This window comes from Salmo salar, chromosome 25, assembly GCF_965601325.2.
Source record: "Salmo salar chromosome 25, fSalSal1, whole genome shotgun sequence".
Classification (NCBI taxonomy): Eukaryota; Metazoa; Chordata; class Actinopteri; order Salmoniformes; family Salmonidae; genus Salmo; species Salmo salar.
The window spans coordinates 49,310,803-49,382,891 of NC_138315.1; the positions used below are offsets into that span (position 1 = coordinate 49,310,803).

Below are 72,089 nucleotides of genomic sequence, written 5' to 3' on the forward strand. Positions count from 1 at the left end.
CAAAATGACATCCATGCAAAAAATGTAAAAAAACTGCAACAATGAAAAAAACTGCTGTAGTTCTGTAAAAAACAATACATTTTACCTCCTCGCGGTACGTAACACTACAAGTTCCCATCTTCTTGGTGGACATCCTGTTGCTCTTGTTGGTCTGGCAAGAGATTTTCCTCTACGTGATGTTTTCCCTTGCGATATACCGTTGGAAAAATCTCCTTGTGTGGCGCATCCATCCCCTGCAATGATCGCCTGTGATGTCCTCACAAGCAGAATTCATGGCATCTATCAGAGACATCTGATCTTGTGCCCAATAGATATATACTTTCGAACTCCTACCTGGACATACTGGTACCACAGCTCCTACCTGGACATCCTGGTACCGCAGCTCCTACCTTGACATCTTGGTACCACAGCTCCTACCTGGACATCCTGGTACCGCAGCTCCTACCTTGACATCTTGGTACCACAGCTCCTACCTGGACATCCTGGTACCGCAGCTCCTACCTGGACTCCTGGTACCACAGCTCCTACCTGGATATCCTGGTACCGCAGCTCCTACCTTGACATCTTGGTACCACAGCTCCTACCTGGACATCCTGGTACCGCAGCTCCTACCTGGACATCCTGGTACCGCAGCTCCTACCTTGACATCTTGGTACCACAGCTCCTACCTGGACATCCTGGTACCGCAGCTCCTACCTGGACATCCTGGTACCACAGCTCCTACCTGGACATACTGGTACCGCAGCTCCTTCACTCTGTCACTATTCCTCTCAAATGGCACCCTGTACAGTTATTTCATAGTCATTAGATTTTTTTTCAAAACTCTGTCTATAGCGGAAGTGCTGACAGAATTGATATTTGCTGGCTATGAACCTGTTACAATTGTCTTGTTCTTGCTGATGGTTGAATACTTCTGCTCTGCCACCAGCATGAATGAGGTCGTTGTGCAGTCCTATATATGACATGTAGAATTCACAAATAGATGATATTACAGATAGCATATTGTATTCAAATTGTGCTGTATTACTGTATATTCCTCATACATATTGTACGGTACATTGTGATTTTCAGACTTGCATTTACCTTTACAGTAGTTTCTGTATTGTTGTGAATGAAGTACTGTAACAAAAGTAAAGAACGAGTACATATTTATCTGTTTTCCCTACGGAATGTTTGCACAATTGATGACACTGTGGACCTGTTTACATTAGGCTGTACTCTCCGACCAGCTTCTTCCATTGTAAGACCATGGTTTATGACACGGTCCACAATTGTGGCTCTGATTTCATCAGGGACTCTTATTCTTTACCTTATACCTCTTCCTCTATGATATCTTCCCCTAACACCACCACCACCCATTCTTACACATCTTCTTAGTTCTCTTCCATGAGCATGTAGTTGCTGTTCAGGGTTGTTATGTTCCTCCATGTTCAAAAATGGCAGTGATTGTGCTGTGGGCAAGCTCCATATATATGCTTCCAAATTTGATTGGTTGATTGGTAAGATTGTGATTCCTACTTCATTACTATGTCATTACTATGTCTGACAGATTTTGATAATAGAATGGATCATGTTGAATGTGACGGCTCACACGATGACAGAATGTTGTGGAGTTGTGAAGACAATTTCACTGAGAATCAACTCATCAGTTTTGATCAGCCATGTGCATGTAGTTATTGTGCAAATTGTAGACAATTGTACTTACTCTTTTGCACACATGTGCCAAAACACGTGCAATTTTCTTTAATAAATCTGGTGTGAACAAGAAACTAAGCTTGGTACACCTGTATTTGGGGACTTTCTCCCAATCTTCTCTGCAGATCTCCTCTGTCAGGTTGGATGGGGAGCGTTGCTGCACAGCTATTTTCAGGTCTCTACAGAGATGTTCAATCGGGAACAATCTTAAAATGATCTACTTTGCTTTACAGACAAGCATCATGAAACCTCGAACACAATACATTCATTTGACTTTGTTAAAACAATTGTTTAGGCCAAATGTACACAATTTCACTTCAATGTCCAAATGAAGACGTGGGGCAGTGTAGGGAGAAAATAGCTGTGCAGCAACGCTCCCCATCCAACCTCACAGAGGAGATCTGCAGAGAAGATTGGGAGAAAGTCCCAAATTGGGACTGCTATTATCTTCTCTGTTTAATATCTATTTTGATGAGGTCTTTATCTCCTTAATTTAATAAAAGTACTAAACAAATCACCTTAAACATCATTCATAACTAAATCATTCCAGTTTTAAAGAGGAACCTGACATCATCACCACACATTGTGCCTTCAAAACACATCACTAAGCTAAGGACCCTGGGAGTAAACTAAACACCTCCTTCTGCAACTTGGATCCTGGAATTATTGAAGAGGAACCTGACATCATCACCACATAATTGTGCCTTCAAAACACATCACTAAGCTAAGGACCCTGGGACTAAACACCTCCCTCTGCAACTTGGATCCTGGACATATTGAAGAGGAACCTGACATCATCACCACACATTGTGCCTTCAAAACACATCACTAAGCTAAGGACCCTGGGACTAAACACATCCCTCTGTAACTTGGATCCTGGACTTATTGATGGGCCGTCCCCAGGTGGTAAGGGTAGGTAACAACACATCCGCCACGCTGGTCCTCAACACGTTTAATAACACAGACAAGTTATTATAATGCCATCATAAAATTATTCTCTACATTGATGCACTCTGACCAATCAGAAAATGGATACAACCTTCAATTAATTTGTCACTTTAAATAATATTATCAACCATCTTCCCATATATCCTCAGGACATTTTGAGATGAAAACATAATAACACACCACATTGCAGATATGTGATGATACATTCACATCACGTTATTTGAATCCCAATTTTGACTAAATGTAGAGATGCCCATCATATAAAATGTTCTGTATGCTGTTCAAATGTAGATATAATTATTGCAGGCTTTGTTGGCTACATCTCAGAATTTCTGCATTGACAAATTGTCAACCACCGTCTACTAATCTTGTCATTGGCCAGTTAAAGGCGATCCTCTTGGTCCAGCAACCTTTTACGTTTATGGCCGACTTCTGGTTCTTCCTGTAGGATTTCACTGGGGTCGTCTGTACAGCATCTCACTGATCTTAGCCGATCTTATACATTTGTTGAATACAAATATACAAAATATAACAGATTTTACTCATTATTTAAAATAAATTGCATTTGGCCGTTACTGCCCTTTCCAAAAATCTGGTTATACTTCTATTAACCTGTCTCTTTTTTTGGAAACATCTCTGAATTCTGTAACTGACAAGACATCACCCTCTCAGACGCTGCTGATTTTGTCATTGGCCAGTATAAGGCGATCTACTTGGGCCTTCAACTTTGCACGTTTCTGTTCGATCTCGGAATCCTCCTGGAGGATGTTATCAGTGTCATCTCTGCTTAGCAGATCCAGCATTTCACTGCACACAATCTTGGCTGACTCCTTCAGCATGAAGTAACTGATCAGCATGGGCACCTGGTCAGCCAGTCTTTGCACCACAATCTGTGATAGAGGTGAGGTGGGATGGAGAGTGAGTGCCCAAAGTGATGAGAAGGCCACAAGGTAACCAAAATGCAATATACCACAAAGCAACCCTGCCACAACAATGTATGTTTAAAACCTTTGTCAAAAAGCATTAATGAGAGATCCTACCCCTTTGAGCATTCCATTTATCCATTCATGACAAGTATGTGGATTCTAATTCTAAACGTTCAGTTGCTCCGCATTGTTAAAAAAAATGTAAATGCCATGAACTGCTATTGGTCAATATTGCCAGCATGGCTGCCATATAGATATTTTTGATTATACTGTGTAATGAAAATGCATCATAATGTTATTATTGATTACTATGGCATTGTTGAACGCTCATTCCTGATTGGCTTGAAGGGCATTGTAGAGTGTGTATTACTTCCCTATAAAGCACGATACATCAGCACGGTACTGCATTGTTGAGGGAGCTAGCACATAAGCATATATATTATACCATGGCATTGTTGAATACTCGTTACTGATTGGCTTGAAGGGCATTCTAGAGTGTGCACTATTTCCCTATAACGCAAGATACATCAGCACGGTACTGCATTGTTGAGAGAGCTAGCACATTAGCATTTTGATTCACCTTTTATACCAGCTGTGAACTGTGTGATGAATACATGTGATTTGATGCAGCAACCTCAGTGTCCAATCTCTAATATGTCTCTGGGGTGGAGAACCAGGCTAGATGTAGTCCATACATACACGTTGAGATCTACACAAATTTGTGGAAGGCCCTGATGAGAAAGTGTGTGAGTTTGTTGATAAGCACACTACATAACATGCCAGTTTTATGTTAGCTGCAGGTTTAGTTAAAAACTCTTAGGGATAGGGGGCAGTATTTTAACGTTCGGATGAAAAACGTGCCCAAATTTAACTGCCTCCTACTCAGACTCAGAAGGTAGGATATGCATATTATTAGTGGATTTGGATAGAAAACACTCTGAAGTTTCTAAAACAGTTAGAAACAGTTAGAAACTGTTGTGCCTTTGGAATAGTGATCTGGATGCGCGAACAAAACGGATGTATTTGGACATAAATTATGGACTTTATCGAACAAATGAACATTTCTTGTGGAAGTGGAAGTCCTGCCAGTGCATTCCGCCGAAGATCAGCAAAGGTAAGAAAAGATTTATAACACTATTTTAGAGTTTTGTTGACGCCGTGACTTCGTGGCTAACTGTATAGCATTGATGGTTGAGCGCAGTACTCAGAATATTGAAAAATGTGCTTTCTCCGTAAAGTTATTTTAAAATCTGACACAGAGGTTGCATTAAGAAGTAGTATATCTATAAATCTTTAAATAATTGTCATATATTTTGTCAACGTTTATGATGAGTATTTCTGTGATATGTGTGCTCATTCTCTTCTGATCCCTCCTGTCTCAGCCTCCAGTATTTATGCTGCAGTAGTTTATGTGTCGGGGGGCTAGGGTCAGTCTGTTACATCTGGAGTATTTCTCTTGTCTTATCCGGCGTCCTGTGTGTATTTAAATATGCTCTCTCTATTTCTCTCTTTCTCTCTTTCTGTCTTTCTCTCGGAGGACCTGAGCCCTAGGACCATGCCTCAGGACTACCTGGTATGATGACTCCTTTCTGTCCCCAGTCCACCTGGCCGTGCTGCTGCTCCAGTTTCAACTGTTCTGCCTGCGGCTATGGAACCCTGACCTGTTCACCGGACGTGCTTGTTGCACCCTCGACAACTACTATGATTATTATTATTTGACCATGCTGGTCATTTATGAACATTTTAACATTTGAACATTTTGACCATGTTCTGTTATAATATCCACCCTGCACAGCCAGAAGAGGACTGGCCACCCCTCATAGCCTGGTTCCTCTCTAGGTTTCTTCCTAGGTTTTTGGCCTTTCTAGGGAGTTTTTCCTAGGGAGTTTTTCCTAGCCACCGTGCTTCTTTCACATGCTTTGCTTGCTGTTTGGGGTTTTAGGCTGGGTTTCTGTACAGCACTTTGAGAATATCAGCTGATGTACGAAGGGCTATATAAAAATAAATTTGATTTGATTTTGAAATTTGATTGTGCTGATTCACCGGAAGTTTTGGAGGCTAAACATTTTCTGAACGTCACGCACCAATGTAAAATGCTGTTTTTGTATATAAATATGAACTTAATCGAACAAAACATACATGTATTGTGTAACATGATGTCCTAGGATTGTCATCTGATGAAGATGGTTAGTGCTTAATTTTAGCTGTATTTCGGGTTTTTGTGACACATCTCCCTCCTTGGAAAATGGCTGTGTGGTTATTTTTGTCTATGTACTGTCCTAACATAATCTAATGTTTTGCTTTCGCTGTAAAGCCTTTTTGAAATCGGACAATGTGGTTACATTAAGGAGAAGTGTATCTTTAAAATGGTGTAAAATAGTCGTATGTTTGAGAAATTGAAATTATTATCCTATCTCGAAGGGGTCACCAAGAGGTTAATTAGATTTTATTTCTGGAACACTCTATACATACTGCACAGTAGATGTGTTGTGTTGTACCTCATAGTATGCCTTGAGCAGCCCAGGGTACTTGCTCCTGGTGTCGTGCTCTTTGCCTCCTGCTGTTTTCCCCTCCTCTAGAATATGTTTGTTGAAGATTTCATCCTGTGTGTAGACCTGCATCTCCATCTCAAACTGCTCCACGATCCTCTCCTTCACTATGGTTGACTGCTGTTCCTGGATTGTTTCAATGTTTTTCTGAGTTTAAACAAAGAGATACCATGAGGACATAAAGAACCTTAGATGCAGGGAGGCAGTGAAATACTGTTACTGTTTCAGATAAAAGTTCAGTTCGACATGCTCTAAGTATCTTTGTGGTGTTTTATTTTGAACATTTCAGGGTACAATCCTACAATGGACAACCTGTAAATAGGAATTCTTCATAAAAACATCTAGTGATTTTTAAGTGCTACTTTGCCTCATGTTTTCCTGCCTTCTTGCTAGTGCCACTAACTAAGATTTCCATTTCAGCCTAAAATCACAGAATAGAGAATTGTATGATTATCATGTCAGAGCGCTTAAGTTTACAATTGTCATTACCATTGAGACCTGATGAAGATAAGGATAATTCTTAAAGCTCTCTCTGGACAAATGATTAAATTGCTTCTGCACCATGTCTGAAAAACAAAAACAAATGTATTTGGCAAAGAGATGTTAAAAGAGACAAATGTATTTGGTAAATAGATGTAAATAAATGTTTTTATTTAAAGGGCTAGTTCAGCCAAATTACAAATCAATAGTACAAATACTATAATTTGTTTTTGCTTCATGTCCAAACAATCATTGAGCCTCACAATCAATTTGAGATGCATTAGGATCATTGGGACATGAAGAGTGAAAAATGAAAACAGGTCAATTAAACCAAAGCATGGATTGATGTCACACCTTGTCCACAGGCTGCTTACAGGGTAAGGAAAGCAATATGTAATTTTGTAATTTGAGTGAACTATCACTTCAACGTGTCCTATTTAGTCAATTAAAGTTTAAATGTCACATGTACAAGTACAATGAAATGACGTTCTTGCAAACTCTAAACCCAACCATGAAGTATTAAAAATAACATAATAGTAGAACTAAAACACTAGAGAAATAAGAAGAACTGTAAGGCTTGTCGTTAGGAATGGACCAAGGCGCAGCGGGAATGTGGATACTCATATTTTAATTCAAAAAAGGAGTAAAGCATCCACCGGACAAAAACAATACACGACAGCAACAGTCTTGCAGGCACACAAAACGCAATGCAAGAACAACTACCCACAACCCCAAAGAAAAACACACACTACTATATAGGACTCCCAATCAAAGGCAACTCAACACACCTGCCTTCAATTTGGAGTCCAATCACCAACACAACACTTAACACACAAAACCCTGCCACATCCTGACCAAAACTAATCCAATTTCTCCCTCTGCTGGTCAGGACGTGACAAGAACACAAGAACGTAGGTAAGCTATACACATGAACAGTTCCAGGGACAGTAGCTATATACATGGACATTTCCAGGGTCAGTAGCCATATACATGGATAGTTCCAGGGTCAGTTCCAGTACCATATGTACAATGTGCAGGGATACTGAAGTGGTATGGTTAGATAATGTATGTATAGGGGGAAGTGACTCGGCATCAGGCTATGTAACAAACAGAGTAGCATCTGTGCATTTAATGATTGAGTGTGTGTGTGTGTTGGAGTGACAGTGTGTGTGCATCTGTAGAGTTCTGACAGTGTGCATAAAGACAGTGTAAAGATACATACAAATAAAGGGGTCAACTCAGATAGTTTTGATATCTAGTTAGCAGTCTCATGGCTTGGGGATAGAAGCTGTTCAGGACCCTGTTCAGGAACCGTTTGCCGTGCGGAAGCAGAGAGAACATTCTATGGCTTGAGTGGCTGTGGTATTTAACAAATTTCCAGGCCTTCCTTTCACACCGCCTGATATAGATGTCCTGGATGGCATGGAGCTCTGCCCCAGTGATGTACTGGGCTGTCCACACCACCCTCTGTAAAGCCATATAATCGAGGATACTTTTGCCATACCAAGCAGTGATGCAGCTAGTCAAGATGCTCTCAATGGTGCAGCTGTATAACTTCTTTGATGATTTGAGGGCCCATGCCAAAGCTTTTCAACCTCCTCAGGGGTAAGAGGCGCCGTCTCAACTATGCGCATGTGTGGACCATTTTAACTCAGAACAGAAACAATAAGATGCATGTAACGATGGTGACAGGTGTGCGTAATAATGAATAAACTGGCGACAGCGAGCGCCAGTGAGGGGGAGCTGGAGTAGACGTGACAGTCCTGCCTTCCTGATGCTTCTGCTGAGAACCTGTAGAGTCGGCTGAGGACCGGGAACCTGTAGACCCGGCTAAGGCGTGGGAACCAGTCGAGCCGGCTGAGGCATCCCCGGATGCTTCGGCAGTTGCACTTGGACTAAATGTCACCAGTAAAAAAGCCCCAGAAAACCCTGTTCCTTCCCTTTGGTGAGGTGTATTTCTATAACATGTACACTAATAATCAGGAAGCAAGTACAGGGAGTGAATATAATAAATAAACAAACAAGAAACAAGACTAGAGAACATGGGAAGCGTACAGGAACAGAAACAATAACGCCAGAGGAAAGAACCAAAGGGAGTGACAGATATAGGGGAGGTAATCAGGAAGGTGATGGAGTCCAGGTGAGTCTCATAAGGCGCAGGTGTGCGTAACGATGGTGGCAGGTGTGCATGATAATGAATAAACAGGTGCCAACAAGCGCCAGAGGGGGAGAGATGGAGTAGACGAGGGGTTTTGGTCACTTACCTCTGATTTTCTGTAGTGTCATCATAGCTGGATTCTTAAGTTCAGCCACTAGTTTCTGAACAACATGTTGAAATACCCTGTAGTTAGTGAATCCTGGCAGCTCACTTCCCCTGTGCTTCTGATCATATTCATCCACCACTTGTTGCACTACTTTGTGGTCTAAATTCAGGAAAACAATGTTAATAATTAATGGAAGATTATAATCACTGTTGTCTGACATAAGTATTAGTAGTATAATAACTATATCAGTAAATATTAGGGATATTTGGAAACATAAATATTTATTGGTTATACATGGTATTATGATGAGCAATACCCGGGCTATTCAAATTGTACCTACAATGTGATTTGGCATTTTTCAGACATTCCATCCACTCGGTAAATTCCTTTCGCATGAGCTCAAATAGATGTTCCACAACGATAATATCCCCTTTGGACAGTTGGGTAATCTGATCATTGAAATCTGTTATGACCTGAAGAAGGCAAACATACAACACAATAAAATATACCTGTTTAAATGTTGCATATTTAGTCCTTTTAGATGACTGTTTAATGAAATGGCTCCACAAGACCCATCCGTCTTCTACAGATATTAAAACAAGAACTATCATACAGTGGCTTGTCCAAGTGTTTTTGCAAGATCAGCTGTCAAGGCAAAGTATTGTTTAACCTGGTGACAAACATAATCAGCTGGAAATTAAGGAAGGAGAGTGGAGGAAGTGGGAGTGTGGAGAACAAATGCTGTTTAATTTATCTTTCTGGACAGTGCGTCTACTCTTACACTTGTGTTGCAAATCTGACCAATCCAAATGGCAGAGGATGTGCAACAGAGCTGATGCCTTTACACCAGGAACCATCGCCCAAGTTCTCTATAGGACATTCCCCTGACAATATACCAAACCATGACAATAACACACCTGGACTACTGTGCAGCAGTATGGCTTCCAACCCTACATCATACATTTTTATAGAAATGTTGTACAAAATAAGAAGTTTACGAAGCTAAAAGATGGGAAGGTGAAAGATGTTCTCACCTGAATGAGGTACTTCCTCTTCTCTGCAGGTTGCAGGGGAGGCCCGCTCTCTATTTGACTCAATAAATGCTTTACCTCCCCCATCTGCTCCTTTATGTTCTCTGACATCTTGGGCAGATATTTCTAACCAGGAGCAAACATACAACATGTTAATAGGTACCAGACCACATGTTTTCCAGTGTGCACTGGGTGTAGGAGGAACAGCTAACTGTAGGGTATGTGGTTGGACTAACCTTGATCTCATTGACCAGGGCATTGCTGAGCTTGGTGGCTAGGCACTTGGTGGTTGCCTTCTCCTCACGCAAGAGGGATCTATACATTGAAATGGAGGGAAAAATAACTAACACAGTATTTCACAAAAAAAATTGGCCAACAGATTTTACACCTAAAAATGGTATATCCCTTGGCCTACAATGGTCACGCCCCCACAGATATCTAATTAACATAATAAAAAATTATTTAAAAAATCTGTTTATGCTAGAGATATGTGCTAAGCTAACGTATGGAATTGTTTTATGATTATACCAAGGATCATTTAGCCATTTGATTTTGAATGTTAAAAAGTACAATTTGCAGAAATGTAAGAGAAGGGAGGAGAGGGACTCTCATTCATCAACACTACATGGAACTACTCTCAAAGGATATCTGGAAAAATATACTTTTTTCATAAAATCCTGAAACCAACAGTTTGGGGCCCTGAACATTTTCAGATCTGAAGCCATCAACAACAAAGATGCAAGTTCACTTAACACATGGCAAGAACACGTTTTACCTGAAGTGCTCATGATTTCGGAAGAATTCCAACTCCTCCTCAATCGCACAAGTTATTGACATGTTTTCATCAATTTGCTTCTGACCACGACATTTCACAATGACATAGCCCATATTGAGAAAGATTACTTTGTTGTGGACAATTTCCAACACATTCTTCTCTGCTCCCCGGTCTATCAGGTCTGGCTTTGTCAGAATGGCTTGAAGACAAATGAAAAGCATTATGATAACTGCTAATATAAAAACCCAATTAAAAATACATTCATCTATATAATGTCTTTACCCAGAGTTCTTGTGCCTTCAGGATCCACTTCTTGTGCCATTTTCAGGGCCTCTGTTGTTGCTATGTCAACATTACATGGTACCACCACTAAAATAATGGTTCTCTTATTCTTTATGAATTTCGAAATTAGATTCTTGATCTAGTAAAAAAGGAAGAGGAATGTGACAAAGCAGTCAGGATGCAAGCCTTTGACCGAGTTATTTGATTAATCTACGAGAGGGTATCAGACCGCTTGTTACCATGATATCGCCCTGTGTGGGGCACTCTGTTCTTTATGGTTCTGAAGCTCAACCTTCCTCAAAGTCAACACATTCAAAGTACTTTTCACCAGAATCAACCATCATAGCTACGTGTACCTTTCTAGCAATTATGGTATAAAGTCTGTACACCTGGCTGAAACAATTAATCCTTAGTGAATCAATCGATGAAAACCAAAAGTCATGAGAGAACCAAACAATGTACTGGACAAAGTCCAAAAGCTATACACACTGACGTTAGACTTACTTGGGCTCCAATGTCATCTGGTTGTCCTTTCACAGCCACCCTGGTGATCCCTGGTAAGTCAATCAGACTGAGGTCACACACCATGGAGGATGTGATCTTTAGTGTGATCAGGTCTTCACATATCCCCACTCCCTTTCCAGCTAACGCGCTCTGAGCTGTTAAATCAATGGGAAAATATTGATGAAATAACAGATGTGTCCATAATTTGTTTGTTTGTCTGTCTTATTCCCCACAGAACTCTTCTTATTATAATATATATTCTGTAGTTGTCTATGGTAAATACCATAACAAACTTTTCCACATTAAACGATAATAGATACGTCAATGTCAATGGCAGTATGTGCCGTTTAAGATAAGGGAGGACAATTATTTGTTTTATGAGTATGGCCTTATTTCTATTACAGCCTATTGGATGACTATCATTCATATTCCATTCACCCAGCTCAATGTAACATCGATAAGTTTAGGCTACTACATCATACTAAAATGTTCCCTATACCCATCATGAGGTTGCTACGACCTAGCCTATGAATGAAAGTTGACTGTGTTTACTGTGGAAGGACCACCAGAGTGTGGTCCTTTCAGAATAGCTCATTAGTACCGTCAGCTGTGCTTAATTGCCGTCTGATCACCTTGACTCACATGCCTGGCTGGGCTACTATCTCTTTCCCCTACAAGGGATCAGAGGGAACCGGCAGTGAGGGGGCGAAAAGAAAGAAAAGAGTGTTTGCTACTCCAAAGGTGATTAGGGAATTATATGTTTAAAGGTAATGATTAAAGAATTCCACCCTGAAATGTAACTAATTAGTAATTAGTAGTTTATGTAGCATGTATAACGAATAATTAAAGTACTAAATGTAAGTCCAACAAGGTTCAGAAGAGACCTGTGAGGGATAGAAATGTGTGTGTGAGTGTGTCTAAGAAAATACCGAGAACAATTCAACTGTGTTTTACCCGACCTGGCTAGAACTCTGAGAAACTTATTATAGGACAGGGAGTAATTTTCAAGGTTCCTCTAATCTCGGGGGAATGGAACGGACAGCGCTGGGTCGTGATAAACAGTGGTGAGAACTCTGGGGAGGGATACAACTCACCTATTGTTCGTGTGTATGTATGTGCGTAAGTAGGGAGTGAACTATAAAATGGATGTCTTTGTATTATGAACTTCAGAACGTTCTCTGAATAAATTATACGAACCTTTTGCATAAGCTGAGTCTTTGCCTAATTATTATTAAACCCAGAGTCTTACAAACCTTGTGGATTAGTCAAAGCTTATTGATTGTTAGTTATTATCATTGGGATTGAAAATTCTCGTGACAAAAGGAGAAGACGTTCCTTTCGGAAGACAAAAAGAGGAAGAAGACAAACTACCTCTGGGGGATGGCCACCACGAGGGGAGCTATCCACGAACGAATCATCAAGATGGTGAAACTTACGTGATTTATGTTATAGTTTAAAACTTCTTGGGGCTGGGGGCAGTATTTGCACGGCCGGATAAAAAAACGTACCCGATTTAAACTGGTTACTACTCTTTTCTAGAAACGAAAATATGCATATAATTAGTATATGTGGATAGAAAACACTCTAAAGTTTCTAAAACTGTTTGAATGGTGTCTGTGAGTATAACAGAACTCATATGACAAGCAAAAACCTGAGAGAAATCCTACCAGGAAGTGGAAATCTGGATGTGTGGGCTCTATTCAAGTCATTGTCTATTGAACACACTGTGACGTGGTGATCATTGTGCACTTCCTAAGGCTTCCACTAGATGTCGACATTCTTTCTAAAGTTGTTTGAGGCGTCTACGATGAACAGAGACCTTATGAGAGGGCTGGGAAGTTGGTCACCCAGGGAAGGCCATCGCGTCATAGGTGCGCGCCCACGCGAGAGGTTGCTCCGTACCAAAACGTTTTTCAAGACACAGGAACCATCCGGTTGAAATATTACTGAATCTTCACGTTCTCAAGGCCCTAAAGATTGATGCTTTACAACGTTTGACATGTTTGAACGAACGTAAATATATTTTTTTGGACAGTTCGTCCTGAGATTTTCGGCGCGCTACCGACATTTTTAGTAGCTGAACGTAACGCGCGAACAACATGGAGTTATTTGGACATAAATTATGGATTATATCGAACAAAACAACATTTGTTGTGGACCTGGGATTCCTGGAAGTGCCTTCTGATGAAGACTACTAAAGGTAAGTGAATATTTATAATGCTATATAATATATTAGATGCTCCAAGATGGCGGCTAACTGTATTGTGTAGTGTATTTTTCTGAGCTCACTACTCCGATTATTGCAAAGTGTGCCTTCCCAGTAAAGTTATTTTGAAATCTGTCAATGCGGTTACATTCAAGAGATGTTCATCTATAATTCTTTGAATGACAGTTTAATATTTTATAAACGTTTTTGACGAGTAATTTTGTAAATTGTAGTGCTGATTCACCGAGGGAAAATATTTTATGAACGTCACGCCCAAATGTAAAATGCTGTTTTTATATATAAATATGAACTTTATCGAACAAAAAACGCATGTATTGTGTAACATGATGTCCTAGGAGTGTCATTTGATGAAGATTGTCAAAGGTTAGTGCTACATTTAGCTGTGGTTTGTTTTTTTGTGATGCATGTAGTTGCTTGGAAAATGGATGTGTGATTATTTCTGGCTGGGTACTCTAGTAACATAATCTAATGTTTTGCTTTCGCTGTAAAGCCTTTTTGAAATCGGACAACGTGGTTACATCAAGGAGAGTCTTATCTTTCAAATGGTGTAAAATAGTCATATGTTTGAGAAATTGAAGTTATAGCATTTTTAAGGGTTTTGTATCTCGCGCCACGCACTGCCACTGGCTGTTGAGTAGAGTGGGACGCTGATGTCCCAGGTGTTCCAGACAGGTTAAAGATACTCATCTGGTGTTCCTTTCTTGTGTAAAGAAGAAGATTTATGTTTTCCTTGGGAGATCATCATTGATTGTGTTGGAGTGTTTGGGTGAAATGAAATACCTCAATAGAGAACTTTGTTCAATTAAGAAAACATACTCCTGACTCGTTTATTCCACCTTCCTGCTTTTAAACAACATCAAATTACTTGGTCCGCTCACACAACGCAGGTGCATTTTTTAGTAATCAAGGTGAAAGACATTGACACATTCAATACCTCCTTGCACACTCTTGCCTGCATCTAGTTGATCTAGGGTGTAATCATTAGTCAGTTCAAAACGGGAGTTTCTATTGGACAAATTCAGGTACGTTTATCCTTGTTTTGTTCCGTTTGCTTCCGTTTAAGAAACATTTTTTAACAGAATTTGTGGAATGAATACACCCCTGATCACAGGCAATCACAGTTCACTTTCATAGCAGTCAAAAAGAAACAGCATGATCCCTTTGATCACTGTATAGCTAATTCCTTCTCCCATCTACGCTCTCCCCTCCTCTCACCTTTTCCCTTGTGGACTTCAGTGCACAACACATCAGCTGTCTGTGATCAGACGAAAAAACCTTTCCAAGTCAAACCTTCATATCTGCGCTATACACAGCCGACATCGTTGTTACCATATTATATCATCATAGTCAACATAGCTACTAGAGCTAACACGTTCGTAAACCTGTTACAATCATGCAGTACAGTGTTCAGTCAGCAGCAAGCAGTTTAGCAGTTACACCGGCGGGCCCCAGTGGCTAACAATTTATAAAACCTATAAACTTACCTTGACTTGGAAGAGTTCCTTCATTTGATAGCCATAGCCAGCTAGCTAACATAGTGTCCCTCTCTGTTTGAGCCAGGTGTTTGAGTAGGCTAAACTAGCTAGCTAACTTCGCTATCAATCTGAAATTTAAAGAGGAGGATGGTCCTCCCCTTCCTCCTCTGAGGAGCCTCCACTGGTTAATGCACAGTATAGAATAATATGTCTGTGTGTTTTTGTGTGTTCGTTCCCATCTGACCTTGTTCAACGTATCTCACGACTTCTGAAGGTTCGTCAAATTCATTGACTTTATCTCTGTATGAGATGACAGCCTCCCATTTCACTGTCCTGTCTTTACACAGTTGAAGTAGCAGTGGGCACCTGGTGACAATACCTGGAAACAAGGAAGTACCAATGACAGATCATTATACTATATTACAGAACAATCAACACAACAATCAATATGACAGTACAGTCAACAATGGACCGGGACATGAATGTTATGATAAATATTTAACTTCTGCAGGCTAAGGACAACAAGGTTGCTCTAATGTTCTGAAAGCACGTCAGACATTTACAGTGTCTGAATAAAAGGTTAGAAAACTCATGTACAGTTAACATTTTCTGAAAGGTTTTTCTGTGGTTATCAAGTTAATTTGAAGATTCTAAACATTTCAGTAATGTCCGTGTCTCTGTGGTCCTATTGTTATGACTGTTTCCTGACCTCGTCTATGGACAAGAATAATGTGAAACCCTGCTTCAGGGTTGTTTACCTAGCCACTGGCATCAATCGCCAACTTCAGCATTTTCAAACCAAAAACGAGTCAATGCCCAAATTATGTCTCAGTTCCACAATCACTTTCAGACCTTGTGTGATTTGGAATGACATTTAAAATGCTCATTTTGATTTTAATTGTTTTTTGTATGTTCAGGTAACAATACAGATTCTCACCAGTCCCTCTGGGCAGCGCCACCCCAGAAAGGGTCTCAAGCACAGAGCTTTTTCCTGAACTCTGGTCTCCCACCACAGCAATGGTTGGCAGTGGCAGCTCCTTATCTATCCCTATGGATCTCATGTCATCTATTAAGTCTATGAAGGGCCGGACCTTCTCCGCCAGCTGGTCTTGGAACATCCTGATGGAATGTCAGGGGTAAAAAACAATGCCATTATGAATGGTTAATTTGTTGATAGACATGCATGGCAAAATTCATTATTTGACACAGTTTTTATAGTTAGTGTCTTACTATCGTTTGAACTACATGGGATGAGAAAATGTATGTCCCAAAAATGTTAATACTACACCATGTGTAACAAAATGTCCCACTATTTACTGTATAAATAATCACCACTGTATAAATAATCACCACTGTATAAATAATCACCATCACCATGAAATTGAGAATATTAGGATCATAGTATTGTGGTACAGTGTAGTACAGAGTAGCACTGCAACGGTGCAAATAACAAGCGGAAAATGGAGGCCTTCATTATTTCAAAACCGAAAACTGAAGTAATGTTGTCCCACCTCGGTCCATCTTCATAAGACATGTCTCTCTTCCGCTGAAATAAAAGAGAATGAAAGCTAAACCATTTAGATGAAAATACAGAATAACAGCAATGCATCTGTATTTTGAACTGAAGTTATTATAATCTAAATCATCATATCACTATAACATAAGAGGAGATACAGTCTCATATAACCATATCAGAAGCTTACAATTTGCCAACTGTAATACACTGGGTATACCAAACATTAAGAACACCTTCCTAATGTTGAGTTGCTAGATGAGAATCTTGTAAAAATGAAAGTGTAGGGTAGAAACTGAATAAGTAAATTCATTTCATGATGTTAAAGATTAGACTAGACTATTCGATTAGAATATATTTATCCCCTAGGTCAATGTCTATTGGATTATAACTTGGTACACTATATATACAAAAGTCTGTGGACACCCCATCAAATTAGTGGACTTGGCTATTTCATTCACACCTATTGCTGACAGGTGTATAAAATCAAGCACACAGCCATGTAATCTCCATAGACATTGGCAGAAGAATGGCCTTACTGAAGAGCTCAGTGACTTTCAATGTGGCACAGTCATAAGATGCCACCTTTCCAACAAGTCAGTTCGTCAAATTTCAGCCCTGCTAAAGCTTCCCCGGTCAACAGTAAATGCTGTTTGGAGGAAATGATTTAATTACCTACTATACAGTTTAATTAAACCGAACTATACATTTTTTACCCTGAGAATTGTCCATTGTTATATGTTAGTATTTTTTGCTGATTCAGGATTGTTTTATGAGACTTAGTCATAAGTCTGGGCGTACAGATAAGAGCCGTTTAGGTGCAACCTCAGTATGTGACATCCTGTTTTCACAATCTACAGGAACGTAGATGGGTGGAAACATGCAGGAAGGAACAGACAATGGTGGCAACGTCAGCTATCTTAATCTGCACAGACAAGCTAAATCAGCTTTTACACACCATGTTCCGTCCCTGTTTCCACCCATCTGCTAAACTGCCACGTAGACAAAATAGGTTGTACTTTTTCTATAATAGGAGAGAGACAACTCTGTTCATTGGGCTTTCCTAACATTGCACTGCTGGTTGGTTGCTATGGATTGCTTCATTTTTGTAAATCTTGAAATAAAGTTGATTTGAGGAATACAGTCTCTCTCCTTTTGGTTAGAATTACCACAATAATTGGTGACGAGGATGGGATGCTAACTCCGCTTGCTGATTGCTCCTGGGAGACAGAGGTTAAACTGTGTGCAAGGGCTCCGTTAGACATGGCTCAGTTTAGCCCACACTCTGACTAAAACAGAGTAGAGAGGGACACGCCTCGGACCTACCGGGAGTGTCAGTGAGTGGATACGTCATTCCGGAGAGATAAGATAAACTACCATGACAGCTGCTTTGGTGAAGTGGAAGCAACAACAGCTCAGCCCGCAAAGTGGTAGCATTGGACCACCATTGGACTATGGAGCAGTGGAAATGCGTTCTCTGTAGTGATGAATTATGCCTTGCCATCAGCAGTCCGATGGACGAATCTGGGTTTAGCGGATGCCAGGAGAACGCTACCTGCCCCAATGCATAGGGCCAACTGTAAAGGTTGGTGGAGGAGGAATAATGGTCTGGGGCTGTTTTTCATGGTTCGGGCTAGGCCCCTTCGTTCCAGTGAAGGGAAATCTTAACGCTACAGCATACAATTACATTCTAGATGATTCTGTTTTTCCAAATTTGTAGCAAAAGTTTGGGGAGGGCTCTTTCCAGTTTCAGCATGAGAATAACCCCGTGCACAAAGCACCGTACAGAAATGGTTTGTCGAGATCAGTGTGGAAGAACTTGAATGGCCTTCACAGAACCCCGGATGCATCTTTTAGCTGTTAGGTTCTAAATAAACAGAGTTAAAACTGACGGACAACTAGGAAAAGCTAAAACCAACTTTATTCACCCAATGGGTCCAACAGCTGAAAAGACCAAGACATTTTCCCACCAGCATCAGTATTTATACCCCCCTTTAGACAGAGTCTCCTCCTTCTCTCGAAACATTACATCTTTGTTGCTAGGCAGGAAGCTAAGTGATGTGGATAATAAACTGTTCCTTCTCACTTCACGTGACCTGACCTGGGTCCCCATTCATCACTAATCCACAGCTATCCACCCTTATCAGTGACTCAACCATGTGATTGCCATTTCCCTTACCTACTAACTCTTCAGGCCCCATGGCTCTTATCCACCCTCCATTGACACCAGCATATATGTTCCTCATACATGTAACCTATATCGTCTATATATAGCAAGTATTTCAAACTCAAGCTAGAAACCAACATAGACTCCCCAAGAGGCTAAAATATATTGATTAGGTTGAACTAAAGTCACTATAGTATTTTAAATGTATTTTACCATTTTTTTTTGCTCACAGACAATTTTCAAAAATGAAATCCGTTAAACATTTAATTTAATTTGTATGACATAAGGTGGTCACCATTGAAAGACTCCCGTGTGGGGCCTTGAATTAGCAACATTTCTTATAATACAATGGAATGGTACAGTGGTATAGTAATACAATGGAATGGTACAGTGGTATAGGAACACAATGGAATGGTACAGTGGTATAGTAATACAATGGAATGGTACAGTGGTATAGTAATACAATGGAATGGTGCAGTGGTATAGTAATACAATGGAATGGTACAGTGGTTTAGTAATACAATGGAATGGTACAGTGGTATAGTAATACAATGGAACGGTACAGTGGTATAGTAATACAATGGAATGGTACAGTGGTATAGTAATACAATGGAATGGTACAGTGATATAGTAATACAATGGAATGGTACAGTGGTATAGTAATACAATGGAATGGTACAGTGGTATAGTAATACAATGGAATGGTACAGTGGTTTAGTAATACAATGGAATGGTACAGTGGTATAGTAATACAATGGAATGGTACAGTGGTATATTAATACAATGGAATGGTACAGTGGTATAGTAATACAATGGAATGGTACAGTGGTTTAGTAATACAATGGAATGGTACAGTGGTATAGTAATACAATGGAATGGTACAGTGGTATAGTAATACAATGGAATGGTACAGTGGTATAGTAATACAATGGAATGGTACAGTGGTATAGTAATACAATGGAATGGTACAGTGGTATAGTAATACAATGGAATGGTACAGTGGTATAGTAATACAATGGAATGGTACAGTGGTATAGTAATACAATGGAATGGTACAGTGGTATAGTAATACAATGGAATGGTACAGTGATATAGTAATACAATGGAATGGTACAGTGGTATAGTAATACAATGGAATGGTACAGTGGTATAGTAATACAATGGAATGGTACAGTGGTTTAGTAATACAATGGAATGGTACAGTGGTATAGTAATACAATGGAATGGTACAGTGGTATAGTAATACAATGGAATGGTACAGTGGTATAGTAATACAATGGAATGGTACAGTGGTATAGTAACACAATGGAATGGTACAGTGGTATAGTAATACAATGGAATGGTACAGTGGTATATTAATACAATGGAATGGTACAGTGGTATAGTAATACAATGGAATGGTACAGTGGTATAGTAATACAATGGAATGGTACAGTGGTATAGTAATACAATGGAATGGTACAGTGGTATAGTAATACAATGGAATGGTACAGTGATATAGTAATACAATGGAATGGTACAGTGGTATAGTAACACAATGGAATGGTACAGTGGTATAGTAATACAATGGAATGGTACAGTGGTATAGTAATACAATGGAATGGTACAGTGGTATAGTAATACAATGGAATGGTACAGTGATATAGTAATACAATGGAACGGTACAGTGGTATAGTAACACAATGGAATGGTACAGTGGTATATTAATACAATGGACAGAGCTACAGATGTAGTCCTCCTGGAGATTGACATACATGTAGAATTACCTTTAAGGAATGGATGCTTTCGGGCAGGCAGGTTGCTTGTTGAGTCATTTCAGTTGTTTCAGGCTCTTCTTGTACAGTGGTCTACAGCTCAAATCTTACAGCTTTTATAGAACGCATTTAAAGTAAAAGTGAAAGTCTGATCATTTGATCACGATTGCAGTAAAATCATTAGCCTATGAACCAAATTGATAAGACTTTTTGATAATGACTTGATTATCCTCTGACTATTTGGTTATAGGAGGGCCTACGAAAAATACTTCTCCACGGTCTGCGATGGTGTCCTGGGTGGTAGCTGGCTGTCCCCATCCCCATTCCACCTGGTCGTGTTGGTGATCCAGTTTCTGCTGTTCTGAATGCGTCTATGGAACGCCGACCTGTTCACTGGACGTGCTACATTGCCCTGGACCTGCTGTTTTGACCCTCTCTCTGATTCTGTGAATTGTTTGTATCTGTTTGTATCTGACTGCATTATGTGAGTTGACTGTGTGCTGAGTGCTGACCTTAAGAAAGTATTTATTTGCCTAAGTAGACAATAAAGATAATCTAATCTCGTATCTGTTCCTGTACTTTAAAAACAGAGTGATTCATAGCACACGGCCTAAGTCTACATAGTTTACAGCAGGGAACACACACCTTGTATGCTCATCCACACTGGTTTTCTTCAAGTCGCTTTATTTCCCGGAATGGGCCGTCAAACTCTTAGACCAAATATCGGCAAGCACTAAGGATGGGTCCTATTCAACAATACCACAGGAAGCATCCCATGCTTGGACCCAGGGTCTGCTCTTACTTCTTTCAAGGAATGTGATCATCCCAAGGACACCCATGTGTAGACGAAAATACCCAAGATTAATGTCATCTCAATTTCACACAAATATTTTTATAGCAATTAGTATTGGAAAATAAATGTAAACAATGAATACATCTTTACTGTGTCATGTTTGTTATTATTTTACATGTTAAAATGGGATGCACACAGAAAATATACAATCCATTTGCGAACATAGCAAACAAATATTTAAGATATCAATTACATGAATTACATTTGTTGAAAGTATAAAAACATATTTAATAAATCAATTCCTATAACTATGCTGTGTGCTTTTGAACCGCAATTTCTCCAAGCATGCCCAGGATGCCTTCCACTATTTAGGTGCCCACTCTATCGCAGTCAAAAACAATTAACTGGTCAAGTATTTACACAGAAATGTCATTGAGAGAGAGCGAGAGAGAAAGAGAAACAAAGGGATGTTGACTTGTTGATTGAGAGACTGCACAGAGGGCATGCTGAAACCACAGAGACCTGTGGTGTTCCTCTCAGCCATAGTGGGGGCTTTTGAAGTTGAAGCGTTTCCTCTCTGTGAAACCTGTCATCTGGAGAGAGGAAGGGAGATGGTTTTATGTCTCAAGTCGAGAGATGATAAAGTAATGGTTTCAACATGGGAAAGAACCGGACCAGTGTTGCATGTTTGTTATGGACACAAAGACAAACACTTACTTGGGTCTCTTGTGTAGCATCTCTTCTCTATGACCTAAAATAATAGGCACAAGTATTCAGTGATTGAGGACATGTGTCACGTCCTGACCAGTATAAGGGTTCGTTTGTCATTGTAGTATGGTCAGGGCGTGGCAGGGGGTGTTTGTTTTGTGTGTTTTGGGGTTTTGGTTTAGGGGATTTTTGTTCTATGTTTCTATTTCTATGTCATTTTAGCTTTATTTTTCTAAGTTTGGCCGCGTAGAGTTTCCAATCAGAGGCAGGTGTTTTTTGTTGTCTCTGATTGGAAGCCATACTTAGGCAGCCCTTTTTTTCCTTTGGGTTTGTGGGTGGTTGTTTCCGTTATAGTTTTTTGTTTTGTTGAAAGTGTTCTATTAAAAGTAAAAGATGAGCACTATACCCGCTGCGCCTTGGTCTACTCCTTTCGACGGCCGTTACAGAACCACCCACCAAAAGAAGACAAAGCAGCGTGGATTGGAGCACCGGGGAGAAGGATGGACATGGAAGTCGAAACATCGATTCTGGGAGGACAAGTTAAGGGAACTACAGGAGACTGAGAGGCAGCCCCCCCAAAAAATGGGGGGGGGGGGCACACGGACGTTGGGATAAGTCAGGTTGGAGACCTGAGCCAACTCCCTGTGCTTATTATGGGGAGCGACGGATCAAGCAGGCACCCTGTTATGCTGAGTTACGCGCTGTGTCACCAGTGCGCAGCTATAGCCCGGTGCGGTCGATACGGGCTCCTCAGCGTTGCCGTGCTAGAGTTGGCACTCAGCCAGGGAGAAGTGCGCCGGCGCAGCACATCTGGCCACCAGTGCGTCTCCTAGGTCCAGCCTACCCTGCGCCTGCTCTACGCACGGCAGCCATCATTCCCCAGCACAGCCCAGTTCGCCCTGTGCCAGCGCTCCGCCCGTGCCGGGCTATAGTGACCATCCAGCCAGGACGGTGTGTACCAGCCCTGAGCTCCAGATCTCCGGTACGCCTCCATAGCCCAGTACGTCCTGTTCCTGCTCCTCTCACCAGCCCTGAGGTGCGTGTTACTAGTCTGGCGCCTCCAAAGCCAGCCCCACGCATCAGGCCTCCAGTGCGCATTCCCCATCCAGAGCCTCCAGCAACAGTTCCCCGTCTAACGCCTCCAGTGACAGTTCCCCGTCTAACGCCTCCAGTGACAGTTCCCCGTGTAGAGCCTCCGGCGACAGTTCCCCGTCTAGAACCTCTGGCGACAGTTCTCCGTCCAGAGCCTCCAGCGACAGTTCCCCATCCAGAGCCACCGGCGACAGTTCCCCGTCCAGAGCCTCCGGCGACAGTTCCCCGTCCAGAGCTTCCGGCGATGTTTTACAGTCTGGAGCCTGCAGAGACGGCCTACAGTCCGGAGCCTGCAGCGATGCTCCTCAGCCCGGAGCCTCCAGCGACGCTCCTCAGCCCGGAGCCTCCAACGACGCTCCTCAGCCAGGAGCCTCCAGCGACGCCCCTAAGCCCGGGGCCTCCAGCGACGCCTCTCAGCCAGGGGCCTCCAGCGACGCCTCTCAACCCGGGGCCTCCAGCGACGCCTCTCAGCCCGGGGTCTCCAGCAACGCCGCGCAGCCCAGAGTCTGCTGAACAGGAGCTATGGCCAGAGCCAGAGCCACCTCCGTGGTGAGGGGATTGGGAAGGGGGGGTGTAGCACAGGAACCGTCGTTGACGGTGGCCACCCTCCCTTCCCTCCCTTTAGGTTTGGGGCTGTTTTTTTTTTGTTTTTTTTAGGTGCAGTCGGGGTCTGCACCTTTGGGGGGGTACGGTCACGTCCTGACCAGTATAAGGGTTCGTTTGTCATTGTAGTATGGTCAGGGCGTGGCAGGGGGTGTTTGTTTTGGGGTTTTGGTTTAGGGGATTTTTGTTCTATGTTTCTATTTCTATGTCATTCTAGCTTTCTTTTTCTATGTTTGGCAGAGTAGGGTTTCCAATCAGAGGCAGATGTTTTTAGTTGTCTCTGATTGGAAGCCATACTTAGGCAGCCCTTTTTTCCTTTGGGTTTGTGGGTGGTTGTTTCCGTTATAGTCTTTTGTACCTTACAGAACTGTTGGTCGTTGTTTTGTTGAAAGTGTTCTATTAAAGATGAGCACTATACCCGCTGCGCCTTGGTCTACTCCTTACGACGTTGATTACAAAATGTTTATGTACACTCTTAGAATGTGGATACTCATGTATAGAAATAACAGTATACTGTATGTGACCGACCACCTTGATTCGGTCTTACGTAGCAACATTTGAAATTGTATTTTTTATATTGAATATAAGCAGAGGGGAAAGTAATTCTGCTTTGAAAGTTGATATACAAGTAACCTTCATTTTGAGAAAATGGCCTTTGAATGTTTTGGTGCACCTACTGGAGAGCTCTCCTTTGTCTACACCCATTCAGCATTGTTCACACCCTCTAAATCTTTCGCCCCACCCATCTCTTGAAGTATTCACATGTGAGGTCATGTGCTAAACAGTGAGTAGTGTTGTAAAGATTAAGACTAAAAGTGGTAAAAGTAGTGGCCTACAATAAGCAAAAATTCCAGGTAAACACAAAGTGTTCAGATAACAATATATTATAAATATTAGATGACTCTTACCCAGACACACTTGTCTAAATTGATGAACATGTGAGAGAAATGCTATATTCCCCAGCCACATCTTGCCAAGTGTATGGGTCTCTACAGAATGTGTAAATGGTACAGCCAAATGGTTACATGCATAGTAGCAATATCAGAAAAAGTGTCAATATAAATATAATAATATACAGTATGTACAGTATCAATAATGATATCAGTGTCAGATGAGGTAGTTAACCTGTTATGGCTAGGGGGCAGTATTTTCACGGCTGGATAAAAAAACGTACCCGATTTAATCTGGTTACTACTCCTGCCCAGTAACTAGAATATGCATATAATTATTGGCTTTGGATAGAAAACACTCCAAAGTTTCTAAAACTGTTTGAATGGTGTCTGTGAGTATAACCTCTTGGGGCTAGGTGGGACGCTAGCGTGCCACCCGTGGTGCACTCCATCAACAGCAGGTGCATTTCAAGAGCGGCAAATTTGAATCCAAATAAATGTCAAAATTCAAATTTTTCAAAAATACAACTATGTTACACCATTTGAAAGATAAACATCTCCTTAATCTAACCACGTTTTACGATTTCAAAAAGGTTTTACGGCGAAAGCATAAATTTAGAGTATGTTAGGACAGTACATTTACAAGAGTTGTGTGTAATGTTTTGTCAAGTCAAAGACAGGGTCACCAAAACCATAAAACCAGCTAAAATGATGCACTAACCTTTTACAATCTCCATCAGATGACACTCCTAGGACATTATGTTAGACAATGCATGCATTTTTAGTTCTATCAAGTTCATATTTATATACAAAAACAGCGTTTTACTATGGCATTGATGTTGAGGAAATCGTTTCCCTCCAATAACCGGCAGTCAAGTCAGCGTCAGAAATTAAATAATTAAAATTAGAAAACATTGGTAAAATATTATATTGTCATTTAAAGAATTATAGATTTACATCTCTTGAACGCAATCAACTTGCCAGATTTAAAAATAACCTTACTGGGAAATCACACTTTGCAATAATCTGAGCACTGCGCCCAGAAAAATACGCGTTGCGATACAGACTAGACGTCATGTTGGGGAGATCTAAAATCGAAAATACTATGTAAATAATCCATTACCTTTGATTCTCTTCATCAGATGTCACTTCCAGGTATCACAGGTCCATAACGAATGTAGTTTTGTTCAAAAAAGCTCATCATTTATGTCCAAAAATCTCCGTCTCGTTAGCACATGATGTAAGCCAGCCGGACTTCTCGTCATGAACGAGGGGAAAAAATATATTTCCGTTCGTTCAAACATGTCAAACGTTGTATAGCATAAATCATTAGGGCCTTTTTTAACCAGAACATGAATAATATTCAAGGTGGACGAATGCATACTCTTTTATAACGTATTGGAACGAGGGTACCCAACATGAAGTAGCGCGCCAGGTGTCTAATGGGACATCACCGTTCCATGGCTCTTGTTCGGTCAGATCTCCCTCCAGAAGACTCAAAACACTTTGTAAAGGCTGGTGACATCTAGTGGAAGCAATAGGAAGTGCCAAAATATTCCTAAACCCCTGTGTTTTTCAATGGGATAGGTTTAAAGTCAATACAACACATCAGGTATCCACTTCCTGTCAGAAAATGTCTCAGGGTTTTGCCTGCCAAATGAGTTCTGTTATACTCACAGACACCATTCAAACAGTTTTGGAAACTTTAGAGTGTTTTCTATCCATATATAATAAGTATATGCATATTCTAGTTACTGGGTAGGATTAGTAACCAGATTAAATCGGGTACATTTTTTTTATCCAGACGTGCAAATGCTGCCCCCTAGACCCAACAGGATAACAGAACTCAAATGGCAGGTCAAAACCTGAGAGATTCCTTTACAGGAAGTGGCCTGTCTGACCATTTCTTGAACTTCTTTTCCATCTCTATCTTTTACTAAGGATCTCTGCTCTAACGTGACACTTCCCACGTCTTCCATAGGCTCTCAGAGCCCGGGAAAAAACAGAATGTCGTCATTCCAGCCCCAGGCTGAAACACATTATCGCCTTTCTCAAGTGGCCGATCAAGGGACTCTGGGCTTATGCGCGTGACCCGACCGCCCCCGCCTTTGTGATTTTTTCCTCTGTTTGCCGAAAAGGAGATTCCCTGTCGGAATATTATCGCTTTTCTACGAGAAAAATGGCGTAAAAATTGATTTTAAACAGCGGTTGACATGCTTCGAAGTACGGTAATGGAATATTTAGAATTTTATTGCCACGAATTGCGCCATGCGCGCGACACTTCTTTACCATTTCGGATAGTGTCTGGAACGCACAAACAAAACGCCGCTATTCGGATATAACGATGGATTATTTTGGACCAAACCAACATTTGTTATTGAAGTAGCAGTCCTGGGTGTGCATTCTGACGAAGACAACAAAAGGTAATCAAACTTTTATAATAGTAAATATGATTATGGTGAGTGCTAAACTTGCCGGGTGTCTAAATAGCGAGCCCGTGATGCCTGGGCTATGTACTTAGAATATTGCAAAATGTGCTTTCACCAAAAAGCTATTTTAAAATCGGACATATCGAGTGCATAGAGGAGGTCTGTATCTATAATTCTTAAAATAATTGTTATGCTTTTTGTGAACGTTTATCGTGAGTAATTTAGTAAAATGTTAGCGAATTCCCCGGAAGTTTGCGGGGGGTATGCTAGTTCTGAACGTCACATGCTAATGTAAAAAGCTGGTTTTTGATATAAATATGAACTTGATTGAACAAAACATGCATGTATTGTATAACATAATGTCCTAGGGTTGTCATCTGATGAAGATCATCAAAGGTGAGTGCTGCATTTAGCTGTCTTCTGGGTTTTGGTGACATTATATGCTGGCTTGAAAAATGGGTTTCTGATTATTTCTGGCTTGGTACTCTGCTGACATAATCTAATGTTTTGCTTTCGTTGTAAAGCCTTTTTGAAATCGGACAGTGTGGTTAGATTAACGAGAGTCTTGTCTTTAAATAGCTGTAAAATAGTCATATGTTTCAGAAATTGAAGTAATAGGATTTTTAAGGTTTTGAAAATCGCGCCACAGGCTGCAAGTGGCTGTTACGTAGGTGGGACGAATTCGTCCCGCCTAGCCCAGAGAGGTTAAACAGCGGTTGACATGCTTCGAAGTACGGTAATGGAATATTTAGAATTTTTTTGTCACGGATTGCACCATGCGCGCGACCCTGATTTACCATTTCGGATAGTGTCTGGGACGCACGAACAAAACGCCGCTATTCGGATATAACGATGGATTATTTTGGACCAAACCAACATTTGTTATTGAAGTAGCAGTCCTGGGAGTGCATTCTGACGAAGACAACAAAAGGTAATCAAACTTTTATAATAGTAAATCTGATATTGGTGAGTGCTAAACTTGCCGGGTGTCTAAATAGCTAGCCCGTGATGGCTGGGCTATGTACTTAGAATATTGCAAAATGTGCTTTCACCAAAAAGCTATTTTAAAATCGGACATATCGAGTGCATAGAGGAGTTCTGTATCTATAATTCTTAAAATAATTGTTATGCTTTTTGTGAACGTTTATCGTGAGTAATTTAGTAAATTGTTAGCAAATTCCCCGGAAGTTTGCGGGGGGGTATGCTAGTTCTGAACGTCGCATGCTAATGTAAAAAGCTGTTTTTTGATATAAATATGAACTTGATTGACCAAAACATGCATGTATTGTATAACATAATGTCCTAGGTGTGTCATCTGATGAAGATCATCAAAGGTTAGTGCTGCATTTAGCTGTCTTCTGGGTTTTTGTGACATTATATGCTAGCTTGAAAAATGGGTGTCTGATTATTTCTGGCTTGGTACTCTGCTGACATAATCTAATGTTTTGCTTTCGCTGTAAAGCCTTTTTGAAATCGGACAGTGTGGTTAGATAAAGGAGAGTCTTGTCTTTAAAATGCTGTGAAATAGTCATATGTTTGAAAAATTGAAGTTTTTGTATTTTTGAGGAATTTGTAATTCGCGCCACGCCTATCATTGGATATTGGAGCAGGTGTTCCGCTAACGGAACGTCTAGATGTAAGAGGTTAAGTATCCGCGGACCATTCCCACAAGTGGACATTTTGTATCAAATCCCCATTTTGGGGATTTAGGAGTTCGCCATGTGAAATCCTTTGTTCTCTCTATGTGTCTCTTTCTGCATGGCCAGGGGGAGAGAGTCTCCTCCAGGAATTTACGACCTGAGATAACAGAACCTGGGTGTAGGAGAGAGAGAGAGAGAGAGAGAGAGAGAGAGAGGGGGGAGAGAGGGGGATGCCACGATCTATACCCAGGGCCACGTCATGACAATAGATAGGACCTGTCACGGCTGTCAAATGAAGAGGACCAAGGTGCAGCGTGGTGAGTGTACATTTTCTTCTTTTATTGAATAAATGACACCGACAAAACAATAAACAAAACAAACCGTGAAGCTGTTAGGCTAAGTGCCATGAACAAAGACAACTTCCCACAAAAGACAGGTGGAAAAAGGGCTACCTAAGTATGGTTCCCAATCAGAGACAACGATAGACAGCTGTCCCAGTTGTCCCAAAACATAGACAGGTGAACATAGAATGCCCACCCCAACTCACGCCCTGACCAAACCAAAATAGAGACATAAAAAGGATCTCTATGGTCAGGGCGTGATAGTACCCCCCCCCAAAGGTGCGGACTCCGGCCGCAAAACCTAAACCTATAGGGAAGGGTCCGGGTGGGCATCTATCCACGGTGGCGGTTCAGGGGCGGGACGCAGACCCCGCTCCACCACTGGCTCACCCCACTTTGGTGGCGCCTCTTTGGTGGGGTCCTTCGCCGCCTACCCCGGACTGGGGACCCTCGCAGTGGGCCCCGGACTGGAGGGCGACTCTGGCAGCTCCGGACTGGAGGGCGACTCTGGGAGCTCCGGACTGGAGGGCGACTCTGGGAGCTCCGGACTGGAGGGCGACTCTGGGAGCAGGCACAGGACTCACCAGGCTGGGGAGACTTCCAGGAGGCCTCCTCCTTTGCCGAGGCACCGGATACACTGGGCCGTGGAGGCGCACTGGCGGTCTCGAGCGCAGGACTGGCACCACCCGTTCTGGCTGGGTGCCCGCTTCCACTCGGCAAATGCGGGAATCTGGCACCGAGCACACCGGCCTGTGAATGCTCAGCCTCGACACAGTGTGCATCACCCCATAGCACGGGGCCTGACCAGTCATATGCTCGCCACGGTAAGCACGGGGAGTTAGCTCAGGTCTATAGCCTGACTCCGCCACTCTCCCCGTGTGCCCCCCCTCAACAATTTTTTGGGGCTGCCTCTCGGGCTACCTAGCCAGCCGTGTTCCCTCATAACGTTGGCGTTGGTCCTTCCTTCCTGCTGCCTCCGCTCTCCTGGCTGCCTCCACCTGTTCCCATGGGAGGCGATCCCTTCCGGCCAGGATCTCTTCCCACGTGTAGGATCCCTTGCCATCCAGGATGTCCTCCCATGTCCAGTCCTCTTTACCACGCTGCTTGGTCCGCTTGTGGTGGGAAGTTCTGTCACGGCTGTCAAATGAAGAGGACCAAGGTGCAGCGTGGTGAGCGTACATTTTCTTCTTTTATTGATTAAATGACGCCGACAAAACAATAAACAAAACAAACCGTGAAGCTGTTAGGCTAAGTGCCATGAACAAAGACAACTTCCCACAAAAGACAGGTGGAAAAAGGGCTACCTAAGTATGGTTCCCAATCAGAGACAACGATAGACAGCTGTCCCTGATTGAGAACCATACCAGGCCAAAAACAAAATAAATAAAAAACATAGACAGGTGAACATAGAATGCCCACCCCAACTCACGCCCTGACCAAACCAAAATAGAGACATAAAAAGGATCTATTATCTAACAATTTCACAACAAATACCTAATCCACACAGATCTAAGTAAAGGAATGGAATTAAGAATAATATGAATATACGGACGAGCAATGTCAGAGCGGCATAGACTGAGATACAGTAGATATTATAGAATATAGTACATACATATGACATTAGTAATGCAAGATATGTAAAATTATTAAAGTGATATTATTAAAGTGACTAGTATTCCATTTACTAAAGTGGCCAATGATTTCAAGTCTGTGTATGTAAGCCTCTCTAGTAATGGCTGTTTAGAGTAACAGTCTGATGGCTTTGGGATAGAAATTGTTTTTCAGTCTCTCTGTCCCAGCTTTGATGCACCTGTACTGACCTCGCCTTCTGGATGACAGCCGGGTGACTCAGGTGGTTGTTATCCTTGACAATCTTTCTGGCCTTCCTGTGACATCGGGTGCTGTAGGTGTCCTGGAGGGCAGTTAGTTTGCCCCCGGTGATGCGTTGTGCAGACCACCCCACCCACTGGAGAGCCCTGCGGTTGTAGGCGGTGCAGTTGCCGTACCAGGCACTGATGCTGCCAGACAGGATGCTCTCAATTGTGCATGTATAAAGGCTTGTGAGGGTTTGTGGTGACAAGCCAAATTTCTTCAGCCTCCTGAGGTTTAAGAGGTGCTGTTGCCCTTAAACTGCTCAACTAGAAATGATAATACCCACCAGAGGGTGAAATCGTCTTGAAAAACGTTTGTTGCAATCAGGACTAAAAGATGAACCCGACATCCACGTTAATTAAGGAGCGGTAAATCGGTGGCGGATGATGGTTGCTATTGAAATCAGCTGTGAGGGGGATTTTCTGGGTGTTGATGGTTTAATGAGAGACCAGCTGGTGATAATCTAGTGGCCATCAGTTATTGGAAGTGACCCATTATGTTTAATATATAGTGAGTCACAGTACCATGGAAATTAAGTGTTCTCTTTTAAACCTGGATATCAATTTTTTTAAATGTTAGGCCAATATCTGATAGTACAAAATTAAATAAGATTTAAAACTTTTGAAAATAATCATAAATATCCATAATATGAAATAATAACATGACTACACAGATACAGGATCATAAATAAAATAAATATGGTGAAAATAATGATTAGAATAATATGAAGAAACAACGAGAACAACCTAAGGAAATGAAAGTTTGATCCAGCATTAACATGGAGGAAAAACCTCATCCATTATCCTCTGCACTTTCACACAATCTCCTCTATTACATAGAGTCGGCTACACAACTGATTCAGTTGTACACAACTCGGCTACACAACTCAACTCATTCCCTCAATTGAACTCTGCTCCTCCACCTCACTTACTTAACTCAACCACCAGAGGGCAACACAACCACATTGCATTTCTATCCTGAACTGAGCTAGGCTGAAACACCTGCATTTTGGAGCTCCCTTACTGAAGGAAGCAAAAAAGAGACCATGTTTGTATCTGGCTTTATTAACTCAGTAAGTATGTTATTGCATTGTTTGCTAACTGATATGTCAAAAGCAAAACAGGCCAAAATAAAAAAATGGTTTTATTTTTTTCGCATTCTCGAAAAAAGCACAATCGTTGCACCAATGTACCTTACCATAAAAATCAATGCCTTTCTTAAAATCAATACACAAGTATATTTTTTTAAACCTGCATATTTAGTTAAAAGAAATTCATGTTAGCAGGCAATATTAACTAGGGAAATTGTGTCACTTCTCTTGCATTCAGTTCAAGCAGCGTCAGGGTATATGCAGCAGTTTGGGCCGCCAGGCTCGTTGCGAACTGTGTGAAGACCATTTCTTCCTAACAAAGACCATAATTAATTTGCCAGAATTTTACATATTTATGACATAACATTGAAGGTTGTGCAATGTAACAGCAATATTTAGACTTAGGGTTGCAACCCGTTCGATGAAATACGGAACGGTTCCAAATTACACTGAAAGAATAAATGTTTAGTTTTTTCGAAATTATAGTTTCCGGATTAGACCATATTAATGACCGAAGGCTCGTATTTCTGTGTGTTTATTATATTATAATTAAGTCTATGATTTGATATTTGATAGAGCAGTCTGACTGAGAGGTGGTAAGCAGCAGCAGGCTCGTAAGCATTCATTCAAACAGCACTTTCCTGCGTTTGCCAGCAGCTCTTCGCAATGCATGAAGGGCAGCGCTGTTTATGACTTCAAGCCTATCAACTCCCAAGATTAGGCTGCCAATACAATAGTGCCTATAAGAACATCCAATAGTCAAAGGTACCGTATATGAAATACAAATGGCATAGAGAGAAATTGCCCTATAATTCCTATAATAACTACAACCTAAAACTTCTTAACTGGGAATATAGAAGACTCATGTTAAAAGGAACCACCAGCTTTCATATGTTCTCATGTTCTGAGCAAGGAACTTAAATGTTAGCTTTTTTACATAGCACATATTGCACTTTTACTTTCTTCTCCAACAGTGTTTTTGCATTATTTAAACCAAATTGAACGTTTCATTATTTATTTGAGATTAATAGATTTTATTTATGTATTATATTAAGTTCAAATAAAAGTGTTCATTCAGTATTGTTGTAATTGTCATAATTACAAATATATATATATATATATATATATATATATATATATATATATATATATATATACATATATATATATATATATATATATATATATATATATACATATATATATATATATATAAAAATCTGCCGATTAATCGCTATCGGCTATTTTTGGTCCTCCAATAATCGGTATCGGCATTGAAATATCACAATCGGTCGACCTCTAGTCAAGACCTCTGTCATTTTTTTCTAATTCGCAGATAATAATAAAAATACAATATGTATTTTGTACACAATAAAGAAAATCAATTACAGTTCAACATCTAAATAGGCTATTTCTCCCAGCAATGATCAAAACTCAGAACGCATATATTATAGATCTGACTGAGTTCTATTACCGCCTGCCTCTTTGCGAAAGAGTGGAATCATGAACAGTGGTTTGTGCATTATGTTTGCCTGCATCCTTGATTGCCTCCAGGATTTGCTTTTTAACATCACATTCACCACTCTCTCAAATGGTCACAGCTCACAGTCGGCTCTGCTGACAGCGTATTTGTGAGATGCCGGACAAAAGGCCATTTAAAACCGTCCGCGTCTCCTGCCGTGTCTACAGACATCCCCAAAACAAACAAAAAACGACTCTTGAAGAATGAGCAGACAACTGATAAATAGACGCATATAGATATGCCAGTCAGTCAGGTGACTAGCTGGCGGCAGAGACTTCTATTGCAGTAACATTGAAGGGCTCTGGATAGTATAACTTAGCCAGCTAGAAGGATGAAGTAAGAAGCTAATGTTAAACAGAGCCTACCTCAGCAGGAGGAAAAAATATGACACTAAGTTCTCATAGTAACGTTCTTTTACAGAGCGTAGGCTACTGAGACAGACAGTCATGTGGCACTCAGTTGTGAGGCTGAGGCAGGCTGCAATGCATGCAGGAGGAAGCAGAGGAGACGGAAAGAGAAAGTAAGCAAGCAGAGAGATTGGTTAGTACCGTGGCTCCCAGACTTGGGGTAGGTGGCCATGAATGGTCCCCTGAGAAAAGCTGTACTAATCTTATCAAACTTTTTAAAAAGAAGATATGTTTCAATATGAACATCTCAACAGGACCTATCTTCCATATAGGCCGACATTAAATGCTATCAACATGCAAACAATACAGTTTTACAAAAGTCCTACGTTTTCATTTTGTCGCTGATCCTACTTGTCAGTGTGAATGATTCATCAGATTACCCCCTTTCAGGAATATAAAATTACCTTGTATAGCTAATATGCTGTGTGTTTGTAGATTGACTGAGGTGAATGAACCTACAGCAGCCAAGGCGATAATGGCTGGGGTAATATTTTGGATCCTGGACTTATTGAAGAGGAACCTGACATCATCACCACACATTGTGCCTTCAAAACACATCACTAAGCTAAGGACCACGGGACTAAACAACTCCTTCTGCAACTTGGATCCTGGACTTCCTGACGGGCCGTCCCCAGGTGGTAAGGGTAGGTAACAACAAATCCGCCATGCTGATCCTCAACACGTTTAACAAAACAAGCATGAAGTTATTATAATGCCATCATAAAATGTTTCTCTTCATTGATGCGCTCGGACCAATCAGAAAATGGACACATCCTTCATTTCATTTGTCACTTTAAATAATATTATCAACAATCTTCACATTTTTCCTTAGTATATTTTGAGATGAAAACATAATAACACAATGCAGATATGTGATGATACAACTGTCACATAATTTTCTTTAAACACAATGACAAAATGTATAGATGCCCATCATATAAAATGTTCTGTATGCTGATCAAATGTAGGTATAATTATTGCAGTCTTTGTTGGCTACATCTCAGAATTTCTGCATTGACAAATTGTCAACCACCGTCTACTAATCTTGTCATTGGCCAGTCCAAGGTGATCCGCTTGGTCCAGCAACCTTTTACGTTTATGGCCGACTTCTGGTTCTTCCTGTAGGATTTCACTGGGGTCGTCTGTACAGCATCTCACTGATCTTAGCCGATCTTATACATTTGTTGAATACAAATATACAAGATATAACTGATTTTACTCTGTATTTAAAATAAATTGCATTTGGCCGTTACTACCCTTTCCAAAAATCTGGTTATACTTCTATTAACCTGTCTCTTTTTTTGGCAACATCTCTGAATTTTGTAACTGACAAGACATCACCTTCTCAGAGGCTGCTGATTTTGTCATTGGCCAGTATAAGGCGATCCGCTTGGGCCTGCAACTTTGCACGATACTGTTCAATCTCTGAATCCTCCTGTAGGATGTCATCAGTGTCATCTCTGTGTAGCAGATCCAGCATTTCACTGCACACAATCTTGGCTGACTGCTTCAGGATGAAGTAACGGATCAGCATGGGCACCTGGTCAGCCAGTCTTTGCACCACAATCTGTGAGAGAGGTGAGGTGGGATGGAGAGTGAGGGCTAGAAGTGATGAGATGGCCACAAGGCAAACAAAAGGCAATTTACCATAAAGCAACGCTGCCACAATAACGCATGTTTGAAACATTTGTCAAAAAGCATGAACGAGAGATCTGATCATGCCCATTGATGATGTCATGGACTCCTTGTACAGGGTGGGTTTGTCGATAAGTACACTACATAACAGCTGTATGTAGTTTAGATTTTATTTCTGAAACGTCTCCTCCTGCACTCTTTAAGCAAAACATACTGTGTAGTACTTGTGTTGCATTGTACCTCGTAGTATGCCTTGAGCAGCCCAGGGTACTTGCTCCTGGTGTCTTCATCTGAGCAGTCTGAGGGGTCTGGGGGGTGTGAGGGGAGTGAGGGGTCTGGGGGGTGTGAGGGGAGTGAGGGGTCTGGGGGGTTTGAGGGGTCTGGGGGGTGTGAGGGGAGTGAGGGGTCTGGGGGGTGTGAGGCTTGTGAGGAGAGTGAGAGGCGTGAGCCGCGTGAGCGACGTGAGCCGCGTGAGCGACGTGAGCCGCGTGAGCAACATGAGGGGTCTGGGGGGTGTGAGGGGAGTGAGAAATCTGGGGGGTTCGAGGGGAGTGAGCGGTCTGTGGGGTGTGAGGGGAGTAAGGGGTGAGAGGAGGGTGAGGGGTCTGAGGGGAGTGAGGGGAATGAGTAGACTGCTGTTTCCCCCTCCTCTAGAATATGTTTGTTGAAGATTTCATCCTGTGTGTAGACCTGCATCTCCATCTGAAACTGCTCCACGATCCTCTCCTTCACTATGATTGACTGCTTTTCCTGGATTGTTTCAATGTTTTTCTGAGTTTAAACAAAGATTAAGATTCCATGAGGACATAAAGAACCTTGGCTGCAGGGAGGCAGTGAAATACTGTTACTGTTTCAGATAAAAGTTCAGTTCGATATGCTCTAAGTATCTTAAGGTGTTTTATTTTGAACATTTCAGGATACAATCCTACAATGGACAACCTGTAAATTGGAATTCTTCATAAAAATATATTGTGATTTTTAAGTGCTACTTTGCCTCCTGTTTTCCTGCCTTCTTGCTAGTGCCTCTAACTAAGATTTCCATTTCAGGCTAAAATACAGAATACTGAATTGTATGATTATCATGTCAGAGCGCTTAACAGTTTACAATTGTCATTACCTTTGAGACCTGATGAAGAAAAGGATGATTCTTAAATCTCTCTCTGGACAAAATATAAAATTGCTTCTGCACCATGTCTGAAAAACAAAATCAAATGTATTTGGTAAAGAGACAAAATGTTTTTATTTAAAGGTGTAGTTCAGCCAAATTACAAGGCAATAGTCCCAATATTATAATTTGTTTGTGTTTCATGTCCAAATAATCAATAAGTAACTTCATTGAGCTACACAATCATTAGGATCATTTGGACATGAAGAGTGAAAAATGGAAACAGGTCAATTAAACCAAAGCATGGATTGATGTCACACCTTGTCCATAGACTGCTTACAGGATAAGGAAACCAATATGTCATTTGGTAATTTGAGTGAACTATCCCTTCAACATGTCATATTTAGTCAATTAAAGTCAATGTCACATGCACAAGTACAATGAAATACCATTCTTGCAAGCTCTAAAGTAGAACAGAAACACTAGAGAAATAAGAAGAACGTGAGAAATTAAGTAAGCTATATACATGGACAGTTCCAGGGTAAGTAGCTATATATAGGGACAGTTCCAGGGTCAGTAGCTATATACATAGACAGTTCCAGGGTCAGTAGCTATATACATGGACAGTTCCAGAGTCAGTAGCTATATGCATGGATAGTTCCAGGGTCAGTAGCTATTGTATGTACAGGGACAGTTCCAGGGTCAGTAGCTGTATATAGGAACATTTCCAGGGTCAGTAGCTATATATAGGAACAGTTCCAGGGTCAGTAGCTATATACAGGGACAGTTCCAGGGTAAGTAGCTATATATAGGGACAGTTCCAGGGTCAGTAGCTGTATATAGGGACAGTTCCAGGGTTAGAAACTATATATAGGGACAGTTCCAGGGTTAGTAGCTATATACATGGACAATTCCAGTGTCAGTAGCTACTGTATGTACAGGGACAGTTCCAGGGTTAGTAGCTACTGTATGTACAGGGACAGTTCCAGGGTTAGTAGCTATATATAGGGATAGTTCCAGGGTACTCATTCTATATGCAGGGTCAGTTCCAGTATCATATTAACATTGTGCAGGAATACTGGAGTGATGGAGGTAGATATGTATCGGGGTAATCATACCATATACAGGGTCAGTTCCAGTATCATGTTTACAATGTGCAGGGATACTGGAGTGATAGAGGTAGATACAGTTGAAGTTGGAAGTTTACATACACCTTAGCCAACTACATTTAAACTCAGCTTGACACAATTCCTGACATTTAATCCTAGTAAAAATTCCCTGTCTAGGTCAGTTAGGATCACCACTTTATTTTAAGAATGTGAAATGTCAGAATAATATTTTAGAGAATTATTTATTTCAGCTTTTATTTCTTTCATCACATTCCCAGTGGATCAGAAGTTTACATACACTCAAATAGTATTTGGTAGCATTGCCTTTAAATTGTTTAACTTGGGTAAAATGTTTTGGGTAGCCTTCCTCAAGCTTCCCACAATAAGTTGGGTGAATTTTGGCCCATTCCTCCTGACAGAGCTGGTGTAACTGAGTCAGGTTTGTAGGCCTCCTTGCTCACACACGCTTTTTCAGTTCTGCCCACACATTTTCTATAGGATTGAGGTCAGGGCTTTGTGATGGTCACTCCAATACCTTGACTTTGTCGTCCTTAAGCCATTTTGCCACAACTTTGGAAGTATACTTGGGGTCATTGTCCATTTGGAAGACCCATTTGCGATCAAGCTTTACCTTCCTGACTGATGTCTTGAGATGTTGCTTCAATATATCCACATAATTTTCCTGCCTCATGATGACATTTATTTTGGAAGTGCACCAGTCCCTCCTGCAGCAAAGCACCCCCACAACATGATGCTGCCACCCCCGTTCCTCACGGTTGGGATGGTTTCTTCGACTTGCAAGACTCCCCCATTTTCCTCCAAACATAACGATGGTCATTATGGCCAAACAGTTCTATTTTTGTTTCATCAGACCAGAGGGCATTTCTCCCAAAAAGTAAGATCTTTGTCCACATGTGCAGTTGCAAACCTTAGTCTGGCTTTTTTATGGCGGTTTTGGAGCAGTGTCTTCTTCCTTGCTGAGCAGCCTTTCAGGTTATGTCGATATAGGACTCGTTTTACTGTGGATATAGATACTTTTGTACCTTGTTTCCTCCAGCATCTTCACATGGTCCTTTGCTGTCGTTCTGGGATTGATTTTCACTTTTTGCACCAAAGTAGTGGTGTTTGGTATGATGGCTGCGTGGTCCAATGGTGTTTATACTTGCGTACAATTGTTTGTACAGATGAATGTGGTACCTTCAGGTGTTTGGAAACCAGACTTGTGTAGGTCTACAATTTTTTTTCTGAGGTCTTGGCTGATTTCTTTTGATTTCTTTTGATTTTCCCATGATGTCAAGCAAAGAGGCACTGAGTTTGAAGCTAGGCCTTGAAATACATCCACAGGTACACCTCCAATTGACTCCAATTTTGTATTTAGCCTATCAGAAGCTTCTAAAGACATTACATAATTTTCTGGAATTTCCAAGCTGTTTAACCTGTTAGGGCTAGGGGGCAGCATTGACACGGCTGGATAAAAAACATACCCGATTTAATCTGGTTACCACTCCTACTCAGTAACTAGAATATGCATATACTTATTACATATGGATAGAAAACACCCTAAATTTTCTAAAACTGTTTGAATGGTGTCTGTGAGTATAACAGAACTCAAATGGCAGGTCAAAACCTGAGAGATTCCTTTACAGGAAGTGGCCTGTCTGACCATTTCTGGAACTTCTTTGCCATCTCTATCATTTACTAAGGATCTCTGCTCTAACGTGACACTTCCCACGTCGTCCATAGGCTCTCATAGCCCGGGAAAAAAGAGAATGTCGTCATTCCAGCCCCAGGCTGAAACACATTATCGCCTTTCTCAAGTGGCCCATCAAGAGACACTAGCTTATGCGCGTGACCCCGACCGCCCCCGCCTTTGGGATTTTTTCCTCTGTTTGCCGAAAAGGAGATTCCCTGTCGGAATTTTACCGCTTTTCTACGAGAAAAATGACGTAAAAATTGATTTTAAACAGCGGTTGACATGCTTCGACGTACGGCAATTGAATACTTTGAATTTTATTGTCAGGAATTGCGCCAAGCGCGCGACACTTCTTTACTATTTCGGATAGTGTCTGGAACGCACGAACAAAACGCCGCTATTCGGATATAACGATGGATTATTTTGGACCAAACCAACATTTGTTATTGAAGTAGACGTCCTGGGTGTGCATTCTGACGAAGACAACAAAAGGTAATGACATTTTTATAATAGTAAATATGATTATGGTGAGTGCTAAACTTGCCGGGTGTCTAAATAGCGAGCCCGTGATGCCTGGGCTATATACTTAGAATATTGCAAAATGTGCTTTCACCAAAAAGCTATTTTAAAATCGGACATATCGAGTGCATAGAGGAGGTCTGTATCTATAATTCTTAAAATAATTGTTATGCTTTTTGTGAACGTTTATCGTGAGTAATTTAGTAAAATGTTAGCGAATTCCCCGTAAGTTTGCGGGGGGTATGCTAGTTCTGAACGTCACATGCTAATGTAAAAAGCTGGTTTTTGATATAAATATGAACTTGATTGAACAAAACATGCATGTATTGTATAACATAATGTCCTAGGGTTGTCATCTGATGAAGATCATCAAAGGTGAGTGCTGCATTTAGCTGTCTTCTGGGTTTTGGTGACATTATATGCTGGCTTGAAAAATGGGTGTCTGATTATTTCTGGCTTGGTACTCTGCTGACATAATCTAATGTTTTGCTTTCGTTGTAAAGCCTTTTTGAAATCGGACAGTGTGGTTAGATTAACGAGAGTCTTATCTTTAAATGGCTGTAAAATAGTCATATGTTTGAGAAATTGAAGTAATAGGATTTTGAAGATTTTGAAAATCGCGCCACAGGCTGGCAGTGGATGTTACGTAGGTGGGACGAATTCGTCCCGCCGGTCACATAGAGGTTAAAGGCACAGTCAACTTTGTGTATGTAAATTTCTGACCCACTGGAATTGTAATACAGTGAATTATAAGTGAAATAATCTGTCTTTAAACAATTGTTGGAAAAATTACTTGTGTCATGCACAAAGTAGATGTCCTAACCGACATGCCAAAACTATAGTTTGTTAATAATACATTTGTGGAGTGGTTGAAAAACGATACACAGAAATAAATGAAGTCGTCAACTCAGATAGTCCGGTAGCCAGTTTGTTAGCTATTTAGCAGTCTCATGGCTTGCGGATAGAAGCTGTTCGGGAGCTGTTTGCCGTGCAGAAGCAGAGAGAACAGTCTATGGCTTAGGTGGCTGGGGTCTTTAACAATTTTCCGGGCCTTCCTGATATAGATGTCCTGGATGGCAGGGAGCTCGGCCCCAGCGATATACTGGGCTTTCCGCACCACCCTCTGTAAAGCCATATGATTGAGGGTGGTGCTTTTGCCATACCAAGCAGTGATGCAGTTAGTCAAGATGCTCTCAATGGTGCAGCTGTATAACTTTTTCGATGATTTGAGGTCCCATGCCAAAGTTTTTCAACCTCCTGAGGGGGAAGAGGCGCTGTCTCGCCTTCTTCACGACTGTGCGCATGTGTGTGGACATTAGTGATTTGGACACCGAGGAACTTAATGCTCTTGATCCGTTCCACTACAGCCCTGACAATGTGGATGGTGGTGTGATTCAGCAATACCTGCTTTCTTGGGTGCTTACTGCTTAATATAATAGGCATGTTTGTCTTGTCATTACAACCATAGAGACCCATGCATGATGTTCAATAAAGGGGCTTTTGGAAAATCACATCAAACCTAGGGCTTTTGGTCACTTACCTTTGATTTTCTGTAGTGTCATCATAGCTGGTCTCTTAAGTTCAGCCACTAGTTTCTGAACAACACGTTGAAATACCCTGTAGTTACTGAATCCTGGCAGCTCACTTCCCCTGTGCTTCTGATCATATTCATCCACCACTTGTTGCACTACTTCGTGGTCTAAATTCAGGAAAACAATGTTGATAATTTATTGGAGATTATAATCACTGTTGTATGACATAACTATTAGTAGTATAATAATTATATCAGTAAATATTAGGGATATTTGGAAACATAAATATTTATTGGTTACACTCGGGCTATTCAAAATTGAACCTGCAATTTGATTTGGCATTTTCCAAACATTTCATCCACTCTGCAAATTCCTTTCCCATGAGCTCAAATAGATTCTCCTCAACGATAATATCCCCTTTGGACAGTTGGGTAATCTGCTCATTGAACTCTGTTATGACCTGAAGAAGGAAACATAACACAATAAAACATACCTGTTTAAATGTTTCATATTTAGTCCTTTTAGATTACTGTTTAATGAAATGGCTCCACAAGACCCATCTATCCTTATGTCCTCTACAGATAATAAACAAGAACTATCTTACAGTGGCTTGTCCAAGTGTTTTTGTAAAATCAGCTGTCATGGCAAAGTATTGTTTAACCTGGTGACAAACATAATCATTTGGATATTAAGGAAGGAGAGTGGAGGAAGTGGGAGTGTGGAGAACATTTTAATGCTGTTTTATTTATCTTTCTGGACAGTACGTCTACTCTTACACTTGTGTTGCAAATCTGACCAATCCAAATGGCAGAGGATGTGCAACAGAGCTGATGAACCATCATGGTAATGAACCATTACACCAGGAACCATCGCCCAAATTCTCTATAGGACATTATCCTGACAATTTACCAAACCATGACAATAACACACCTGGACTACTGTGCAGCAGTATGGCTTCCAACCCTACATCATACATGTTTATAGAAATGTTGTACAAAAGAAGAAGTTTACGAAGCTAAAAGATGGAAAGGTGAAAGATGTGCTCACCTGAATGAGGTACTTCCTCTTCTCTGCAGGTTCCAGGGGAGGCCCGCTCTCTATTTGACTCAACGAATGCTTTACATGCCCCAGCTTCTCCTTGATCTTTTCTGAAATCTTGGGCAGATATTTCTGACCAGGAGCAAACATACAACAAGTTAATAGATACCAGACCACATGTTTTCCAGTGTTGGAATCGGCTAAACCTTGAACATTGAGATATTAAATAAATGACAGAGAAGAAGCCTAGAATAGAAGGAGTGGAAGAGACTGGGTTTTATGTCAGTAGTTAATGGTTCTCTGTAGAAAGACAGATAGCTTTGAAAGTGTTGGGTGGAAGGGAGGAGAGCAACGTGTTGATATAGGGGAGACAGATGGATATCTGTGGATTAGGGGAAGGAGGGGTTGAGGTCAGGAGGTGAGGTCAGATCCCCTTAAGGGAGTAATCAGGGTTTAGTATCCTGTTACCTTCTTCCTGTAGAACCATAAGATGTCAGGATTGGAGAGAAGGAGGAGTGTGTTAAGTGGGATGTATATAACTGTGATGGTGAGAAATGTTTTGCTGTCTTAATTACAGCTGTACAGATCCTTTGGGAAGAAATAAACTTGGTTAAAGCTTCTCTAGTGTCCGTGAATTACTTACTCTGAAAAATAAGAACCTAACACCAGTGTGCACTGGGTGTAGGAGGAACAGATAACTGGAGGGTATGTGGTTGGACTAACCTTGATCTGATTGACCAGGGCATTGCTGAGCTTAGTGGCTAGGCACTTGGTGGTTGCCTTCTCCTCACGCAAGAGGGATCTTTACATTGAAAGGGAGAGAAATATAACAAACACAGTGTTTCATCCCAAAAACTGGCCAACACATTTTACACCTATATTTTTTTATCAAAAATGTAAAATGCAAAGGTCAGTTAACCCTTGGCCTACAATGGTCATGCCCCCAGGGATATCTAATTAACATAATACAAAATCCCCATCAAAATCAGTCTGTTTAAGCTAGTGAATGAGCTGAGCTAAAATATGGAATTTTTCATTATGAATATACCAAAGATCATTTAGCTATTTAATTTTGAATGTTAAAAAGTACAATACGCAGAAATGTAAGAGAAGGGAGGGGAGGGAGCAATAAGAAAATAACATTCATCAATTCTAAATCGAACTACTCTCAAAGGATATGTGGGAGAGATAATTTTTTTTAAACATTAGGTCCTGTAAGCTACAGTTTGAGGCACTGAACATTTTTCAGATGTGAAGCCATCGAAAACAAAGATGCAAGTTCACTTAACACATGGCAAGAACACATTTTACCTGAAGTGCTCATGATTTCGGAAGAATTCCAACTCCTCCTCAATCGCACCAGTTATTGACATGTTTTCATCAATTTGCTTCTGACCACGACATTTCACAATGACATAGCCCATATTGAGAAAGACTACTTTATTGTGGACAATTTCCAACACATTCTTCTCTGCTCCCGGGTCTATCAGGTCTGGCTTTGTCAGAATGGCTTGAAGACAAATTAAAAGCATTATGATAACTGCTAATATAAAAACCCTATAAAAATACATGATTCTACATCATTTCTTTACCCAGAGTTCTTGTGCCTTCAGGATCCACTTCTTGTGCCATTTTCAGGACCTCTGTTGTTGCTATGTCAACATTACATGGTACCACGACCAAAATAATGGTTCTCTTATTCTTTATGAATTTCGAAATTAGATTCTTGATCTAGTAAAAAAGGAAGAGGAATGTGACGAAGCAGTCAGGATGCAAGCCTTTGACCGAGTTATTTGATTAATCTACGAGATGGTATCAGACTGCTTGTTCCCGTGATATCGCCCTGTGTGGGACACTCTGTTCTTTATGGTTCTGAAGCTAAACCTTCTTCAAAGTCAACACATTTCAAGTACCTTTCACCAGAATCAACCATCATAGCTACGTGTACCTTGCTAGCAATTATGGTATAAAGTCTGTACACCTTGCTAAAACAATGAATCCTTAGTGAATCATAAGATGAGAACCAAGAGTCATGAGATAACCAAACAACGTACTGGACAAAGTCCAAAAGCTATACACTCTAACGTCAGACTTACTTGGGCTCCAATGTCATCTGGTTGTCCTTTCACAGCCACCCTGGTGATCCCTGGTAAGTCAATCAGACTGAGGTCACACACCGTGGAGGATGTGATCTTTAGAGTGATCAGATCTTCACATATCCCCACTCCCTTTCCAGCTAACGCGTTCTGAGCTGTTAAATCAATGGGAAAATATTGATTAAATAACAGATGTGTCCATAATTTGTTTGTTTGTCTGTCTTATACCCCGACAGAACTCTTCTTATTATAATATATATTCTGTAGTTGTTTATGGTAAACACCATACAAACTTTTCCACATTAAATGATAATAGATACGTCAATGTCAATGGCAGTATGTGCCGTTTAAGATAAGGGAGGACAATTATTTGTTTTATGAGCATGACCTTATTTCTATTACTGCCTATTGGATGACTATCATTCATATTCCATTCACCCAGTTCAATGTAACATTCATAGGTTTAGGCTACTACATCATACTAAAATGTTCCCTATACCCATCATGAGGTTGCTACGACCTAGCCTATGAATGAAAGTTTACAACTGTGGAAGGACCACCAGAGGGCATGTGAGCAAAGGTGATCAGAGGCAATTAAGCACAGCTGATGGTACTAATGAGCTATTCTCTTTCCCCTACAAGAGATAGGAGGGAACCGGCAGTGAGGGGGGGAAAAGAAAGAAAAGAGTGTTGCTCCTCCAAAGGAGAATACATTCCTTTCGGAAGACGAAAAGAGGAAGAAGACAAACCACCTCTGGGGGATGGCCACCACGAGAGGGGAGCTATCCACGAACGAATCATTAAGACAGTGACACTTCCGTGATTTATGTTATAGTTTAAAGATACTCATCTGGTGTTCCTTTTTCATGTAAAGAAGAAGATTTATGTTTTCCTTGGGAGATCATCATTGATTGTGTTGGAGTGAGTGTTTGAGTGAAATGAAATACATCAATAGAGAACTTTGTTCAATTAAGAAAACATACTCCTGACTCGTTTATTCCACCTTTCCGCTTTTAAACAACATCAAATTACTTGGTCCGCTCACACAACGCAGGTGCATTTTTTAGTAATCAAGGTGACAGACATTGACACATTCAATACCTCCTTGCACACACTTGCCTGCATCTAGCTGATCTAGGGTGTAATCATTTAGTCCAACATTTAATAGGGCTAGGGGGCAGTATTTTCATGGCCGGATGAAAAACGTACCCAATTTAAACAGATTACTACTCTGTCCCAGAAACTGGAATATGCATATTATTAGTAGCTTTGGATAGAAAACACTCTGAAGTTTCTAAAACTGTTTGAATGGTGTCTGTGAGTATAACAGAACTCATATGGCAGGCAAAAACCTGAGAAAAAGTCAAGCAGGAAGTGGAAAATCTGAGGTTGTAGTGTATTCAAGTGATTGCCTTGACTGTATACAGTGAGTTAGGGTTCATTTTACACTTCCTAAAGCTTCCACTAGATGTCAGCAGTCTTTAGAACGGTGCTTGAAGATTCTATGGTGAATTTGATGCGAATAACAGCCGAAGGAAGTAGGTGTCCCATTATAAGGCATGGGCTCAGTCACGCGCAAGGACTTGGGAGCGAGCTCATATTCACTCCTAAAGAGAACGGATAGGTCCGGTTGGAATTGTATTCAAGGTATATGATAAAAACAACCTAAAGATTGATTCTATACATCGTTTGACATGTTTCTACAAACTGTAGTATAACTTTTTTGACTTTTTTCTGGACTAAGTAAGCACGCGCATGGTGGATTTGGATAGTGAACCTAACGCAGGGGTGTCAAACGTCCGGCCCGCTTGCCGGATCAGGCCCGCAAAGGGGTTTAATCCGGCCCGCGAGATGATTTTGTAAAGTATAAAAATGAGCTGCAATTTTTCAATAAAATAAACTGCTGTTCCAATTGCGTCCACTGGATGGCGCAACAGCAATTGTGTTAAGCAAGCAAACTGTTTATACCGGAGCAGAGCAAGTAGGTCAAGCAAGTGCAGCCAGTCTGGATGAGCTACTTTGTTTTGCCCGCGATATTTATTACAGCTTCTACTTTTAACATTATGTGCTTTGGCACCCTCATTGCCCCAATATGTCTCTGTCAAAAAAGAGAAAAGTGGACGCAGAGTGCAGAGTGTTCCAAGAAAAATTGTCATCCTCCTATTTATTCATGGAATTGAATGGGAAAGCTGTATGTTTGGTGTGTTCACAGCATGTTGCAGTGCTGAAAGAGTATAACCTTCGTCGCCACTATGTGAGTCTTCATGCCAACAAATATGACAACTTTCAAGGACAGCGGAGAAGAGAGAAGGTGAATGAACTGTTGGCGGGTCTGAAGAAACAGCGGTCTGTGTTTACTCACAGCCGAGACATCAGTGACGCTGCAGTGAAAGCTAGCTACCTCATTTGTAATGAAATCGCAGTGGCTTCAAAACCATTTAGTGAGGGTGAATTTGTAAAAACATGCATGATGAAGGCAGCGGAGATTGTGTGCCCTGAAAAGCGCCAGGCTTTTGCAAATATCAGCCTGACAAGAAACACAGTTGCAGACAGGATTTCCGATCTTTCAGTGGATTTGGACAGCCAGTTGAAGCAAAAAGTAAAGTCATTTATTGGGTTTTCAGTTGCAATTGATGAAAGCACGGACATTACAGATGTTGCACAACTGGCCATTTTCATCCGCGGAGTTGATGACACATTGACCGTCACCGAGGAGTTCGTGGAGTTGGTGCCGATGACAGATACAACGACAGCAGCTGATATTTTCACCGCACTCGTCGGCGCGCTGGACAGGGTCGGAGTGGACTGGTCCCGCGCTGTCAGCCTGGCTACAGATGGTGCGCCCTCAATAATCGGGAAAAAAGCAGGCCTTGTGACAAAGTTCAGAGAGAAAGTGCAATCTGCAAATGGAGGACGTGATTTTTGGACTTTTCACTGTATTTTGCACCAGGAGGCTTTGTGTTGCAAGTCATTAAAGATGGATAACGTCATGAAGGTGGTCATCCAAACTGTTAATTTCATCCGATCCAGAAGCCTGAATCACCGTCAGTTTGACAGCCTTCTCAGAGAGAAAGACCACATCTATGGCCTGCCATACCACACTGAGGTAAGATAGTTCAGCCGAGGTGCTGTGCTTAGGCGTTTCTTTGATTTACGAGAAATTGAACAGTTCATGGAAGAAAAGGGCAAACCAGTGTTAGAATTTCATTCCGCAGAATGAATGCAGGACCTTGCATTTATGGTGGATGTTACAGAGCACCTGAATAACTTGAACAAACAGCTGCAAGGGCGCAACAAAGTCGTCACGCAGTATTATGACAGCATACGTTCTTTCAAGTTGAAGCTGTCATTGTGGGAGACGCAACTCGCCGGTGGTGATGCAGCTCACTTCCCCTGTCTGAAAAATGTGTGCGCGACCCAACATGTGGCAGACATGAAGCGGTTCAAAGATAAAATAACGGGACTGTTACGGGAGTTTGAGCAACGCTTTCAGATTTTTGGTGAACTGGAGAAAGACTTCAACATTTTTTGCTCGCCATTCACCGTGAATCCCTCTGATCTGCCCATCAGCATCCAACTTGAAATAATAGACTTGCAGTGTGACTCGGATATGAAGGGCAAATTTGCCGCACCTGGCTTGGACACATTTTATCAGAATCTCTTGCCAGGTTACCCCAACTTGACAGCCCTCGCTGCAAAACTGTTGTGCATGTTTGGAACCACATATCTTTGTGAGCAAGTTTTCTCTGTAATGAGCATAAATAAAACAAAGCTGGGCTCAAGGCTCACGCACAAGCACTTGAATCACATCCTGAAGTTGGCTGCCACTCAGGATGTGACGCCTGATATTGATGCGCTGGTGAAAGCTAAAAGATGCCAGGTATCAGGATAAATAAACTATGCAACCCCACTTAAAGTGCTGCATGAGACACCCTGATATAGATCTGTGATATACTTCTGTGAATCACTGAGGCATTGTGTGTTTGTGCGTTCTTTTTCTTTAGAATTTTCAAATAAACTTGAGGTGTTTTATGATTAATAGTGATGTTGTGCTTGTACTATTGTGGACACACTGTCCTCAGGCTCCAGCTTTATGTTTTATGTTGATCGTATTAAAACAAAGAAAACAATCTGAAGTTGTTGTTTTTAACCTGTTAGGGCTAGGGGGCAGCATTTGCACGTCTGGATAAAAAAAATGTACCCGATTTAATCTGGTTACTAATCCTACCCAGTAACTAGAATATGCATATACTTATTATATATGGATAGAAAACACTCTAAAGTTTCTAAAACTGTTTGAATGGTGTCTGTGAGTATAACAGAACTCATTTGGCAGGCAAAACCCTGAGACATTTTCTGACAGGAAGTGGATACCTGATGTGTTGTATTGACTTTAAACCTATCCCATTGAAAAACACAGGGGCTTAGGAATATTTGGGCACTTCCTATTGCTTCCACTAGATGTCACCAGCCTTTACAAAGTGTTTTGAGTCTTCTGGAGGGAGATCTGACCGAACAAGAGCCATGGAACGATGATGTCCCATTAGACACCTGGCGCGCGAGTTCATGTTGGGTACCCTCGTTCCAATACGTTATAAAAGAGTATGCATTCGTCCACCTTGAATATTATTCATGTTCTGGTTAAAAAAGGCCCTAATGATTTATGCTATACAACGTTTGACATGTTTGAACGAACGGAAATATATTTTTTCCCCTCGTTCATGACGAGAAGTCCGGCTGGCTTAGATCATGTGCTAACAAGACGGAGATTTTTGGACATAAATGATGAGCTTTTTTGAACAAAACTACATTCGTTATGGACCTGTGATACCTGGAAGTGACATCTGATGAAGAGAATCAAAGGTAATGGATTATTTACATAGTATTTTCGATTTTAGATCTCCCCAACATGACGTCTAGTCTGTATCGCAACGCGTATTTTTCTGGGCGCAGTGCTCAGATTATTGCAAAGTGTGATTTCCCAGTAAGGTTATTTTTAAATCTGGCAAGTTGATTGCGTTCAAGAGATGTAAATCTATAATTCTTTAAATGACAATATAATATTTTACCAATGTTTTCTAATTTTAATTATTTAATTTGTGACGCTGACTTGACTGCCGGTTATTGGAGGGAAACGATTTCCTCAACATCAATGCCATAGTAAAACGCTGTTTTTGGATATAAATATGAACTTGATAGAACTAAAAATGCATGCATTGTCTAACATAATGTCCTAGGAGTGTCATCTGATGGAGATTGTAAAAGGTTAGTGCATAATTTTAGCTGGTTTTATGGTTTTGGTGACCCTGTCTTTGACTTGACAAAACATTACACACAACTCTTGTAAATGTACTGTCCTAACATACTCTAAATGTATGCTTTCGCCGTAAAACCTTTTTGAAATCGTAAAACGTGGTTAGATTAAGGAGATGTTTATCTTTCAAATGGTGTAAAATAGTTGTATTTTTGAAAATTTGAATTTTGACATTTATTTGGATTCAAATTTGCCGCTCTTGAAATGCACCTGCTGTTGATGGAGTGCACCACGGGTGGCACGCTAGCGTCCCACCTAGCCCATAGAGGTTAAGTTATATATACCATGATTTTACCGGTCCGGCCCACTTGGGAATAGATTTTCCTCCATGTGGCCACTGAGCTAAAATGAGTTTGACACCCCTGACCTAACGCGTGAACAAAATTGATTATTTGGAAATATATATGAACTTTATCGAACATTTATTGTGGAGCTGGGATTTCTGGGAGTGCCTTCTGATGAAGATAATCAAAGGTAAGTGAATATTTATAGTGTAATTTCTTAGTTTTATTGACTCCAAGATGGCGGGTTTCTTTTTGCTAGTTGTTAGTGTCATCTGGGCTGTACTCAGATTATTGCAAATTGTGCTTTCGCCGTGAACCTTTTTTGAAATCTGACAAAGCGGTTACATTTATGAGAAGTGTATCTATAATTCTGTGCATAACACTTCTATATTGATCAATGTTTACGATGAGAATTTACGTACTATGTGTGCTCATTGTGCTCATTCACCAGAAGGTTTGGAGGGAAAACATTTCTCGACATTATGCGCCAATGTAAAATGCTGTTTTTGGATATAAATATGAACTTTATCGAACAAAACATACATGTATTGTCTAACATAATGTCCTAGGAGTGTCATCTGATGAAGATCGTCAAAGGTTAGTGCTTCATTTAGCTGTGTTTTGGGTTTTTGTGATGCATCTAGTTGCTTTGAAAATGGCTGTATGGTGTTTCTTGTGAAGTTTATGTCCTAACATAATCTAATTTTATGCTTTCGCCGTAAAGCCTTTTTGAAATCGGACAATGTGGTTAGATTAACGAGAAGTTTATCTTTAAAATGGTGTAAAATAGTTGAGTTGAAAAAATGGAATTATGAGATTTTAGCTGTTTTAAATTTGGCGCTCTGATTTTCCACTGGCTGTTGTCAAAATCAATCCCGTTAACGGGATGAGAACAGGAAGGGGTCACCAAAACGTTAGACGACAGTTTCTATTGGACAAATTCAGGTATGTTTATCCTTGTTTCATTCCATTTGCTTCCTTATAAGAAACATCTTTAAACAGAATTGGTGGAATGAATACACGCCTGATCACACGCAATCACAGTTCACTTTCATAGCAGTCAAATAGAAACAGCATGATCCCTTTGATCACTGTATAGCTAATCCCTCCTCTCACCTTTTCCCTTGTGGACTTCAGTGCACAACACATCAGCTGTCTGTGACCAGACGAAAAAACCTTTCCAAGCAAAACCTTCATATCACCGCTATACACAGCCTACATTGTTGTCACCATATTATATCATCATAGTCAACATAGCTACTAGAGCTAACACGTTAGTAAACCTGCTACAATCATGCAGTACAGTGTTCAGTCAGCAGCAAGCCGTTTAGCAGTTACACCGGCGGGGCCCAGTGGCTAACAATTTACATTTACATTTTTACATTTAAGTCATTTAGCAGACGCTCTTATCCTGAGCGACTTACAAATTGGTGCATTCACCTTATGATATCCAGTGGAACAACCACTTTACAATAGTGCATCTAAATCTTTTAGGGGGGGGGGGGGTTAGAAGGATTACTTTATCCTATCCCAGGTATTCCTTAAAGAGGTGGGGTTTCAGGTGTCTCCGGAAGGTGACCTAAATGTTACCTTGACTTGGAAGAGTTCCTTTGTTTGATAGCCATAGCCAGCTAGCTAACATAGTGTCCCTCTCTGTTTGAGCCTGGTGTCTGAGTAGCCTAAACTAGCTAGATAACTTAGCTAGCTAAGTAGGTGAAAGTTAAAGAAATATGAATTATAGCTAGCTAGCTCTCTCTCTCTCTCCTGCTGCTCCTTAATAATATTTATAGTTTTTTAAATAGTTCAAAACTGCTCCTATTGTCTTTCTCTCTATTTGGGTAACCTACTCACCACATGTTATGTATTGCAGTGCTAGCTAGCTGTAGCTTATGCTTTCTGTACTAGATTAATTCTCTGATCCTTTGATTGGGTGGACAACTTGTCAGTTTATGTTACAAGAGCTCTGATAGGTTGAAGGACGTCCTCCAGAAGTTGTCATAATTACTGTGTAAGTCTATGGAAGCGGGTGAGAACCACGAGCTTCCTAGATTTTGTATTGAAGTCAATGTACCAAGAGGAAGATCCTCCGGCTATACAATGTTGCTACTCTACAGAGTGGTGTTGAGGCTACTGTAGACCTTCATTGTAAAACAGTGTGTTTTAATCAAATATTTGGTGATGTGAATATATTTAGCATATATTTATTTAAAAAATATAACTTTTTAAATGTTTCAGTATTTAAATCAATCTGAAATGTAAAGAGGAGGATGGTCCTCCCCTTCCTCCTCTGAGGAGCCTCCACAGGTTAATGTACAGTGTAGAATAATATGTCTGTGTGTTTGTGTCTGTGTTCGTTCCCATCTGACCTTGTTCAACATGTCTCACGACTTCTGAAGGTTCGTCAAATTCATTGACTTTATCTCTGTATGAGATGACAGCCTCCCATTTCACTGTCCTGTCATTACAGAGTTGAAGTAGCAGTGGGCACCTGGTGACAATACCTGGAAACAAGGAAGTACCAATGACAGATCATTATACTGTATTACAGAACAATCAATACAACAATCAATATGACAGTAGAGTCAACAACGGACCGGGACATGAATTTCATGGTAAATATATAACTTCTGCAGGCTACAGACAACAAGGTTGCTCTAATGTTCTGAAAGCACGTCAGACATTTACAGTGTCTGAATAAAAGGTTAGAAAACTCATGTACAGTTAACATTTTCTGAAAGGTTTTTCTGTGGTTACCAGGTTAATTTGAAGGTTCTAAACATTTCTGTAATGTCCGTGTCTCTGTGGTCCTATTGTTATGACTGTTTCCTGACCCCGTCTATGGACAAGGATAATGTGAAAACCTGCTTCAGGGTTGTTTACCTAGCCACTGGCATCAATCGCCAACTTCAGAATTTTCACCACAAAAACGAGTCAATGCCCAAATTATGTCTAAGTTCCACAATCACTTTCAGAGAGTTTGGGTGATTTGGAATGATATTTAAAATGCTAATATTGATTTTAATATTTTTTTGTATGTTCAGGAAACAATACAGATTCTCACCAGTCCCTCTGGGCAGCGACACCCCAGAAAGGGTCTCAAGCACAGAGCTTTTTCCTGAACTCTGGTCTCCCACCACAGCAATGGTTGGCAGTGGCAGCTCCTTATCTATCCCTATGGATCTCATGTCATCTATTAAGTCTATGAAGGGCCGGACCTTCTCCGCCAGCTGGTCTTGGAACATCCTGATGGAATGTCAGGGGTAAAAAACAATGCCATTATGAATGGTAAATTTGTTGATAGACATGCATGGCAAAATTCATTATTTGACACAGTTTTTATAGTTAGTAGCTTACTATCATTTGAACTACATGTGATGAGAAAATGTATGTCCCAAAAATGTTAATACTACACCATGTGTAACAAAATGTCCCACTATTTACTGCATAAATAATCACAACTGTATAAATAATCACCATCACCATAAAATTGAGAATATTAGGATCATAGTATTGTGGTACAGTGTAGTACAGAGTAGCACTGCAACGGTGCAATAACAAGTGGAAAATGGATGCATTTTACTGAAGTAATGCTGTCCCACCTCGGTCCATCGTCATAAGACAGGTCTCTCTTCCGCTGAAATAAAAGAGAATGAAAGCTAAACCATTTAGATGAAAATACAGAATAACAGCAATGCATCTGCATTTTGAACTGAAGTTATTATGATCTAAATCATAACATCACTATAAAATAAGAGGAGATACAGTCTCACATGCCCAGATCAGAAGCTTAGAATTTGCCAACTGTAATACACTGGGTATACCAAACATTAAGAACAACTTCCTACTGTTGAGTTGCTAGATGAGAAACTTGTAAAAATGTATAGGGTAGTAACTGAATCATTCAAGTCCTTTTATGATGTTAAAGATTAGACTAGACTATTAGATTAGAATGTATTTATCCCCTAGGTCAATGTCTATTGGATTATAACTTGGTGCACTATATATACAGAAGTTTGTGGACACCCCATCAAATTAGTGGATTTGGCTATTTCATTCACACCCATTGCTGACAGGTGTATAAAATCAAGCACACAGCCAAGTAATCTACATAGACAAAACATTGGCAGAAGAATGGCCTTACTGAAGAGCTCAGTGACTTTCAATGTGGCACAGTCATAAGATGCCACTTTTCCAACAAGTCAGTTTGTCAAATTTCAGCCCTTCTAAAGCTGCCCCCGGTCAACTGTAAATGCTGTTTGGAGGAAATTATTCAATTACCTACTATACTGTTTAATTAGACCGAACTTTGCTGTTTTTACCCTGAGTATTGTCCATTGTTATTTGTTAGTATTTTTTGCTGATACAGGACTCTTTTATGTGACTTAGTCATAAGTCCGGGCGTACAGATAAGAGCCTTTTAGGTGCAACCTCAGTATGTGACATCCTGTTTTAACAATCTACAGGAACGTAGATGGGTGGAAACATGAAGGAAGGAACAGACAATGGTGGCAACGTCAGGTATCTTAATCTGCACAGACAAGCTAAATCAGCTTTTACACACCATGTTCCGTCCCTGTTTCCACCCATCTGCTAAACTGCCACGTAGACAAAATAGGTTGTACTTTTTCTATAAGAGGAGAGAGACAACTCTGTTCATTGGGCTTTCCTAACAATGCACTGCTGGTTGGTTGCTATTGATTGCTTCATTTTTGTAAATCTTGTAAAAAGTTGATTTGAAGAATACAGCCTCTGTCCTTTTGGTTAGAATTACCACGACAGTTGGCGACGAGGATGGGATGCTAACTCCGCTTGCTGATTGCTCCTGGGAGACAGAGGTTAAACTGTGTGCAAGGGCTCCGTTAGACGTGGCTCAGGTTAGCCCACACTCTGACTAAAACGGAGCAGAGAGGGACACGCCTCAGACCTGCCGGGAGTGTCAGTGAGTGGATACGTCATTCCGGAGAGATAAGATAAACTACCATGACAGCTGCTTTGGTGAAGTGGAAGCAACAACAGCTCAGCCTGCAAAGTGGTAGCATTGGACCACCATTGGACTATGGAGCAGTGGAAATGCGTTCTCTGGAGTGATGAATCAAGCTTTGCCATCTAGCAGTCCGATGGACGAATCTAGGTTTAGCGGATGCCAGGAGAACGCTACCTGCCCCAATGCATAGCGCCAACTGTAAAGGTTGGTGGAGGAGGAATAATGGTCTGGGGCTGTTTTTCATGGTTCGGGCTAGGCCCCTTAGTTCCAGTGAAGGGAAATCTTAACGCTACAGCATACAATTACATTCTAGACGATTCTGTGTTTCCAAATTTGTAGCAAAAGTTTGGGGAGGGCTCTTTCCAGTTTCAGCATGACAATAACCCCGTGCACAAAGCGAGGTCCATACAGAAATGGTTAGTCGAGATCAGTGTGGAAGAACTTGACTGGCCTTCACAGAACCCCGGATGCATCTTTTAGCTGTTAGGTTCTAAATAAACAGAGTTAAAACTGACGGACAACTAGGAAAAGCTAAAACCAACTTTATTCACCCAATGGGTCCAACAGCTGAAAAGACCAAGACATGTTCCCACCAGCACCAGTATTTATACCCCCCTTTAGACAGAGTCTCCTCCTTCACTCTAAACATGACATATTTGTTGCTAGAAAGGAAGTTAAGTGATGTGGGTAATAAACTGTTCCTTCCCACTTCATGTGACCTGACCTCGGCCCCCATTCATCACTAGTCCACAGCTATCCACCCTTATCAGTGACGTAACCATGTGATTAATTTTTCCCTTACCTAGTAACTCTTCAGGCCCCATGGCTCTTATCCACTCTCCATTGACACCAGCATATATATTCCTCATTCATGTAACCTATAACTTCTAATATAGCAAGTATTTCAAACTCAAGCTAGAAACCAACATAGCCTTCCCAAGAGGCTAAAATATATTGATTAGGTTGAACTAAAGTCACTATAGTATTTTAAATGTACTTTACCAATTTAGTTTGCTCATAGACAATTTTCAGAAAATGAAATCCGTTAAACATTTAATTTAATTTGTATGGCATAAGGTGTTCACCATTGAAAGACTCCCGTGTGGGGCCTTGAATGAGCAACATGTCTTATAATACAATGGAATGGTACAGTGGTATAGGAACACAATGGAATGGTGCAGTGGTATAGTAATACAATGGAATGGTACAGTGGTATAGTAATACAATGGAATGGTACAGTGGTATATTAATACAATGGACAGAGCTACAGATGTAGTCCTCCTGGAGATTGACATACATGTAGAATTACCTTTAAGGAATGGATGCTTTCGGGCAGGCAGGTTGCTTGTTGAGTCATTTCAGTTGTTTTAGGCTCTTCTTGTACAGTGGTCTACAGCTCAAATCTTGCAGCTTTTATAGAACGCATTTAAAGTAAAAGTGAAAGCGTTTGATCATTTGATCACAATTGCAGTAAATCATTAGCCTATGAACAAAACTGATAAGAGTTTTTGATAATGACTTGATTATCCTCTGACTACTTGGTTGTAGGAGGGCCTGCGAAAAATACTTTTCCACAGGCCGCGATGGTGTCCTGGGTGGTAGCTGGCTGTCCCTGTTCCTATTCCACCTGGTCGTGTTTCTGATCCAGTTTCTGCTGTTCTGAATGTGGCTATGGAACCCTGACCTTATTTTGTGCATTTTTTTTGCATCTTAACACATTTGAGCCAGTCAGTTGTGTTGTCACAAGGTAGGGGTGGTATACAGAAGATAGCCCTATTTGGTAAAATACCAAGTCCATACTGTGGCAAGACAGCTAAAAATTGTATTTAACCTTTATTTACCTAGGCAAGTCAGTTAAGAACCCGGACAAACCTTCCCCTAAACCCGGACAACGCTGGGCTAATTGTGCGCCGCCCGATGGAACTCTCAATCACGGCCAGTTGTGATACAGCCCGGGATCAATCCAGGGTCTGTAGTGACGCCTCTATCACTGAGATGAAGTGCCTTAGACCGCTGTGCCACTGGGGAGCCTTTAAATAAGCAAAGAAAAATGACTGTCCATTATTACTTTAAGACATGGAGGACAGTCAATCCGGAAAATTTCAAGAACTTCAAAAGTTTCTTCAAGTGCAGTCGCAAAAAAACATCAAGCGCTATGATGAAACTGGCTTTCATGAGAACCACCACAGGAAAGGAAGACTCAGAGTTACCATCTGCTGCAGAGGATATGTTAATTCGTGTTAATTGCACCTCAGATTACAGCCCAAATAAATACTTCACAGAGTTCAAGTAACAGACATATCTCAAAATCAACTGTTCAGAGAAGATTGCGTGAATCAGGCCTTCATGGTCGAATTGCTGGAAAGAAACAACTACTAAAGGAAGCCAATAATAAGAGACCAAGAAACACGAGCAATGGAAATATTTCCTTTGGTCTGATTAGTCCAAATTTGTGTTTTTGTGAGACGCATAGTAGGTGAACAGATGATCTCCGGTGGTTACCACCGTGAAGCATGGAGGAGGAGTTGTGATGGTGTGGGGGTGCTTTGCTGGTGACACTGTCTATGATTTATTTAGATTTCAAGACACTTAACCAGTATGGCTACCACAGCATTCTGCAGCGATACGTCATCCCATCTGGTTTACGCTTTGTGGGACTACCATTTGTTTTTCAACAGGACAATTACCCAAAACACAACTCCAGGCTGTGTAAGGGCTATTTGACCAAGGAGAGTAATGGAGTGCTGCATCAGATGACCAGGCCTCAACAATCACCCGACCTCAACCCATTTGAGATTTTTTGGGATGAGTTGGACCACAGAGTGAAGGAAAAGCAGCCAACAAGTGCTCAGCATATGTGGGAACTCCTTCAAGACTGTTGGAAAAGCATTCCTCATGAAGCTGGTTGAGAGAATGCCAAGAGTGTGCAAAGCTGTCAAAGGCAAATGGTGGCTACCTTGAAAAATCTCTTATTTGGATTTGTTTAACATTTTTTTGGTTACTACATGATTTCATATGTGTTATTTTATAGTTTTGATGTCTTCACTATTATTTTACAATGTAGAAAATAGTAAAATTAAAGAAAACCCATTGAATGAGTAGGTGTGTCCAAACTTTTGACTGGTACTGCAGGTTCTGGGAGGATTTCTTGTTTGTCAAGTCATGAACTAATACAATGCCTGTGAGGGCACAAATAATGTGTCATTACTGATCTATACAGTAGGTTTGCTTTATGTTATGACTGATACAGCCAACCAGTTGTTTGACTTCACCATTGACAGAGTTGTAGAAAACCGCTCTGGTGCTTTCAGACTGCTGCCACTGCCCATAGATCCTCTAACATCCCATAATTCTATGCAGTAGGTCTTCTCCTCTGGCGTGCCCTCCTTGTAGTAATGGACCTGTAATATAGAATAAACTGAATGATCCTGACTGATGAACCTCAATGATCCTGACTGATAATCCTCAATGATCTTGACTGATAAACCTCAATGATCCTGACTGATAATCCTCAATGATCCTGACTGATAAACCTCAATGATCTTGACTGATAAACCTCAATGATCCTGACTGATGAACCTCAATGAACCTACTTGATAATCCTCAATGATCCTGACTGATAATCCTCAATGATCCTGACTGATAAACCTCAATGATCCTGTGATAATCCTCAATGATCCTGACTGAAAAAACTCAATGATCCTCACTGATAATCCTCAATGATCCTGACTGATAATCCTCATTTATCCTGACTGATAAATCTCAATGATCCTGACTGATAAACCTCAAACTAAATATTTTGAGGAAAAAACAGTTACGGACATGAATGGAAAGAAAGGGAGGTTATCTGAGCAAATATTCAGATGGTTTTTAACTTTATTTAAAAAGGTTATTTTTGCTTCATCTGAGACCAATCACCACTGACAATCAACTTAACCTATCCAACCTATCCAAGATGGCGTAGCAGTTCAGACGTCCTCTATCCTCCTCTTGTCGTGTCCCGTGTATATATATATTTACATATTTTTCTTCACTTATCTTTTTACATTTTTTCTTCTAAAAACTCAACCTCAAAGCACTCTCCTGCAACCCGCCTCACCAATTTAAAAAAGAAAGTATTATTTACCTCATCTGAAATCCACAACAGAAGCTAGCCAGAGGTTAGCCATTTTCACTGGCTAACGTTGGAGTTCAGCTAGCCACGGTTAGCTGTCCTCAGCTATCCATTAGCTCGAAAAGCTATCGGCAGTTTTTGTACAGCGCGACTCAGACCAGAGCATACCGGACCTATTCTCTCTCCTTTCCCCGATTTCTACCGCAGGCTCTGGACATTTACACCTGGATCTTGCAGCTAACTAGCTGCTACCTGAGTGACTATTGGCAACGTCGGTCCCGGAATTAACACACATTATTCCGGAGCTAGCCAGCTGAAGAGTTCCGTCAGCCACTCGTGGGCTTTTCCTGAGCTAGCCAGCTGAAGTGTCTCCTGGGCTACAATCACCTATCCTGACCCTTTTTACTGCCGATGCGGAGCCCCATCGGGCCTTCACGACTGGACCACCGACGTTATCTGCCCGAGGGAGTTATCCAACTGGCCCCTCCGTCGCGACGTAACCTGATCGCCCATCTGCGGCCGGCTAATCGTTAGCTGTCTTATCGGCTGCGATCTGAATAGGTCTATCGGACACTTTTCTTGGGCCACTATAACTAACTATTTTGCCAACTTGGACAGGTCCCCCCTTCCACACGGAACCCCACTAACCCACAGACGGAAACGCACGAGGTGGCTAAAAACAGACCTCCCTCCATCTTCCACCAGCTTGCTACCTATGGCCCGGCTAGCTGTCTGAATCTCACTGGACCCTTTGATCACTCGGCTAAGCATGCCTCTCCTTAATGTCAATATGCAACGTCCATTGCTGTTCTGGTTAGTGTTTATTGGCTTATTTCACTGTAGAGCCTCTAGCCCTGCTCATTATACCTTATCCAACCTCTCAGTTCCTCCACCCACACATGCTATGACATCTTCTGGTTTCATTGATGTTTCTAGAGACAATATCTCTCTCATAATCACTAAATGCCTAGGTTTACCTCCTCTGTATTCACATCCCACCATACCTTTGTCTGTACATTATACCTTGAAGCTATTTTATCGCCCTCAGAAACCTGCTCCTTTTTCTCTCTATTCTGGATGTCACAGACGACCAATTCTTATAGCTTTTAGCCGTACCCTCATACTTATTCTTCTCTGCTCCTCTGGGGATGTAGAGGTGAATCCAGGCCCTGCAGTGCCTGGCTCCACTCCTACTCCCCAGGCGCTCTCTTTTGATGACTTCTGTAACCGTAATAACCTTGGTTTCATGCATGTTAACATTAGAAGCCTCCTCCCTAAGTTTGTTTTATTCACTGCTTTAGCACACTCTGCCAACCCGGATGTCCTAGCTGTGTCTGAATCTTGGCTTAGGAAGTCCACCAAAAACTCTGAAATCTTCATCCCTAACTACAACGTTTTCAGACAAGATAGAACGACCAAAGGGGGCGGTGTTGCAATCTACTGCAGAGATAGCCTGCAGAGTTCTGTCCTGCTATCCAGGTCTGTACACAAACAATTTGAACTTCTACTTTTAAAAATCCACCTCTCCAAAAACAAGTCTCTCACCGTTGCCGCCTGCTATAGACCCCCCTCGGCCCCTAGCTGTGCTCTGGACACCATATGTGAACTGATTGCCCCCCATCTATCTTCAGAGCTCGTGCTACTAGGTGACCTAAACTGGGACATGCTTAACACCCCAGCCATCCTACAATCCAAGCTTGATGCCCTCAATCTCACACAAATTATTAATGAACCCACCAGGTACAACCCCAAAGCCACAAACACTGGCACCCTCATAGATATCATCCTAACCAACGTGCCCTCTAAATACACCTCTGCTGTTTTCAAACAAGATCTCAGCGATCACTGCCTCATTGCCTGCACCCGTAATGGGTCAGCGGTCAAACAACCTCCACTCATCACTGTCAAACGCTCCCTGAAACATTTCAACGAGCAAGCCTTTCTAATCGACCTGGCCCTGGTATCCTGGAAGGATATTGACCTCATCCCGTCAGTAGAGGATGCCTGGTTATTTTTTTTAAATGCCTTCCTCACCATCTTAAATAAGCATGCCCCTTTCAAGAAATTTAGAACCAGGAACAGATATACCCCTTGGATCTCCCCAGACCTGACTGCCCTTAACCAACACAAAAATATCCTGTGACGTTCTGCATTAGCATCGAACTGCCCCCGCGATATGCAACTTTTCAGGGAAGTTAGAAAACAATACACACAGGCAGTTAGAAACGCCAAGGCTAGCTTTTTCAAACAGAAATTTGCTTCCTGCAACTCAAACTCTAAAAAGTTCTGGGACATTGTAAAGTCCATGGAGAATAAGAACACCTCCTCCCAACTGCCCACTGCACTGAGGATAGGAAACTCTGTCACCACCGATAAGCCCACTATAATTGAGAGTTTCAATAAGCATTTTTCTACGGCTGGCCATGCTTTCCACCTAACTACCCCTACTGCATTCAACAGTACTGCACCCCCCACAGCTACTCGCCCAAGCCTCCTCCATTTCTCCTTCTCCCAAATCCATTCAGCTGATGTTCTGAAAGAGCTGCAAAATCTGGACCTCTACAAATCAGCTGGGCTTGACAATCTGGACCCTTTCTTTCTAAAATTATCTGCCGAAATTATTGCAACCCCTATTACTAGCCTGTTCAACCTCTCTTTCGTGTCGTCTGAGATTCCCATAGATTGGAAAGCAGCTGCTGTCATCCCCCTCTTCAAAGGAGGTGACACTCTTGACCCAAATTGCTACAGACCTATATCCATCCTACCCTGCCTTTCTAAGGTCTTCGAAAGCCAAGTCAACAAACAGATTACCGACCATTTCGAATCCCACCGCACCCTCTCCGCTATGCAATCTGGTTTCAGAGCTGGTCATGGGTGCACCTCAGCCACGCTCAAGGTCCTAAACGACATCGTAACCGCCATCGATAAGAAACAATACTGTGCTGCCGTATTCATTGACCTGGCCAAAGCTTTTGACTCTGTTAACCTCTATGTGACCGGCGGGACGAATTCGTCCCACCTACGTAACATCCACTGCCAGCCTGTGGCGCGATTTTCAAAATCTTCAAAATCCTATTACTTCAATTTCTCAAACATATGACTATTTTACAGCCATTTAAAGATAAGACTCTCGTTAATCTAACCACACTGTCCGATTTCAAAAAGGCTTTACAACGAAAGCAAAACATTAGATTATGTCAGCAGAGTACCAAGCCAGAAATAATCAGACACCCATTTTTCAAGCCAGCATATAATGTCACCAAAACCCAGAAGACAGCTAAATGCAGCACTCACCTTTGATGATCTTCATCAGATGACAACCCTAGGACATTATGTTATACAATACATGCATGTTTTGTTCAATCAAGTTCATATTTATATCAAAAACCAGCTTTTTACATTAGCATGTGACGTTCAGAACTAGCATACCCCCCGCAAACTTACGGGGAATTCGCTAACATTTTACTAAATTACTCACGATAAACGTTCACAAAAAGCATAACAATTATTTTAAGAATTATAGATACAGACCTCCTCTATGCACTCGATATGTCCGATTTTAAAATAGCTTTTTGGTGAAAGCACATTTTGCAATATTCTAAGTATATAGCCCAGGCATCACGGGCTCGCTATTTAGACACCCGGCAAGTTTAGCACTCACCATAATCATATTTACTATTATAAAAATGTCATTACCTTTTGTTGTCTTCGTCAGAATGCACACCCAGGACGTCTACTTCAATAACAAATGTTGGTTTGGTCCAAAATAATCCATCGTTATATCCGAATAGCGGCGTTTTGTTCGTGCGTTCCAGACACTATCCGAAATAGTAAAGAAGTGTCGCGCGCTTGGCGCAATTCCTGACAATAAAATTCAAAGTATTCAATTGCCGTACGTCGAAGCATGTCAACCGCTGTTTAAAATCAATTTTTACGTCATTTTTCTCGTAGAAAAGCGGTAAAATTCCGACAGGGAATCTCCTTTTCGGCAAACAGAGGAAAAAATCCCAAAGGCGGGGGCGGTCGGGGTCACGCGCATAAGCTAGTGTCTCTTGATGGGCCACTTGAGAAAGGCGATAATGTGTTTCAGCCTGGGGCTGGAATGACGACATTCTGTTTTTTCCCGGGCTATGAGAGCCTATGGACGACGTGGGAAGTGTCACGTTAGAGCAGAGATCCTTAGTAAATGATAGAGATGGCAAAGAAGTTCCAGAAATGGTCAGACAGGCCACTTCCTGTAAAGGAATCTCTCAGGTTTTGACCTGCCATTTGAGTTCTGTTATACTCACAGACACCATTCAAACAGTTTTAGAAAATTTAGGGTGTTTTCTATCCATATGTAATAAGTATATGCATATTCTAGTTACTGAGTAGGAGTGGTAACCAGATTAAATCGGGTATGTTTTTTATCCAGCCGTGTCAATGCTGCCCCCTAGCCCTAACAGGTTAATCACCACATCCTCATCGGCAGACTCAGTAGCCTTGGTTTCTCAAACGATTGCGTCGCCTGGTTCACCAACTACTTCCTGATAGAGTTCAGTGTGTCAAATCGGAGGGCCTGCTGTCCGGATCTCTGGCAGTCTCTATGGGGGTACCACAAGGTTCAATTTTTGGGCCAACTCTTTTCTCTGTATACATCAATGATGTCGTTCTTGCTGCTGGTGAATCTCTGATCCACCTCTACGCAGACGACACCATTCTGTATACTTCTGGCCCTTCTTTGGACACTGTGTTAACAACCCTCCAGACGAGGTTCAATGCCATTCAACTCTCCTTCCGTGGTCTCCAACTGCTCCTAAACACAAGTAAAACTAAATGCATGCTCTTCAACCAATCGCTGCCTGCACCTGCCCGTCTGTCCAGCATCACTTCTCTGGACGGTTCTAACTTAGAATTTGTGGACAACTACAAATACCTAGGTGTCTGGTTAGACTGTAAACTCTCCTTCCAGACTCACATCAATCATCTCCAATCCAAAGTTAAATCTAGAATTGGCTTCCTATTTCGCAACAAAGCATCCTTCACTCATGCTGCCAAACATACCCTCGTAAAACTGACCATCCTACCAATCCTCGACTTCGGCGATGTCATTTACAAAATAGCCTCCAATACCCTACTCAACAAGCTGGATGCAGTCTATCACAGTGCCATCCGTTTTGTCACCAAAGCCCCATATACTACCCACCACTGCGACCTGTACGCTCTCGTTGGCTGGCCTTCGCTTCATAATCGTCGCCAAACACATTGGCTCCAGGTCATCTACAAGACCCGGCTAGGTAAAGTCCCCCCTTATCTCCGCTCACTGGTCACCATAGCAGCACCCACCTGTAGCACGCGCTCCAGCAGGTATATCTCTCTGGTCACCCCTAAAGCCAACTTCTCCTTTGGTCGTCTCTCCTTCCAGTTCTCTGCTGCCAATGACTGGAACGAACTACAAAAATCTCTGAAACTGGAAACACTTATCTCCCTCACTAGCTTTAACCTGTTGGGGCTAGGGGGCAGTATTTGCACGGCTGGATAAAAAAATGTACCCGATTTAATCTGGTTACTAATCCTACCCAGTAACTAGAATATGCATATACTTATTATATATGTATAGAAACCACCCTAAAGTTTCTAAAACTGTTTGAATGGTGTCTGTGAGTATAACAGAACTCATTTGGCAGGCAAAACCCTGAGACATTTTCTGACAGGAAGTGGATACCTGATGTGTTGTATTACCTTTAAACCTATGCCATTGAAAAACACAGGGGCTGAGGAATATTTTGGCACTTCCTATTGCTTCCACTAGATGTCACCAGCCTTTACAAAGTGTTTTGAGTCTTCTGGAGGGAGATCTGACCGAACAAGAGCCATGGAACGATGATGGCCCATTAGACACCTGGCGCGCGAGTTCATGTTGGGTACCCTCGTTCCAATACGTTATAAAAGAGAATGCATTCGTCCACCTTGAATATTATTCATGTTCTGGTTAAAAAAGGCCCTAATGATTTATGCTATACAACGTTTGACATGTTTGAACGAACGTAAATATATTTTTTCCCCTCGTTCATGAAGTGAAGTCCGGCGGGCTTAGATCATGTGCTAACAAGACGGAGATTTTTGGACATAAATGATGAGCTTTTTTGAACAAAACTACATTCGTTATGGACCTGTGATACCTGGAAGTGACATCTGATGAAGAGAATCAAAGGTAATGGATTATTTACATAGTATTTTCGATTTTAGATCTCCCCAACATGACGGCGAGTCTGTATCGCAACGCGTATTTTTCTGGGCGTGGTGCTCAGATTATTGCAAAGTGTGATTTCCCAGTAAGGTTATTTTTAAATCTGGCAAGTTGATTGCGTTCAAGAGATTTAAATCTATAATTCTTTAAATGACAATATAATATTTTACCAATGTTTTCTAATTTTAATTATTTAATTTGTGGTGCTGACTTGACTGCCGGTTATTGGAGGGAAACGATTTCCTCAACATCAATGCCATAGTAAAACGCTGTTTTTGGATATAAATATGAACTTGATAGAACTAGAAATGCATGCATTGTCTAACATAATGTCCTAGGAGTGTCATCTGATGGAGATTGTAAAAGGTTAGTGCATCATTTTAGCTGGTTTTATGGTTTTGGTGACCCTGTCTTTGAATTGACAAAACATTACACACAACTCTTGTAAATGTACTGTCCTAACATACTCTAAATTTATGCTTTCGCCGTAAAACCTTTTTGAAATCGTAAAACGTGGTTAGATTAAGGAGATGTTTATCTTTCAAAGGGTGTAAAATAGTTGTATGTTTGAAAAATTTGAATTTTGACATTTATTTGGATTCAAATTTGCCGCTCTTGAAATGCACCTGCTGTTTATGGAGTGCACCACGGGTGGGACGCTTGCGTCCCACCTAGCCCATAGAGGTTAAGCACCAGCTATCAGAGCAGCTCCCAGATCACTGCACCTGTACATAGCCCATCTATAATTTAGCCCAAACTACTACCTCTTCCCCTACTGTATTTATTTATTTTATTTATTTTGCTCCTTTGCACCATATTATTTATATTTGAACTTTGAACTTTCTTCAAACTACAAATCTACCATTCCAGTGTTTTACTTGCTATACTTTATTTACTTTGCCACCATGGCCTTTTTTGCCTTTACCTCCCTTATCTCACATCATTTGCTCACATTGTATATAGTCTTATTTTTTTTCTTCTACTGCATCATTGATTGTATGTTGTTTTACTCCATGTGTAACTCTGTGTTTTTGTGTGTTGTCGAACTGCTTTGCTTTATCTTGGCCAGGTCGCAATTGTAAATGAGAACTTGTTCTCAACTTGCCTACCTAGTTAAATAAAGGTGAAATAAAAAATAAAAAATAAAAAACCTGTTATGGATAGGGGGCAGTATTTTCACGGCCGGATAAACAACGTACCCGATTTAATCTGATTATTACTCCTGCCCAGAAACTAGAATATGCATATAATTATTAGCTTTGGATAGAAAACACTCCAAAGTTTCTAAAACTGTTTGAATGGTGTCTGTGAGTATAACAGAACTCATTTGGCAGGCCAAAACCTGAGAAGATTCCAAACAGGAAGCGCCTTCTCTGACCATTTCTTGGCCTTCTTGATCATCTCTATCCAAAACAGGGGATCTCTGCTGTAAAGTGACATTTCTTACGGCTCCCATAGGCTCTCAGAAGGCGGCAAAAAGCTGAATGATGTCTTTGCAGGCCCTGGCTGAAAAACACTAGTGCATTTAGATAGTGGTCGATCAGAGAACAGAGACTGGAGGCGCGTGCACGAGGCGACACCATGTTTTTATTCTTTCGTCTTTGAACGAAAAAACGACTCCCGGTCGGAATATTATCGCTTTTTTACGAGAAAAATAAAAATTGATTTTTAACAGCGGTTGACATGCTTCGAAGTACGGTAATGGAATATTTAGAATTTTTTTGTCACGAAACGCGTCGGGCGCGTAACCCTTCGTCACCCTTGGATAGTGTCTTGAACGCACGAACAAAACGCCGCTATTTGGATATAACTATGGATTATTTTGAACCAAACCAACATTTGTTATTGAAGTAGAAGGCCTGGGAGTGCATTCTGATGAAGAACAGCAAAGGTAATCCAATTTTTCTCATAGTAAATCTGAGTTTGGTGAGGGTCAAACTTGGTTGGTGTCTAAATAGCTAGCCTGTGATGGCGAGCTATCTACTGAGAATATTGCAAAATGTGCTTTCACCGAAAAGCTATTTTAAAATCGGACACCTCGATTGCATAAAGGAGTTCTGTATCTATAATTCTTAAAATAATTGTTATGTTTTTTGTGAACGTTTATCGTGAGTAATTTAGTAAGTTCACCGGAAGTGTTTGGTGGGAATGCTAGTTCTGAACGTCACATGCTAATGTAAAAAGCTGGTTTTTGATATAAATATGAACTTGATTGAACAAAACATGCATGTATTGTATAACATAATGTCCTAGGCGTGTCATCTGATGAAGATCATCAAAGGTTAGTGCTGCATTTAGCTGTGGTTTTGTTTTTTGTGACATTATATGCTAGCTTGAAAAATGGGTGTCTGATTATTTCTGGCTGGGTACTCTGCTGACATAATCTAATGTTTTGCTTTCGCTGTAAAGCCTTTTTGAAACCGGACAGTGTGGTTAGATAAAGGAGAGACTTGTCTTTAAAATGGTGTAAAATAGTCATATGTTTGAGAAATGGAAGTTTGGGGATTTTTGAGGAAATTGTAATTCGCGCCACGCCTATCATTGGATATTGGAGCAGGTGTTCCGCTAGTGGAACGTCTAGATGTAATAGGTTTTAAAATGAGTGATATTTCCACTCCAGCTCACCTTTCCTCAGCTTTCACTTTCAGTATGAATAATCTGCAAGACCATGGCGCCATTTCACTGTGTGTGTGGGTATGGAGGGAGGGGTGTGGAAGGAGGGAGGTGGGGGTTGTAAAGGAGGTAGGCCTATATATAGAGAGACAACACCTCACGTGATTGGTCAGAAGAAAAGGCAATACGCTCACGTGATTGGTCGGAGGAAAAGGCCATAAACTCACCTAATTGGTCAGAAGAAAAATCTCTGCCCACACTATACCCATCGTGTATTACAGCTGTGCAACCTGGGATTTACGACTACAAACCGCAAGTTAGATGTTACATTTGTGTCAAAACGTATTTTCTTCATAACAAAGTGCTCAGTGAAGTAGTAAGCAAGGTTATTGGTTGAATTGTATAGTAAGAGAAGCATTTCTAATGTTCTTGATCCTGTTGAGGTCCTGACAGGTTAGGGACATGAATTACATTCTAAAGAGACATACGGATGGTGTACTTTGTTATAAAATGTGCTTTTTGGTATGAATCATCTGAGGCCACTTACAACCAACTTATAATGTGTGATATTTCCACTCCATCTCACCTGCTCATCCGGGAGGACTTTGTCCTGACTTCAGCACACTGCTTAAAGAAGTGAGTCTTTCTTTGTCATAGACAACAAATTAATCCAGATGCGGTATGTTTTGTTGCATCTTGTTACGTCTCTTGAGGACTTCTTCTATTTAATTCTATGTCTTGCGACCCTTTTTGATTTTCTGTTAGTGCTTATCCTTTAATGGTGTTGTTTGGAGCCCATGACTTCAAGAAGAGTTGTCAAAATATTCAGGTGTCACAATGTCATCGGCATCCCTTACATGAGAATATAACGCAGATCAGTTATGACATCTTGCTACTGAAGGTAATCTTCAAGACAACCCTAATGTCTCATTTCTACAGTATATAGTACTTATTTTGTATAAACTTTAAAAGAATGCAGGGCCTTATAAGAAATGCATTCAATTGATACTTATTATCTTCACTGACATGAATGTTTATACAGTTTATTCAAGGTTTATTCTGAATTATACAAATAGAATATAATAACTTTATCTCATTTTATTTTATTTATTTTCCTCTTATAGTTAAAGACCACAGCTCGTCTAACCGAGTATGTGACGGTCATTGGACTCCCAAAGGAGGATGAACATATCCCAGCATCCCCCAAATGCTCTGTTGCTGGTTGGGGCAAGACTATCTCAAACAACAAACAGGGTTCTGGCGTTTTGATGGAAGTGGCAGTGACGTTGGAGGATAACTCTGAATGCAAGAGCGTGTGGCAGAAATACTTTGACAAAAAACAAATGATGTGCACTCGTACTACCGGAGGGAAAGCATTTTGTCAGGCAACTAAATTGAATTTGGATCAAATGATTATAGTAATAGTAGAGGACAACCAGTACAGATTTTAGTTGATCAGATAAGCAGTGTTTATTTCTGTGTATCATTACTGTACTGGAACACTAAAATAGCCTTTGAAGTGTTCACTTATTCTCCTTTCACAATCACACTTCTGTATCTCTTTTCTCTAATTCCTGTTGTTCTGTGTTCCAGGGAGATTCAGGGGGACCTCTTATTTGTAACAACAAAGCACAGGGTATCGTTGCTTTTAATTATCCTGAGAGATGTGATGATTCCCAATATCCTCATGTGTACATGAAAATCCCTTTCTTTATGCCCTGGATTAAAGAGGTGTTGCATGGATATGGTGCCAACATGTCTTTAAACAAGCAGGAATAAGGGACCAGGAAGTACATTGATTATAGTGTACTAACATCACCGTATTTATTCAACTTTAATAAATAAATTCCTACACAATTATCCTGTATGTATTTGAACCACAATTTCCCAAAGGATACCAATAATAATGCCTTACACTTCCTGGTCAATTGGGTTCGCCCACAGCATTAATACAAACTATACGGAAAAAAAATACATTTAAAATATATATTTTTTTAATTTGTGTGTGTGTGTGTGTGTGTGTGTGTGTGTGTGTGGGTGTGTACCTTTTCCCAGGGAGATTCAGGGGACTTCTTATTTCCAAGAACAAGAATGTGGCACCAGGTATTGTTGCTTTTACTAATTCAACAAAATGTAATGTGAAGGGACTTGTACTGTTTCTACAGGAATAGCTCGGTATATTATCAACTGTTTCAACACTACACACAGTACTGCTATAATCATATTAATTGAAATGCTAAACCTTTGCTCATGAACGCTCGCTCATTCGGGAATAATTGCAATCAATATACAGTGAGGGGGAAAAGTATTTGATCCCCTGCTGATTTTGTACGTTTGCCCACTGACAAAGAAATGATCAGTCTATAATTTTAAAGGTAGGTTTATTTGAACAGTGAGAGACAGAATAACAACAAAAAAATCCAGAAAAATGCATGTCAAAAATGTTATAAAATGATTTGCATTTTAATGAGGGAAATAAGTATTTGACCCCTCTGCAAAACATGACTTAGTACTTGGTGGCAAAACCCTTGTTGGCAATCACAGAGGTCAGACGTTTCTTGTAGTTGGCCACCAGGTTTGCACACATCTCAGGAGGGATTTTGTCCCACTCCTCTTTGCAGATCTTCTCCAAGTCATTATAGTTTCGAGGCTGACGTTTGGCAACTCGAACCGTCAACTCCCTCCACAGATTTTCTATGGGATTAAGGTCTGGAGACTGGCTAGGCCACTCCAGGACCTTAATGTGCTTCTTCTTGAGCCACTCATTTGTTGCCTTGACCGTGTGTTATGGGTCATTGTCATGCTGGAATACCCATCCACGACCCATTTTCAATGCCCTGGCTGAGGGAAGGAGGTTCTCACCCAAGATTTGACGGTACATTGCCCCGTCCATCGTCCCTTTGATGCGGTGAAGTTGTCCTGTCCCCTTAGCAGAAAAACACCCCCAAAGCATAATGTTTCCACCTCCGTGTTTGACGGTGGGAATGGTGTTCTTGGCATCAAAGGCAGCATTCCTCCTCCAAACACGGCGAGTTGAGTTGATGCCAAAGAGCTCCATTTTGGTCTCATCTGACCACAACACTTTCACCCAGTTGTCACCTTACATAATTTCACAAATAGTTTAATCTTTACTCATTCATTTTATACAACAATAAGATACAAACCCCATAATTGAGAAATGTACATATTCAGAAATATAATAATGTGTTTTTCCTGTCCTCTCTGAGGTCACCAAATAAAACACACTCGTCATACCCGTCCCTTAAGTATCCACGGACCATTCCCACAGTGGACATTTTGTTTCAAATCCCCATTTTGGGGATTTAGGAGTTCGCCATGTGAAATCCTTTGTTCTATCTATGTGTCTCTTTCTGCATGGCCTGGGGAGAGAGAGTCTCCTCCAGGAATGTACAACCTGAGATAACAGAACCTGGGTGCAGGGGAGAGAGAGAGAGAGGGGGGGGGGGGGATGCCACGATCTATACCCAGGGCCACGTCATGACAATAGATAGGACCTTTATTTGAATCTACATAATAACAAGCTATCCATACCACCAGAGGGTGGAGTGGGACTTGTATCAGTGATTTTGACCAGATCATCTGCAGAGATATATCTCCCCATGTACTCACCTAAGATTACATATTACCACATACAGTGCATTCAGAAAAGTATTTCAGACCCCTTGAACTATTTCCACATTTTGTTACGTTACAGCCTTATTCTAAAATGGATCAAACATTTTTATTTCGGTCATCAATCAAATCAAATGTGATTTATCACATTCACGTGTTTAGCAGATGTTATTGCAGGTGTAGCAAAATGCTTGTTCATCTAGTTCCGAACAGT

General features: G+C 41.1%; 2 protein-coding genes across 4 annotated transcripts in view; one reads left to right on the plus strand and one right to left on the minus strand.

Annotated features, from left to right (window-relative positions):
* Window positions 1–2,632: 2,632 nt before the first annotated feature.
* LOC106586889 (interferon-induced GTP-binding protein Mx) lies at window positions 2,633–56,746 on the minus strand. 3 transcript variants are annotated; one of them, XM_082969195.1, is made up of 14 exons: window positions 56,596–56,718; window positions 16,668–16,702; window positions 16,094–16,275; window positions 15,401–15,535; window positions 11,455–11,609; window positions 10,951–11,089; window positions 10,669–10,867; window positions 10,130–10,208; window positions 9,897–10,019; window positions 9,203–9,335; window positions 8,863–9,021; window positions 6,608–6,684; window positions 6,068–6,265; window positions 2,633–3,533 (listed from the first exon to the last, which is right to left on the minus strand). In XM_082969195.1, exons 1-14 carry the CDS (start codon window positions 56,641–56,643, stop codon window positions 3,312–3,314), a joined length of 1,884 nt encoding a protein of 627 aa, XP_082825321.1. In that variant the 5' UTR covers window positions 56,644–56,718; the 3' UTR covers window positions 2,633–3,311. The 3 variants fall into 3 exon arrangements, with proteins under 3 accessions (XP_082825321.1, XP_014030091.2, XP_082825320.1); XM_014174616.3 differs by lacking the exon at window positions 56,596–56,718 and adding an exon at window positions 20,603–20,873; XM_082969194.1 differs by lacking the exons at window positions 2,633–3,533; window positions 6,068–6,265; window positions 6,608–6,684; ... (8 more) ...; window positions 16,094–16,275; window positions 16,668–16,702 and adding exons at window positions 34,753–35,544; window positions 35,853–36,383; window positions 36,730–36,806; ... (8 more) ...; window positions 53,364–53,545; window positions 53,902–53,936 and having other exon boundaries at window positions 56,596–56,746.
* Window positions 56,747–68,801: 12,055 nt separating this feature from the next.
* Window positions 68,802–72,089, plus strand: part of LOC145864096 (granzyme B-like) — a 7,995-nt gene continuing 4,707 nt past the window's right edge. Inside the window, exons 1-4 of the mRNA XM_082969245.1 lie at window positions 68,802–68,878; window positions 69,008–69,143; window positions 69,367–69,680; window positions 69,763–72,089. The exon at window positions 69,763–72,089 is cut by the window's right edge and continues 4,707 nt beyond it. Of these exons, the coding sequence (XP_082825371.1) occupies window positions 68,802–68,878; window positions 69,008–69,143; window positions 69,367–69,680; window positions 69,763–70,021 (786 nt within the window). The 3' untranslated portion in view covers window positions 70,022–72,089. The remainder of the gene's footprint in view (window positions 68,879–69,007; window positions 69,144–69,366; window positions 69,681–69,762) is intronic.

What these genes read in the sequence shown, in the direction of transcription:
- LOC106586889 (XM_082969194.1), bottom strand. Translation starts at nt 56,643, where the DNA reads ATGACTCAACAAGCAACCTGCCTGCCCGAAAGCATCCATTCCTTAAAG. An exon ending in AAAGCATCCATTCCTTAAAG is followed by an intron (nt 53,937 to 56,595) that starts GTAATTCTACAT and finishes CTTTTATTTCAG; the next exon opens with CGGAAGAGAGACCTGTCTTA. An exon ending in TGAAGGCACAAGAACTCTGG is followed by an intron (nt 44,119 to 44,200) that starts GTAAAGAAATGA and finishes TTTGTCTTCAAG; the next exon opens with CCATTCTGACAAAGCCAGAC.